This window comes from Symphalangus syndactylus, chromosome 14, assembly GCF_028878055.3.
Source record: "Symphalangus syndactylus isolate Jambi chromosome 14, NHGRI_mSymSyn1-v2.1_pri, whole genome shotgun sequence".
Classification (NCBI taxonomy): domain Eukaryota; kingdom Metazoa; phylum Chordata; class Mammalia; order Primates; family Hylobatidae; genus Symphalangus; species Symphalangus syndactylus.
Window position 1 is genome coordinate 20,921,744 of NC_072436.2, and position 72,089 is coordinate 20,993,832.

At 36.9% G+C, this 72,089-nt stretch overlaps 1 protein-coding gene and 1 long non-coding RNA gene across 4 annotated transcripts; one reads left to right on the plus strand and one right to left on the minus strand.

Annotated features, from left to right (window-relative positions):
- Positions 1–26,992: 26,992 nt before the first annotated feature.
- LOC129463140 (uncharacterized) lies at positions 26,993–48,776 on the minus strand. 3 transcript variants are annotated; one of them, XR_008651023.1, is made up of 5 exons: positions 48,648–48,776; positions 45,917–46,087; positions 29,158–29,287; positions 28,069–28,202; positions 26,993–27,152 (listed from the first exon to the last, which is right to left on the minus strand). XR_008651023.1 is itself a non-coding variant. In XM_055243686.1 (5 exons), the coding sequence occupies exons 1-4, from the start codon at positions 48,728–48,730 to the stop codon at positions 28,083–28,085; spliced, it is 477 nt and encodes a 158-aa protein (XP_055099661.1). In that variant the 5' UTR covers positions 48,731–48,776; the 3' UTR covers positions 26,993–27,152; positions 28,069–28,082. The 3 variants fall into 3 exon arrangements, 1 of the variants encoding a protein (XP_055099661.1); XM_055243686.1 differs by having other exon boundaries at positions 29,158–29,260; XR_010115584.1 differs by lacking the exons at positions 26,993–27,152; positions 28,069–28,202; positions 45,917–46,087; positions 48,648–48,776 and adding an exon at positions 28,297–28,333 and having other exon boundaries at positions 29,158–29,281.
- Positions 33,956–35,553, plus strand: LOC129463141 (uncharacterized). Its single transcript, XR_008651024.2, has 3 exons — positions 33,956–34,009; positions 35,353–35,426; positions 35,507–35,553. It is a non-coding gene; the product is annotated as an uncharacterized lncRNA (long non-coding RNA).
- Positions 48,777–72,089: the final 23,313 nt, after the last annotated feature.

Consider the following 72,089-nt stretch of genomic DNA (forward strand, 5'->3'; position numbering starts at 1 on the left):
AGAACCTTTATCTGCTCAGCTTCTGGTGAAACCTCAGTAAGCTTTTACTTATGGTGGAAGGCAAAGTGGGGAGCAGGCATCTCACATGATGAGAGAGGGAGCAAGAGATAGGAGAGCTCCTAGACTATTTTTAACAACCAGATCTCATGTGAACTCATTACCATGGGGAAGGCACCGAGCCATTCGTGAGGGATCTGGCCCCATAATTCAAAGACATCCCACCAGGGCCCACATCCAACATTAGAGATCACATTTCAACATGAGATTTGGAGGGGACACACATCCAAACCACATCACCAAAATAAACTATATACTGGATCACATGAACCAAACACCATATGCAGGATAATAAAACAAGTCTTAATAACTTTCAAAGGTTTGAAATCATACATTGCATGGTTTTTATCTTTTCTTTTCTTTTCTTTTTTTTTTTTTTTTGGTGGAGTCTCCCTCTGTTGCCCAGGCTGGAGTACAGTGGCACGATCTCTGCTTACTGCAACCTCCACCTCCCAGGTTCAAGTGATTCTCCTGCCTCAGCCTCCTGAGTAGCTGGGATTATAGGTGCCTGCCACCATGCCCAGCTAATTTTTTGTATTTTTAGCAGAGACAGGGTTGGTCTCAAACTCCTGACCTCAAGTGATCTGCTCGCCTCGGCCTCCCAAAGTGCTTTGTATTGCAGATGTGAGCCACTGCGCCCGACCAATACATTGCATGTTCTGTGACAACAATGAAATTAAATTGAAAAGCAATAGTTATAATAACAAAATATCTAGGTATCTAGAAAAATCAAAATATTTGATAATTAATTAATACCCTTCTAAATAACCCCATGGATCAAATAAAAAATAGCAAAATTAATTAGAAAATATCTTGAAATAAAAGTAAAGAAGACATAATATATCAAAAATTGAGAGATGCAGATAAAGCAGATCTTAGGGGAAAATGCATGTTCTTAAATGCTTAATACCGACATTTAAGCATTTAATACTTAAAATCAATGTCTAAGAATTTAAAATGATTAAAATCAATAATCTAACTTCCAGCTTAAGAAGCTAGAAAAGCAAGAGCCAGTACAATACAAGGTAAATAGAAAAAAGAAAATGATAAACATAAGAATGGAATTCAATGAAATAGAAAACAAAAAGGGGAAAAAATAGACAAAGCCAGAAGTTGGCTCTTTGAAAACTAATAAAATTAATAAACCTCTAGCTAACCATTTATCTATTTAAACAAAATGAATTTCTAACTAAACATATTCCCATAAAGAAATTTCCTGGCTCAGGTGGCTTTACTTAGCAATTTTGAATAAAGATTTTTTATGTTCATTGCATAAGAAGTTTCAATATTGAAACAGAAATGTTCTACCCAGTTGATTCATAGATTTCAATGCTAGCCCAGCCTACATCCCAACAAATTTTTCGAAGAAGTTGATACACTGATTCTAAAATTTATATGGCCATCAAAAGAACCTGGAGGAGCAAATATATATATATATTTAAAAAGTTCAAAGACTTAAGTCATCAGATTTTAACTTGTAATATAAAGCTATAATAACTCAGATAACATAGTATTAGTATAAAGATAGATACAGATATCAACAAAACAGAACAGAAAGTACAAAAAATGGATTCATATATGTAGTCAACTGATTTTCTACAAAGGTGTCACAAATTGTGCTGAAACAACTATCTATTTAAAAATTTAAAAAGAAACTCAAGTCTTATCACACATCATATACGAAAACAACTCAAAATAGATAATAGGCCAAAATGTTAAGAACCAAAACTGTAAAATTTCTAGAACAGTTGTTAAATCTCAGTTGTAAGTGCAGAGGTGTCTAATACAAATTTCTATACTATTCTATAATATTCTGAATATTGAAGCATTCCATTGCATAATTTAACTTCAAAACATTTCTTGTTATCTTCCTTAATTTCTGAGCCAATTTTGGATATGCCTAGCTTATTTCTTTCTTAAATAATGTATTCTGCAGGATTCAGCTTTTCTGTCTTACTCTAAAAGTGCTTTTCTTGGAAGATCACAGTTCTTCTCTGGTCTCTCTCTCTCCCCATTTGGTCAAAGGCCCTCATACAACTCAGGAATTATTAGCCCTGAACCTCAGATTCATTTTACCTACTTTCAATTGAATATCTTCACCTCAATGACACATGGACAAATAGAATTCATTATAACCTAGTTAATCTAAAAAACATCTTCCTTCATGTCTCCATCTTTTCTCTTTTGCTTAATGGCTTTATATGGCTTGGCTTGTCTAGAAACCCAAGAGGTATCCAGACTTACTTTTCCCTTTTATCACAACATTCAAAGAGTCATCAAATAATGTTGATTTCATCTCCAAGGTTTTACTGAATATTTTCACCTTTCCCATTTCTGCTGAAATATTAGTTTTCTACCATACCCTGAATATATACCCTATATGGTCTATTGGGGTCATGTTGCCCCATATATATGAACTGATAATATATTCTCTGTGCTGCCACTAGATCTATCTTCTGTCACAATCTGATGGTAACCTACTGGTTAGCCATATCTCAGAACACTTCCATACCTAATACTCCAGCCTTGCAAAACTACACCCTTATCCACTAAATATGCATTTCATGCTCCAACATGGTGTTCCCTCTATTTTTTAAAAAAGTTTTCTTCCCTTCACTACCTACCAAATACCAATTCACCCTTTTAGCTCTCTGTTCAATTTCTCCTTCATAAAATCTTCCTTGCTTCCTTAGACAGACTGAGCTACTTTCTTTTCTATTCCCACAGTATGTTTTTGTGAATATTTCCAACAATAGTACTTGTCACACTATATCTTCATTACTGCTTGTCTACCTCTCTTTTTGATGGAATTTGAGCTTATCACAGGCAAAACCTAAGTTTTACTTTAAATGATAATTTCTAGCACAGTGCTTGCAGTATAATCAGTACTTAAAATATGTTGAATAAATTTATATAAATGGATGAATTAAGAAACAGAAGAAGTTTTTTTATTGTCCTTCTAAAGTCACCTCTACCTCCAAGTCAAAAATATTGCTTTCCATTAACTTTGAAGATCATACTCATTGGGATATTTTCATGGTTGAAGGTCTTTAAAACTTCAGTTATCATGGAAAAGAGAAGATCATTAACATTTATTTTACCTTCTGTAGACATTCCAGTAAGATAGATGGTTTACCTACATGATCTCATTTAGTCCTCACAGCAGACTTTTAAGATGTTGTTAGTTTTCAGAGTAGCTAACTGAATTAGTTAAATCCGGTTTGGATATGAGTAATAGAAAATATAACAGTGACTTAAACAATCATCATGGACTTAAGGTCCTTCAATCTTGCTACACTACCATTCTCCACACCTTGGTCCAAACTGATTGTTGCAGCTCCTGAAGGTAGGAGAAAAGAAAGGGAAAAGAACATGTCTCTTCCTTTCAGGAAGTTACACCATTGCTTTCATTTATATATCACTGGCCAAACTTTGTTACTGGTGCACACTAACTGCAAAGGAATCTTGAAAGAATTGTCTTATTTAAGATATTTATGATCCTAGCTAAAACTCTGGGGACTTATTTCTAAAGAACAAGGGCAAAAGCTCAGATTTTTCATGGTTACATTTTAACATCTACCTTGATAATCTGAATCATCCGACTGACTTCAGAACAAATTCCTGAAAGCTGGTGGTCCTTGGTCCTGACCAGTCTTATCTATTTAGAGGCATCACGTTTTGCTAAGCCCTTTCCTTTTTTGTTCAATAGTGAACATTTATTTTAATCTATATGTTTTTGATGCTTGTGCACTTAGCACATGAAAATATTTATGGGGTCAGAAATAAAGAAAATCAAAACTCTTTGATGTCTGAAAAACCTTGAGTTAATTTCACAACCATTTTTCATTGTCTTTTAAAGCATGAAATCACTCTTCGCTAAGTTTTTTTTTTCATTTTTTTAAGTCAGAAAATCAAAAAACTCCAATACAGTTTGAAGGCTCCCAAGTGAACTCCCTTAGGATGAGAAAAATTGGTAAATGGCTAAGAAAGCAAAGTTAAACTTAAATAATTTGTGTTTTATTAAGAAATATTCATTCTTTTTGAATTCCTCACAACAAAGTAAAATAGTGAAATACTCATGGTTCTCATTTGTGTTGTTTTAAATCGCTATTTTGAAAAATGAAGATCAAAAAGCTAAATCTGGTTAAAATTTCCTCAAACCAGGAAATCCCATCAGGTATCAAACACAGAAGCCTTACAAAAACCATGTTTCATCTCAAGGAAGAGCCTTATGCAATTCTTCCAAGAAGGATGTAAGAAAGACCACTCTATTAGTGTTGAAACAAAGAAATTAGAATGTGGTCCTAATTGTGAACAGACTCCTTAACATGCTATCAATTAAGGACAAAATGGAACTGGAGGTCAATGATCTTGTTTTGGTGGTGAATGAGCTGCCTGGGAAGGGTTAGAGAATAGATGACTAACTTTAGGTTGTTTGTATTCTGTCGTCCATTGACTTGCTTACTTTTTTAAAGGGTGACCTACATGGGAAGTGTCTCAATCCTTTAGGTTGAGAGTACTATAACTGATACTCTTTACCCTTTGTCATAGCCTTGAAGTCAATTCACTGTTTGCAAATACCCTTCTTAAATAACATCCAGACGTTATTTTCAACTTTTTCTTGAATTAGGATTAAGACATCAACCAATGTTACACATTATCACAGAGAGTGACAATTCTTAATGAATTGGAGGCAGAATAACATATTCCCAATTGGCCAGGTGCAGTGGCTCACGCCTGTAATCCTAGCACTTTGGGAGGCCGAGGCGGGTGGATCACCTGAGGTCAGGAGTTCAAGACCACCCTGACCAATATGGTGAAACCCCGTCTCTACTAAAAGTATGAAAAATTAGCCAGGCATGGTGGCGGGCACCTGTAATCCCAGCTAGTCGGGAGGCTGAGTCAGGAGAATTGCTTGAACCTGGAAGGTGGAGGTTGCAGTGAGCCAAGATCATGCCATTGCACTCCAGCCTGTGCAACAAAAGCTAAACTCTGTCTCAAATACATACACACACACACACACACGTATATGTATATGTATATATATGTATGTATATATGTACATATATGTATATCTGTATACATATATATTCCCAATAATGTCCATGTCCTAATCTCCAGAATTGGGGAATATGTTACATTACATGACAAAGGGAAATTAAGGTAGCAGACGGAATCAAACTGGTTGATCAGCTGATTATCCTGGACTATCCAGGTGTGTTCACCATATCACAGTGTTCTTAAATATGGACAAGAAAGGCAGAGGAGTCAACATCAGCATGCTGTAATGTGAGAAAGACGACTGGCTGGTCATTGCTGACTTTGAATACGGAAGAGGGTCATAAGCCAAGGAATGCAGAAGGTTGCTAGCAACTGAAAGGCAAGAAGACAGATTAACTCCCACAGCCTCCAGAAAAGAATGCAGCGCCGCCAACGCCTTGGTTTTAGCTCAGTGAAGCCCACTTCAGACTTCTGACCTACAAAAATATAAGTTAATAGGTTTAGGTTTTTCTAATCCATTAAGTTTGTAGTAATTTGTTACTGCAGCAATAGGAACTTAATATGTCCTTAATATACCCCCTTAGTGTTTTTTTTTAAATTAATTCCTTCACAGACTCTCATCTAGGATGGAAAAATTGATTCTTGTCATTCTAAGTCCTTTCTCAAAGGTGTAGAGAACTCCTAACTCCAGTGCACTCAGAATAGTTTTGCCTGGCTAAATAATTGTTAACATATCTGTTACATATTAATAGTTTGTTCCTAAAAGACAGAATGTTCTTACCTAGTAGTCCCCCCAGGATCTCACAAGCAGCACTTCTCATTTCTATATATTATCTTCAAATAAACAAATTAATGCTTGTTACCCAAAATTTTATAGCTAACTGAAATTGTCAAACAGTTCCCAGAATTTCAACTTATGGAGTACCAAGTGCTTTTGAGTCACAAACTTGAGCAACAACACTGAGAATGACTGAGGCCACCCAGTTGATACTGGGATTTTTTAACACTGCCTTTTTATGCTTTCAAAATAAACTTTAATTACCAGTTGAAATTCAGCCCAATTTGAAAGTGTGCAGTAATTGGTACGTAAACAAGTCCAAGGTGAAGCTTTTTAACTATTGAATGCTATAAATACCAAATTAAAGCTGCTGGGGAGATGGTGAATTCTATGCATTTAAGCTGATGAATCTCCACTGCCTAGAAAAGTGTTAGGAATCTGACAAACGCTAAATATGTGTTTGTTGACTTAACAAGTGGTCTAACCCTTTTCTCCTGAGACTTGGTGATCTGCTGATCATTATTAAGTTGAAGTGTGAAGCAACTAGAGGTACTTAGTGGATGTGCAGCAGAAAGTAGGTACATGGCCCAGAGACCAGTGGAAGTACACAGAAAAATACCCACCAAAAGCACTCTATGTGAGGCAGCTATATTTAATGAAGAATCAAGGCCAGAAGAGGTGGCTCACGCCTGTAATCCCAGCACTTTGGGAGGCTGAGAGGCAGGAGGATCACCTAAGCCCGGGAGTTTGAGGCTGCAGTGAGTTGTGATTGTGCTACTGCACTCAGCCTGGGTGACAGAGTGAGACATTGTCTCAAAAAAGAGAAAGACAGAAAGACAGAAAGAAAGGAAGGAAGGAAGGAAGGAAGGAAGGAAGGAAGGAAGGAAGGAAGGAAAGAAGGAAGGAAGGAAGGAAGGAGAGAAGGAAAAAAGGAAGGAAGGAAGGAAAGAAAGAAAGAGAAAGAAAAAGAAAGAAAATAAATGAAGCCTAGCATTCCTCTGCTCTTCCTAGCCTCAACTCCTCCTCAATTTTCTTAGAAATGATTGTACACATTAGTTTTAGCTATTTTACTGGATTTCAATTCCAGTTACAAAATGAAATATTGTGGATGAAATCTTTGGTATTTCTATTTATACATCTTTCTTTATTTTAAAATTTACATATAGTAAAATTTACTCTTTGTGGTGTACAGATCCACGGGATTTGATTCACAATGGTTTCAGCACTCCCAAAAATCCCACACATTCTCCTTTTTCAGTCAACTCGTCCTCCATTCCCAACCCCAGGCAATCATTGATCTCTTCTCTTTCCTCATCATTTTTTTGCCATTTCCAGAATGTCATATAATTTGAATCATTCAGTATACGTGTAGCCTCTTGGGTCTATTTTGTTTCACTTAGAAGAAAGCTTTTGAGGTTCACCCCTGTTGCTTAGTCAATTAATTTAATGCATGGATATCCCATGGTTTGTTTATCCATTCAACAATTGAAAAACATTTGGATTGTTTCCAGGTTTTAGCAATAATGAATATAGTTGCTACAACCATTCGTGTACCGATTTTTTACAAATTTTCTTTTTTTCTTGGGTAAATACCAAAGACTAAAATTGCTGGGTCATAGGTAAATGTATGTTTGACTCTATAAGAAACTGCCAACCCATTTTCGAAAGTGACTGTACCATTTTGCATTCCCATGAGCAACATACGAGAGTTCCTATTGCTTCATGACCTCACTATTCATTGGTACTATCTTTGTTTTAACCATTATAATAGATGGATAGTGGTTAGGGCATTCATTTAGAATATTCCAAAGAAAAATTATTTAGCTGATTCTCGGACATCTTGCAAGATCACCCAGGCTTGGATTCTGAGAGAAATCATATCTTGAAGGCGCATCACAAGTGACTACTTATTGCTCCATACTAATGGCTGTAGCTTTACTCTAAACTCTTTTCCAGTATACAGGCCTTTAGAAGTACTTCCTTACTTTAGTAACAAGTTCAATAAGCACTTCAATGATGATTAAGGTCAAAGATTTGATTCTTTAATAGACAAATAACAATCTCTTTACCCTTTGTCATAGCCTTGAAGTCAATTCACTGTTTGCAAATGCATCCTTTCTGGTATCAAGTCTGCAAATAGTTCATTTAAAAGTCAGGCCATTATTTGGAACAATAAACTCAAAGTTACCACTCTGCTCATAGCAGCATTTTCTTAATACGTGAAGAGCAGCAACAATCAAAATGAGAATGATGAAGACTTTAAGAAAATGGAATACTTTTCAAGTGCCAAATACTATCACAGGACATTTAGGGTATTTAAATTTCCATCCAACACAGTTCATTTAATACTATCCAGTCGGTGCCACATGAATTACCCTTCTGTTCTTTTTCTTATTAAAGTTATCTCAATTAAGTCGTTTTCTCCAAACTTTGAACTTTTAAGGCAAAAGAGAAAGATAAAATCTGTGGGTTACTTTTGTAACAAGTTATGTTCTTTCCCAGTGGATTTTCCATGACATTTGTTTAGGAAAATCTCAGAAGATACCAAAATGAGATAATGATGGGGTTTTATATTTATCAAAGGCAGCCTTACCCCCATGCACAAATACACTAACTCCCCATTGCATGGCAGGACGCTTTTGTGTGCCCAGAGGCACAGTCAGTGAAAGGAAACTGGTTCTAATGAAAAAGATCTTGCTAAATCCTCCTTGATAAAAGCTGGAGCCATCTGAGCTTGACCTTTCTGATACTTGTATCAATTTGGCCTCCCTTTTGCTTTTGATATACATACATATCAACATATATACACACACACACACATATACACATACATGTGTATGTATGTATATATGTGTATGCATATATAAATACATATTTTATACACACACACACATACACACACAAACACTTTTGCTTTGTTGTGCTTTCAGGTTGAACTTGAGAACACATTTAAGGAAGTTCTCAGCAATAAGATATTTTCAGAGAAGGACTCTTCATGATGCAGGAAAACGAGACTTTATTTTTGATTTTTTTTTTTTTTTGAGACGGAGTCTCGCTCTTGTTGCTCAGGCTGGAGTGCAGTGGCATGATATTGGCTCACCGCAACCTCCGCCTCCAGTGTTCAAGCAATTCTTCTGCCTCAGCCTCCTGAGTAGCTGGGATTACAGGCATGTGCCACCACGCCCTGCTAATTTTGGTACTTTAATAGTAGAGATGGGGTTTTGTCATGTTGGCCAGGCTGGTCTTGAACTCCTGACAGGTGATCCACCCGCCTCAGCCTCCCAAAGTGCTGGGATTGCAGGCATGAGCCACTGCGCCTGGCTGAGACTTTATTTTTGAATATTTTATGGTTGTTCTCAAGTAGTGCCTGACTCAGGCAGAGGTTTTTGTCACCAGTTATAAAGTGCTGAGAATCCTTTAGGTTGAGAGTACTATAACTGGTACTCTGGGAATCGAATAATTTTAGTGATATATGTGCTTTGCTTGCTAGGTTTGTTCAAACGCTACTTAATTTATTATTCAGTAGAGAATCTAAAGATCTATAGATCTGTAATCTAAAGAGGGATTATTAAGACACGTAATGTCCATTTCTTTCTTTATAACCACCATAGTAGGAAATTCTTTGATCCTAATTTTAACCATAAATTCTCTGGAAATACAAATAATGCTGGTCACTAGTAATATTTTAAGATGTTTATGTATGTATTTCCCTATTTAAGATGAGAATATACCAGAGTCACTTCAGGCTATAAGTTCATTTTTTTCCTCAATCTCTTCTCCACAATATCAGTTCCCCAGGTGCTGCCCTGTTATTTGTTTCTCTCATCCTCCAAGTGTTTTATTTGCTCCTTGACCTTCAATGTTCTCCTTCCATTAGTAACACCAGCACATCCAAACCTATGCCTCAGGCTGTGACATTTTACCTTCAATTCAGTCTTGAATTCCCAATTGCCTAAAGACTTGAAGATCCGAGTGTTTTGCTGGTACCACAAACACTTGGAAAAATGAATTCTCCACCACCTGGAATTAAACCAGCGTCTCCTTCAGATTCATTTCTTCCTGCTAAATGATGCTCCATTGGTCCAGACACTCAGATATCCAAGTTCTTGTCTTTTGGACTTCTCTCTCAGCATCTATACTCAGGAAATGTCTATACACAATTTTGTTGTATTTTGTTTTCCCACAATGTATTTTACTTTAATCTTTTCATAGCTAGGTACTCAACATCATCAAGTGATATACACTAATTAATCCAGGCATTAAGTAAGAGGCTTAATTATGTCAGCACTTGGCAATCCATCCACATCCCAACCAACTTAATGGCTACAAGTTTGCCAAAATTCTACTTTAATAGGCTATTTTCCTGCCCCCAAACACCAAATAGTTCAATTCAAATAAAGCCTAGAAAGTTCAAAGTCCTAACAACTTTACTCAAGGCTCAGTGAAGATTGACCTGTACTTTTTCAAGGCTTGTATCTTGCTACTTCCTTATATGCACCCCACACCCCAGCAAAACTTTTGCTTTCAAATCCCCAGCATGCCATATTTTCAGCTGCCATGCCTTTGTCTATATTCTGTCCATCTACAATTGTTGTCCAACTTAGTCATCTAATGAAATCTAATCTTTCCCTTTAGAATTTATGCTCCACTTTGATGTACATTGGAATAAACCGAAACAATTGTTAAAAATTCAGATTTCCTTACCCAATCTCAGATTTTTGATTTAATAAGTTAGGGGAAGGACCCAATAATCTATATTTTTAACAAATCCACTTGAGTGATTCTCATACAGATGGTCATGGGACCAAAAACATTTGAAAAACATTGTAAAGACCAAAAATATAGACTGTTTAAAGTTTTCTTAGATGTTACTTGTTAAAAACTATTTCGTTTTTTTTAGGAATACATCAAGCATCTTTATTAAATCTAAAAAGAAGTGAATTCACTATCAGACAGCAGCCTGAATTAGCATATTGATTCCATCCCGAATGAATTAACTAATGTCTGTGACACTCTTTTGTAGTCTATAGAATGGAGTAAATAATAGTACCCACTTAATAACATTGTTTTAAGCTAGGAGAAGCACTTGGCCTGGGTCTGGCACAGAGAAAAAATTACATATTAGCTATTATTGCATTTCTTAGCATAGGTTCCTAGACACAAAAATATTTTTATGGCTTTGGATAATAATCCTGGCCTCCCTTTTCAGTCTCTGTCAAGCATGAGGTTTATTTTTGAACATGCCCTTTCTCCTTAACCAATCATAAAAGTTCCTAAAAAGTGGTTATTATGTTTATAGAGTGTGCATTAAAAAAAAAAAAAAAAAAAAAAAACTCGGGCCAGGTGCAGTGGCTCACGCCTCTAATCCCAGCACTTTGGGAGGTCGAGGTGGGCAGATCACAAGGTCAGGAATTCGAGACCAGCCTGGCCAACATAGTGAAACCCTGTCTCAACTAAAAATACAAAAATTAGCTGGGTGTGGTGGCGGGCACCTGTAGTCCAAACTACCAGGGAGGTTGAGGCAGGAGAATCGCTTGAACCCAGGAGGCACAGGTTGCAATGAGTCACGACTGTGCCATTGCATGCCAGCCTGGGTGACAGAGTGAGACTCCACCTCAAAACCAAAACAAAACAACACAACACAAAACAAAACAAAAAAAGCTCAAAAACTATGTTATTTTATTCTATGTGTATTACCCACACCTATCTCTGAATAAAGTAAATGTTCAATAAATATTTCAAATTAGGTTAAATCAGAAGTTTTATATGTATTTTGAGCAAGTGAAAATTAGGGTATGCATTAGAGAATCTTAAAACTTTATGGATCACAGTGATTATGCATGCAAATTTTTTACTTTTGTAGGTTACTTTTCAGAAGAAGAGAATGAAGCCCACAGAGGTAATGTGATCAATGGTCTGCAGTCAGTTGGTGGCAGAGCTAGGTCTGGAACACAAGTCTCTAGCCCATGGGTCCAACACTGTATCTCTTGTATCTCTGCTGCAACTACTACTAGAGCTTGTGATTTCCACCAAGATTTCAAAAATAGGAATAAAAAATTAGTAAAGTTCTCTGAAGATGTTCATAAACCGAACATTCTGTGCACGTGTAATGTCATAAGTAACTAATTGAGTCCTGGTAGCGGTAAGTAGGCAAATGCATTTTCTCCTTTGAAAATTACCTAAAACCAAGTGTACAAAGTACAGCTTAAAACTAAGGATCCCTATGAATAGTATCTGAGTTGGGTTCTTACCCTTTTAAAACTCAGAGGAGTAGATTTTCAGGCATGACATCCTGCGTCCTACTTTTACAGTAGAACAAGAAGTAGACTAACAGAGAGGAACTCTATGGGGCCAATGAGCTGGCAAATAAACAAACAAAATGACTCTATGTCTAGGAATGGTATTCATACTCCAAAGTCCTTGGTCCATCCAGGATATCTTGTGTCTGTAATGTCAAAACTAATAAGAGAAAGGAATGAAGACAAAGTCCAGAAGTCTGACAGCTGCTTATTTCCTATTGGAAGCCATGATAACTCATGCCTGTGTGATTAAAACAAATGGTTGAGACATCTCAATGATACCTTATTGATGAGACAGCAGTGACCAAATATTGATACCAGAACACAATGAAATAGTCCTATAAACCAGCCATACCAAGATTTCAAAATTATTGATTTAATCCCATATATTTTCCCATTTGTCAACACTCAATATTGGATACCCAGCCAAATGTCTTTTTGGTTATCTTAGTGTTTGTTCCATAATCTCACATGTTTTTACTTAGATTTTCCTGATAGAGTGCCTATTTTTTAAAATTTTAGCTTTATCCAATATTCATACTTATCTTTTTCCATCACATTGCAGTAACTCTCCATTAGTGTTGTAATCTTTGCTTCTGCATTGTTGCTTTTCCTACCACAGATGTATATTAAGACATTACTAAATTCAGAAATTAACTCTGAGATCCTGTTGTAAATGTACCCATCTTGCTGCTTTTGACCCCATGCATATCTTTTGGCTAAGAGTAAGAGAGAAAGAAGAAAACCAATGCTCTTATTCATTCCAGAATAAACAATATTTATAATCCCAGACCTGTGGGAAGCATTTCCAGGAAATATGGATCATCACATTGGTTCTCGTTACCAGAACTGTACAAGGTAAAAGAAGCCCCTCAAAACACATTGAATTATCAAATGGGAAAAAGGTCACATTTACTGGCAAAGAGTCATTCTTTTCCTCATTCACTCAACAACCACGTTTTGATTATTCCTTATGAACAAACTGCTGTGCTCATAGGACATTAACTCTTTGGGTGGCATATCTGTCAGTGTCCCAGCAAGGAAAAAACAAGACCATATTCAATGGACTTGAGGAAGATTTAATAATGGCAACAAAAGCCAAAATGACAAATGGGATCTAATTAAACTAAAGAGCTTCTGCACAGCAAAAGAAACTACCATCAGAGTGAACAGGCAACCTACACAATGGGAGAAAATTTTTGCAACCTACTCATCTGACAAAGGGCTAATATCCAGAATCTACAATGAACTCAAACAAATTTACAAGAAAAAAACAAACAACCCCATCAAAAAGTGGGCAAAGGACATGAACAGACACTTCTCAAAAGAAGACATTTATGCAGCCAAAAAACACATGAAGAAATGCTCATCATCACTGGCCATCAGAGAAATGCAAATCAAAACCACAGTGAGATACCATCTCACACCAGTTAGAATGGCCATCATTAAAAAAGCAGGAAACAACAGGTGCTGGAGAGGATGTGGAGAAATAGGAACACTTTGACACTGTTGGTGGGACTGTAAACTAGTTCAACCATTGTGGAAGTCAGTGTGGCGATTCCTCAGGGATCTAGAACTAGAAATACCATTTGACCCAGCCATCCCATTACTGGGTATATACCCAAAGGACTATAAATCATGCTGCTATAAAGACACATGCACACGTATGTTTATTGCGGCACTGTTCACAATAGCAAAGAGTTGGAACCAACCCAAATGTCCAACAACGATAGACTGGATTAAGAAAATGTGGCACATATACACCATGGAATACTATGCAGCCATAAAAAATAATGAGTTCGTGTCCTTTGTAGGGACATGGATGAAACTGGAAACCATCATTCTCAGTAAACTATCGCAAGGACAAAAAACCAAACACCGCATGTTCTCACTCATAGGTGGGAATTGAACAATGAGAACTCATGGACACAGGAAGGGGAACATCACACTCTGGGGACTGTTATGGGGTGGGGGGAGGGAGGAGGGACAGCATTAGGAGATATACCTAATGCTAAATGACAAGTTAATGGGTACAGGAAATCAACATGGCACATGGATACATATGTAACAAACCTGCACATTGTGCACATGTACCCTAAAACCTAAATTATAATAAAAAAAAATAAATAAAAAAAAAATTAAAAAAATTAATAAAGAAACTATTAGCAAAATTATGGGAAGACTTCAGAGAAATCAAAAAACAGAGGCAAAAACTAAAACACAGTGGTAGCCTAGGGCTAGTAATGCCCAAATTGTTGTTATCCCTAGGCCTAAATGACAAAGGAAGAGAGGTGTTACTGGATCCTGGCAGGAGAGACTCCTGTAGAGGAACTGCCATAAAAGGAAGATAATGCTCAGGAGAGGGACACAGGCAGCCTCAGTTGACCCCACAGAGAGGGGCTTAGGGGTTAGACAAAGTGACCTTACTCTTCTCTCTTCAATTGTAGGCTCCCATTGGCTGAACACAACTGGATTTCAGAAGACTTAATGGAGCCTGTATAGGTCAGCCTTCCAGGGTACAGAGCAAGATGGAGAGTGATAGACGAGATACAGAAGAGCAATCCCAAGATGGCTCACCCAGAGGACAACACTCACTCTGACTACCCAACTTCATTGAAACTAAAAGAAACTTCATCTTGCTTTAGAGGAAAATAATCTGAGCCAGATACCCAGTTTGGGCTGATAAATATACTGCTGTGTATACTTTACACTTTGCAGAGATGCGGCAGATACCTAAAATCTGTGTTTAGTGAACTGAATAAAAAAATACTCTGATGTATATATATAAATTTCAGAGGCCTAATAATGAATCGCGTGGTGCACAGACTCTAAGGAAGCCCCCATGATCCCTGCCTCCAGGTGTCCATGCCTTTGTGAAATCTGCCCCCATTGAGTGTAGGCAGGATCTGAGACTAGCCTCTAACCAATAAAATTGCAAAGGTAATAGGCTGTCACTACCGTGATTATGTCATTCATATGATAAAGGTGCTGATGTCACTCCTGCGATTATATTGCATTACATAAAGCTGCCCTGCTAGCAGGCTCATGCTGGAGACTTTCTCTCTTGCTTGCTTTGAAGGAATGACCTGCCTTGTTGTGAGAGGTTTGAGGAGAGAGTCACGTGGCAAGCAACTGAAGGCAGCCTCTTGGAACTCCTGGCTAACAGTCAGCAAAAAGCCAGAAACCTCAGTTTACAACCACAAAATGATGAATCCTGCCAACAACCTGAGTGGGTCTTGCAGTGGATTCATCCCCAGTCAAGCTTTCAGATGAGAATCCAGCTCCACCCAAGAGCTTTTGCTGTTGTTCTTGTAATTCATTGTGAGTTTTTTTTCAGTTTTATGGAGACATAGTTGACAAATTAAATCGTAAAAATTTAAAATACATAATGTGATGATCAGATATATAGAGATACTGTGACATGATTACTACAATTAAGTTAATTAACTGTGTTACATTATTCTTGCATTGTTGTAAAGAAATAGCTGAAGGCTGGGCATAGTGGCACATGCCTGTAACCCCAACACTTTTGGGAGGCCAAGGTGAGCACATCACTTGAAGTCAGGAGTTCGAGACTAGCCTGGCCAATGTGGTGAAACCCCATCTCTACTAAAAATACAAAAAAAATAGCCAGGCATGTGTAATCCCAGCTACTCAGGAGGGTGAGGCAGGTTTCACTTGAACCTGGGAGGTGGAGGTTGCAGTGAGCCGAGATTGTGTCACGCACTCCAGATCAGAGACAGAGTGAGACTCTGTCTCAAAAAAAAAAAGAAAAAGAAAATAAATAGCTGAGACTTCGTAATTTATAAAGAAAAGAGGTTTAATTTGCTCACAGTTCTGCAGGCTGTACAAGCATGGCATTGGCATCTTCTCAGCTTCTGGTGAGGCCTCTGGGAGCTTTTACTCAAGGCTGAAGGCAAAGTTGAAACAGGCACATCTCATGGCTAGAGCAGGAGCAAGAGAGACAGTGTGTGGGGGAAGATGCCACACACTTTCAAACAGCCAGATCTTACAGGAAATGAGAACTCACTCATCATCATAAGGACAGTACCAAACACCTCTAGCATTGAGGATCACAATTCAACATGAGATTTGGTGGGAACATATATTCAAAATAACACATCCATCACCTCACATAGTTACTGTGAGTTACCGTGTGTACGTGTGTGTGTGTGGCGAGAACATTTAAGATCTACACTTTTAGCAAATTTCAAGTATAGGATACAGTATTCACTATAATTACTATGCTATACATTAGGCCTGTAGAACCTAATTATCTCATATCTGAAAGTTTGTACCCTGTGACCAACATCTCCTCATTTCCCCACCCCCAACCCCTGGCAACCACCATTCTACTTTTTTTTCTTTGAGTTTGATTTTTTAGATTTCACATATAAATGAGATCATACAGTATTTTTCTTCATCTGCTTGACTTAGTTCACTAATCATAATGCCCTCAAGTTTCATGCATGTTATTGCAAATGGCAGAATTTCCTTTTTTTTTTCAAACTATTTTCATAAGTAGTAAATCAACTGTTCATTGAGATAAGCCCATGTTATTAGTCTCAGATAAAGGATAAAGAAACAGGCTGTGAAGTTTGAATTGACATACCCAAGGTTAACACTAAATGGCAAATTCTGGCTTTTGTCCTTTGACCTCTGACTACAATTCCTAGTTTATTCCACTCTGCTGCACTGCCTTTTTAAATTTAGTTCCAGTGCTAACAAGCCATACTTTCAGTCCTTAGAAGGACCAGCTACATTCATTCTGCTCCTCATAATGGCAAAATGCCTTCTCTTTCTCTCGAAAATAGGTATGTTGCTGGCTACAAGATGAAAATTATCTGCCAGTAGGAAAATTCCCATGGAAAATTCAAAGTCTCCTTTGGTTAATCATGGCTCAGCAGCGCATCCTTATCTAAAAATCAAGGTTTGAATTGCAGTTAGGAGTGTTACTAGCAGCAGCAGCAAAGACATAAGCTGACATTCAGAAACATTTACTGCATAGTCTACCCAAGCTTAATTGTTTATTCCTTAAAATAGCCGAAAATAAAAGGACTTTGGCAAAATCCCTTATGATAAAAGCCCAGACTCAAAACCTTATTAGAGATCAGAGCAGATGGCAATATTAGTTAACAGATTTTTTTGTTGTTGTAAACTGCTGTCTGCTTAAAAAAATATTTAAAAGTGATGCAAAAGACCTACAATTTACCTCTTTGTGAATGGCCATCGGTGGAATTCTATCTGTGAGGTCTGTTGTTGGTTTGATCCAAAGGCCAGTGAATGGCAAATGGCATATATGACAATCTCTTTTGCAATGGAGCAGAGCATTTTCTGTGATGGAGATCAAAGGCGCTAGTACAAGTCATCAAAGTGGGCACCTGTAATAATACAAAAAAGAGTGATTGAAGTTTTCCCGCCCTTGTGTTTCACCTTAGTCCATTTGAATAGTCATCATTAACATTTCTCCCCATATTTGTCTCTTTACTTAGACCTATTAGTATCATTGAAGCTATGAGAGCTTAAGAATAATTTTATAACAAATAAGAGATTGTTTAATGTTGCCAAACATTTAATAAGCTTCTAGAAAATATTCTGTTTTAGTTTGGCTCAAAATTTGGCCCAAGATGAGAGAATTTGTGTGATTGTTGGTTGCTTGTTTTTCTGAACCTACATTTTAAAAGACAGCAGCTTTGGAAATAAAGTTTGATCCTATGATTCAACCTTGGAATGCTCTTGCTGTGTGTCTGTGTGTCTTTTATCAGGGCCCTTGATTAGAAAGAGAAGAGAATGGAGCCCTTTTTGTTCCATCTCTCCCTGTTATTATATTCATTATGAATCTTTCCCTTCCTTTCTGCCAATTAGGACCGGTCCCAATATGGTGGGACCTCCACAGTACTACCGCTGTGTCTCATGCATGACTCTTCCCAGAAATCCCTTGGCTTGAAATTCAATCCTTTTTTTAATGAGAAAACACAGTACCACTGAATCCCAAAGCATTTATATTTAAATCTTCCATGACCTAAAGACTTATCAAGAGAAAATGAGAATGATGCTATTTTTACCCTTACCTAAACACACAGGCTCACGCGTGCCAAAATATTTTAAATACTTAGCCCTTGTTTCTTGACCTTGTGCAGAGAAGCTTCTTATCATAGTGTCACTTCAGGAGAATCAGGCAGAGGGACTTGGGTTCTAGTCCTGACTTCACCATTTACAAACTCCGAAAAAATTCAATATATTATGTAACCTCTTTTAAGGCTGTTTTCTAATCTATAAAATAGCAATAATAATCATGGCTTCTTGAGGCTGCTGTAAGGGTTGAATGAATAGTATACAAGGCCTTAACCCATCATCTGAGACATGGGGAGTCATTGAAAGGTGTTATTATTTCATGACTGAAAATAGCATATTTTTCTCCAATTGCCTTTTTCAAGTATTCCATCAGTTCCCTTTGGTTTTCTCTCATTCTTATTTGATTAACTTTGCCATAAACATCTGGACACTCTATCTAAATTGTACAAAGGAAAGGTAAAGAACTGAAAAAGGACCAGTTTATTCTAATCATAAATCTACTTTGGAAATTAGGTTTATCTTTATTGATTAATGATGGGGGTTCAGGACACACTACTCCAAAATACATCACCTTGACACTTGAGAAGACTGCAGAAGTAAGATCTCTCCGACCTTCTCCCAGATCTTCCCCTTTGCAGGAGGTCACAAAAACTAGGAAAGAGTCTGTTAGAGCTCAGAAACCAATATCCCCAAAATATGCCATTTTTACGTTTATAGAACACCCTTGACATAACTAACTCCATTTTATATTTCATAGGACACTTTGCCCTCAAGGGTAAGATGTTTTGCTTAATAAACAAAAAAATAAAGACTGCATCTAACCAGATAAGGACACAAACAAGTACACTCTTCCATGATCAGTTCTCACCGGAGGACTCTTTAACCATAAAGGAGGAGGCCTTCAGCAGCTCAAATCGGCCATCTTAACTGACACCACCTTCCAGTCACTTGTGCTAAGAACTCAGCATCTGCCACCAAGGCTCTGCCATATCAAAGATTCTTCCTTGCAATATCCAGGGACTTCCAGGCCCAAACCAGGACTCCTTTTACTTCTTCCCTCCCCCTAGATTGGTTCATTAATGCTTTCTCCTCTTTTTCCTTTTGATGCTAAATATTACTTTGTTTGTTGTGGAATGTTTAATCTATAACATTTACACATTGATTAAGTATACTATTATGTATGGTTTGCAACATTGACAGACTTGTGGAGTGGCCTGAGCCTGTGTGTCTGCAGCTCTGACTACCAAGTGAACTGGAAGTACTAAGGAGAGTTACCTCCTCGGGAACTCATTGTAATGCATGACTTTTGTGATTGAAACAGTATTAATAAAAGCCTGACATTGTCAAAAGACATAAAAATGTGTAGAACTGGTTATCGCTAACCTTTCACTGCTCATACAGACATGCTGAAAAGAAGAAGCTTGAAGGTCTCTCTGACGACCTTCCCTCCATACCATCCCTCTCATAGAAGATGAAGGTTCCTTTATCTGCCCAAGATCCAGACCCACCAAGCAGAGAAATTGTTTTTTTCCTCTCCCTGTTATCTCATTACCTATTGCAGAAAAGAAGAATCTTGAAGGTCTCTCTGACGACCTTCCCTCCATACCATCCCTCTCATAGAAGATGAAGGTTCCTTTATCTGCCCAAGATCCAGACCCACCAAGCAGAGAAATTGTTTTTTTCCTCTCCCTGTTATCTCATTACCTATTGCAGAAAAGACCAAGAATGTAACTGTACCTGAGCAGATCCTTTTACAACTATAATGACGGTCTCCAAGAATTATTAAAATTCTAAAGAGAACTACTACTTATAAGTTAATATCTTATCCTGGATCCATTCATTCTCCCTTGTAATTCTCTCAACAGAATTCTTCTTCTCTCCCCTCCCATAATCTGTTTTATTAGGATCCAAGCCCCCATTCTTTCTGTAGCCTCAAGACGGTATATACGATTTTACATTTCATTGGGAGGTAAGATCTTTATTCTGAAGGCTCTCATGGGCACACATTAAATAAATTTGTATGCATTTTCTCCTATTACTCCATCTACCTTATGTCAGTGATTTTTCAACAAACATTTTGGGGACCAAGGGCTTGGCTTCCATAGTTATGGTGCCTTGGGCAAAATCACCAAAGCCTCCCTGTTCTTCTGGAAGCCTCAATAAAGAGACCTGGGAACTTGAGAAGCCAGCAAAAGGGGTAAGAATTTCATACCAGCTATGGTCCTGCTCTCTCTTTCGGTCAGTTCAGTAGAGGAGATGGTAAAAATTACTGTTTCTCCCCTCTGCAAGGTTTTTATTAATGGGAAAAAGGGGCCTGTGTGACTAGTCTTGGGGTATAGCAACTCTAGTGTACTTTTTGGCATTTTGTGATATGAATATTTATATTGTTTGATCTCTTTCTTCCCAGAAATCTTTTTGTTTGTCTTTGTATTTATGTGTTCTGTCATAAAGAGGGGTACTGGTTGAGGTTCTGTCTCCTCTTGTTTATGTCCTTGAGAACTCGACCTGTGATCAAGTGAGCGCTTTCTCTCTTGGTTCCCACTATCCATGGGGCATGATTTCTGGGTCAGGTCAGGTGGCCAGTCTGAAAATGGCCGGGAATCCGAGACTTTTTCTGTTTCAAGTGTGTCAAGCTCTTGGGAGTTTGTCATAAGAAGCGCCATTCATAAGGGGCTTTTGTCATCTTGACCTATGCTGCCTGGTTAGTGCTGAGCAAGTCTAGTCACAGGAGGGCCTACCCAATGTGACGGATTAACTGGTCTGCGACTCACAGCCCCCAACAAATTTTGGGGTACAGGAGGAAAACACCATTTTTAACTGTCTATAGCAAAAAGAATGTTTCGCTCTCTCAGCCTATTTCTGGGAAAATGGGGGAATCTTTGATCTTTGGAATCACTTCTTCTCTGAGAAAGGGTATTGGATTGAGTTGCTACTGGAATTAAGTAGACCACTGAAAATGACCAAAAGATCCATTCCTTAAATTAGACTACAAAAAAAGAGAAATAAAATAAAATAAAATTTTAGAGATCCCTTATTCCAAACAATAAGAAGATGGTATTAAAAGAATCATATTAGTTGTGTCATGGCAAACCTTAAAAATTCTTTCAACTAAAGAACAAAATCTGAGGTGAGACCCCTTATTCCAAACAATAAGAAGATGGTATTAAAAGAATCATATTAGTTGTGTCATGGCAAACCTTAAAAATTCTTTCAACTAAAGAGCAAAATCTGAGGTAAAACAAAGTTACACTCACACAGGCCACTTTGGATTCCATGCAACATTCACAGTGGACACTGCTCAGTTTTGTAGTCTGCTGGTTACAATTCCCATTGTGGCTTGGGTTAGCTTCCTGCTCAGGGAATTAGTCCCTCTTGGTTTGATATTTGTGTGACTCTTGGGATACCAATCCATTATTAATCTTTTTTCCTTCCTTGGGCAGTATTTGATTTCCCATCTTCTTCCATCTGTGGGATGCATACGATGTTTTGGGGCCTTTGTGTGTAGATGAACAGCCGAGAAGCTGAGACCCATAGAAAAGATGGCTGGAGAGACATATGAGTTGTAATCCATTTGTATCTGGTGAAACTTTCCTTTCTTTAAGTTGTCTTTAGAATGTTCTGGATTTTGTGCAAAGGCCAGAAATATCAGCTGTTTATCTTGGCTAAAATCTGGTAATAAGATACTTGAAAAGATGTTTTAAAGAATTTTAAGGTTAAAACTCAACTTAATTAAAAGCTAATATCCACGCTATATAATCCACTATATATAGTGTATATATAATACACTATATATATAAAATACACTATATATAGTGTATTACATAGCATGGATATTAGCGTGGATATATATACATATATATAATTAAAAGCTGATATTCAAGCTAAGTCACATATGTATATGTGTATATGTATATTTTACACACACACATACACACACCCACGCACATGTATACATAAATGCACAAATATTTTTAAGGTCTTTCTGCTTTTCTCTTTAAATTCTGTTTCTGGGATTTTTTGTGTGTGTGTGAACTAAAACTCTCCCTCCACAAAAAAACAAAAATAAAAACATGTGCTTTTATGTTTGTGTGTTCAAACACTGCTAATAAAGACATACCCAAGACTGGGTAATTTATTAAGGAAAGAGGTTTAATGGACTAACAGGTCCACATGGCTAGGCAGGCCTCATAATCATAGCAGAAGGCAAATGAGGAGTAAAGTCACATCTTCCATGGTGGCAGGCAAGAGAGAGATTGTATGGGGAAGTCTCATTTATAAAACCATCAGACTCGTAAGACTTATTCACTACCATGAGAACAGTATGGGGAAAACTGCCCCCATGATCCAGTTATCTCCACCTGGCCCCATCCTTGATACATGGGGATTATTACAATTTAAGGTGAGATTTGGGTAGAGACACAACCAAACCATATCATTCAGCCCCTGGCCCCTCCCAAATCTCATGTTCTCACACTTTGAAACCAATCATGCCTTCCCAACAATCCCCCAAAGTCTTAACTCATTTCAGTATTAACTCAAAAGTTCACAGTCCAAAGTATCATCAGAGACAAGGCAAGTCCCTTCCACTTATGAGTCTGTAAAATCAAAAGCAAGTAAGTTACTTCCTAGATATAATGGGGGTACAGGCAGTGGGTAAATATACCTGTTCCAAATGGGAGAAATTGGCCAAAACAAAAGGGCTAAGACTCCATGCAAGTCTGAAATCCCAAGGGCCAATCATTAAACCTTAAAGCTCCAAAATGATCTCCTTTGACTTAATGTCTCATATCCAGGTCATGCTGATACAAGAGGTGGGCTCCCACAGCCTTGGGCAGCTCCTCCCCTGTGGCTTTGCAGGGTACATCCCCTATCCTGGCTGCTTTCAGGGGCTAGTGTTGAATGTCTGCAGCTTTCCCAGGCACATAGTGCAAGCTTTTGGTGGATCTATCATTCTGGAGTATGGAGGATGGTGGCCCTCTTCTCACAGCTCTATTAGGCAGTACCCTAGTGGGGACTCTGTTCTCTTCCACACTGCCCTAGCAGAGATTCTTCATGAGGCCCCACCTCTGCAGCAAACTTCTGCTTGGACATCCAGATGACAGGTATGCAATGCATATAATAATCACATCAGGGTAAATGGGGTATTCATCTCCTTAAGCATTTGTCCTTTGTGTTACAAACAATTCAATTCTTTTAGTTATTTGAAAATGTACAATTAAATTATTTTGACTATAGTAACCCTGTTTTGCTATCAAATACCAGGTATTATTCATTCATTTTTTTTTTTTAACCCATTAGCTATTTTCATCTTCCCTACCACCCCAACTACCCTTCCCAGCCTCTGGTAACCATCCTCTACACTCTATGTATACAAGTTCAATCATTTTAAATTTTAGCTCCCACAAATAAGTGAGAACATGTCTTTCTGTGCCTGGCTTATTTCACTTAAGATAGTGATCTCTGGTTCCATCCATGTTGTTGCAAATGACAGGATCTCACGCTTTCCCATGGCTAAATAATACTCCATTGTGTATAAGTACCACACTTTCTTTATCCATTCGTCTATTGATGGACACTTAGATTGCTTCCAAATCTTGGCTATTATGAACGGTGTTTCAGCTAACATGGGAGTGCAGGCATCTCTTCAATATATTGATTTCTCTTCTATTGGTCATATACCTAGGAATGGTATTGCTGGATCTTATGGTAGCTCTATTTTTAGTTTTTTGAGGAACCTCCAAACTATTCTTCAGAGTGGTTATACTAATTTATATTCCCACAAACAGTGTACAAGGTTCACTTTTCTCCATATCCTCACTAGCATTTGTTATTGCCTGTCTTTTGGATATGGACAAATGGGGTCAAATCAAGTTTAAAAGCTTCTGCAGAATGAAGGGAACAATAAACAAAGTGAAGAGACAATGTGCAGAGTGGGAGAAATTATTTGCAAACTACCCATCTGATGAGGGATTAATAATTAGAATATATAAGAAGCTCAAACAATTTTATAGGTAAAGATCTAATAATCTGATTTAAAAAATGGGCAAAAGATTTGAATAGACATTGCCCAGAAGAAGACATACAAATGTCAAACAGGCATATGAAAACGCATTCAACATCATTGATTATCACAGAAAAGCAAATCAAAACTAAAATGAGATATCATCTCTCCCAGTTAAAAATCTTTTGTTAATTTTGTTTATAAATTTTCTAATTTAATTGCTTTTTTTATTAGTCAAGTGCAGTAGTGAGAAGAGGAGAAGAGTAGAACAAAGAGTAAGATCTGTAACGAACTGTGAACAATCAATTGAGATACTTCGCTATCTTCAGACCAGCCTGCTTATTTTTCTTTTAATGTTCAGTTTGAGAGTTCTTTATATATTCTAAGTAGAAGCCCTATGTAGAATCTTGTGATTTCCAAATATTTTCCTCTAGTCTGTAGATTAACTTTAGATTAACTTTTCATTCTCTAAATGTAGTCTTTCACAGAGCAAAAGTTTTTAATTTTTTTGAGGTCCAAAAGAGTAATTATATTCTCTTATGAGTTGTGCTTTTGGTGTCATATCTAAGAACTTCTCATCTAGTCCTACTTCCTAAAATTTTTCTTTGTCTTATGCTAAAGTTTTTTAGTTTTACATTTTATATTTAAATCTATAATACACTTTGAATTAATTTTTAAATTAAGTATTAGGTTTAGGTTGAGACTCAATTATTTGCCCTTGGACATCTAATTGCTTTAACATCATCTGTTGAAAGAACTGTTCTTCCACTGAACCACTTTTATAACCTTTGCAAAAATCAGCTGGGCATATTTGTGTTGTTTAGTTTTGGGTTATCTCTTCTGTTCCATTGATCTATGAGTCTATCCCCCAACCAATATCACACTCTCTTGATTATTGTAGCCATATATTAAGTCTTAACATTGGATATAATAATCCACCCTACTTCATTCACTTTCAAAATTATTTTACTTAGTCCATGGTCTGTGCCTTGAGATATAAATTTTAAAATAAATTTTACTATATCTGCAAAAAATGTTTTTTGGAATTTTGATATGAATTGAATTGCACCTGTTGATGAAGTTGGAGAGAATTGACATCTTTATTGTGTTAAATCTTTCTATCCATTACAAAGTCATCTCTCCATTTATTTAAAGGTCCTTTGCATTTGTTCCTTTGGGTTCTGCCATTTTTGGCATAGAGGACCTATGTGTACATTGTTAGATTTGTACCTAATTATTTCTCTCTTTTCTGAAATAATTGTAAATAGTCTTGTATTCTTAATTGTGTTTTCCACATATTCATTGCTAGCATATAAAAATATGATTGATTTTTGTGTGTTGGTCTCGTATCCTATGATCTTGCTAAACTTATACATTAGTTCTGGGAGTTTTTAAGAGATTGCCTGGAATCTTCTATGTATACAATTATGTCATTTGAAATAGAAACAGTTAAATTTTTTTCCATTCAAACTGGCTATAGTTTGAATGCATCCCCCAAAGTTTTTGTATTGGAAACTTAATCCCCAATGCAACAGTGTTAAGAAGTGGAACTTTTAAAAGGTGATTAGGTCATGAGGGCTCTGAATGGATTAATGATGTATTGCGGAAGTGACTTAATTATCTCAGGAGTGGGCTCTGGATAAAAAGGATGAGTTTGGCTCCCTCATATCATCCTTCCCCCATCCCTCTCTCTCTTTCTATCTTGTACCCTTACGCTTTTGCCTTCTGCCATGGGATGATGCAGCAAGAAGGCCCTCACCAGATGTGGGCCCCTACACCTTGAACTTCTGAGCCTACAAAACTGTAAGAAATAAACAATTTTCTTAATAAATTATCCAGTCTGTGGCATTCTGTTATAGCAACACAAAATTAACTAACACAAATTTCAGTGTCTTTATTTCCACTGTGTGCCTTATTGCACCAGTGAGAACTTCCAGACTACATGGAATGAGAGTGATGATAGCAAACATCTTTGCCTGATCCTGATCTTAGGGGGAACTAATTCAGATTCTCACCATTAAGTATAATGCTAGCTTTTGTGTTTTTTGTACATGATCTTTATCAATTTGAGGATATTTCCCTCTATTTTTTATTTTTAGAGAGGCTCTTTAGAATTATAAACAGATGCTGAATTTTGTCATAGATTTGATCTTCGTCAACTGATATGATCATGTGATTAGCCTGTTAATATGGTAGATTATATTGACTTATTTTCAAATATTTAAAAGCATTGCATACCTGGAATAAATCCCACTTGGCTATGGAGCATAATTCTTTTTTACATATTGCTGGATTCAAGTTGCTGATATTTTGTTTAGAAACGTTATGTCTAAGTTCATGTGAGATATTGATCTATAGCTTTTTCTCTTGTACTGTCTTTGGTTATAATATAAAGGTAATTTTGGCCTCATGTAATGACTTGGAAAGATGCTGTAAAGAATTTCTATTTTTTGGAAGATGCTACATAGAATCAGTGTAAGCCTTCTTTAGATGTTTGGGAGAACTCTAAATATTGGAGTGACTTGGATCTTGGTCATAAAACCTTGATTCTTTTCTGTCTACATTCTGTCCTTAGGAAATTTAATTTTAGTCTATTTTAAAATATGCTTCACCTGCCAATAAATCCAAAATTTATATCCCCAGCTCCATTCCATTGCACTTAGAATACATCAAACTTTCCCAACCATAGAGTATCAAATTCCTCACTGGCCTCATTTTTAACCAGTTCTTAAGCTAGGTCCCTGTTTGTCTGTAGGGTTGCATAACGAATGACCACAGGCTGAGTGGCTGAAACACCAGAAATTTATTTTCTCACAGTTCTGAGAAAGGCTAGAAGTCCAAGATCAGGATGCCAGCAGGGCTGGTTTTTGGTTCCAGTGAGATCTTCCTTCCTGCTTTACATATGGCCTCCTTCTCACTGTGTCCTCACATGGTCTTTTCTCTGTGCATGGAGAGAGACAGAGAGAGAGAGAGATCTGGTGTGTCTTCTTATAAGAACACCCATTATATCAGATTAGTGCCCTGCTCTTAGTCTTCATTTAATCTTAATTACTTCCTTAAAGGCCATATCTCTAATGCAGTAACAGTGGGGATGAGGGCTTCAACATATACATTTTTAAGAAACACAGTTCAGTCTCTAGCAGGACCTAATCTTACTTCCTAGAGTCTACACACTTTGATTTTCTTCTCTAAATCAAGGACACCCAGCTCATTCTTATCTTAGGAATAGGATTTTGTGATTACAATTCCTGAAGTAGTCTTTCCCTGAATCAACATGTTTGGATCATTTTTATTTATTATATCTCAGCTCAAACGCAATCTCTGTAGTGAGTGTCGTGCTCTGACAGCCCAAGCCAAAGTTTTCTCTACATCTTGGTCATTGTTTTCTATCCCATTGCCTTGTTTAATTTTCCTTATATAACTTACTGCTATCTAAATTATCTTTTTCTCTTTATTGGTTTACATTCTTTGTGCCTCTGTCTCCTACACTAAAATATAAGCTTCATGAGGACAAGAACTGTTTCTTTGGTTCACCTCTACATCCTGCGTCCCTTGTCCTGTTTCTGGTACATGGTAAAGGATAAAAAATATTTGATAAAGTTTGAATGAGTGGGTTTGGTTTACTCAATGCAGGCAGATTGCATGAGACCTATTCAATATATGGGTTTCACTGTGCTTCATGGTCTTATGAAGTCCTGAGAAATGAGCCATGCATAAGAACCTCTGGCTTGTATTTGTATTTTCAAAAAGATTAGTGAAAATAACTTTATAATTTGTTGATTATAGAAAATGCATTTAAAGACTTTAATTTCCTATTTCCTCGGGTTCAGGGGGGAAAAAATCATAGCAATACTAACCATCTTAATTTCCTCTAGTTTCCCAAATCAGAAATGAGGACAAATAGCACAACTTCATTCTTTGGATTCTTCCTTTCTAATTTATCATCCAGAAAGTGCAAAGGACAATGGGTATTCATCTCCATGTATATAATCTAAACAGTGCATGTGAAAGGAGAAGAGAAGAAAAATATATACATATACCACATTATTTGCAAAAAGGAATCGTATTCCTTACCCACAGAGTGTCCTCCGTTGTGAATTTTATGATTAATCATCCATGCACCTGAAAGTAATTGGCCTTGTTAGTACTTTACTTATATTTGGCTTCCCTTTACCTGCAAGATAGTTGGTAATAGATGAAATTTGTTCTAAGTGAGGTGATACGGCTTCAATCTTCGAATAAAATCGGGATTCATAGGAAATTTACATTTGCATCTTTCAGAGTTATGAAATATTCAGGGGCTTGTAAAGAGTACAGAATTCCATTTAGATTGAAGTCAAAACATAGTTTATTTTTCTTATGCTCCATAAGAGATTTAAACCTCTAAGAGATTATCTACGTGAGAAGCTTTGCTAAAAAATTCAATGCTTTCTTGAAAATACATGATCAGAAATGCTGAGGAAAGATACAAAAACTTTGCTGGGTGGTCATTTTCAGGTTATTAAACTCTTAAATCATGTATTTTTAAATGATTTATATTTGTGGAAATTTCAGTAATAAAATAAAATTCAGAAACATCTGCTTCAACAAGCACATTCTCCGGAATTCAGAAAGCTGAAATAATTTGTGAGCCAAAGTCTATGTTCACATATTTTCTATTTCAAATGTAAATTAAATATAACACTTGGGAGATTATGAAGAATGTTATTTGGCCCAGAGAAAGTGGCTGCCTCAATTGAACATTCTTTCTTAGACTGAAGCTGCGTCCACGTTCCTCGGTAGGCACCAGGAACAACATAGGTCACTGTGTGATTTCCCCAAACCAGGAGATCTTTTGCACGGCATGCTCCCCCAAAGTGAATAATGTCTGGCTTCCAGAGCTAGATTTTTTGAGGACAATTTTTTTGTAACACATCATAAAAATGCAACCCCATCTTATTACTTACCTTAAGTACATTTCTTGTCAGATTCATGGCTTTGTTTCCGCATGTTGCTTTCCTAACTACTTCTCTGGGTGAGGGGTGAGCCCTCTCCTCATGATCAATATATCTATATCATGGAAGGAAGAAAAAGGTGCTGGAAGAAGAAGATGGAAAACCCAACCTGATGAGACAGTTGTTGGCTAGCTCTTGAAGACAGCTGTACATAAGACTGTATTACCAGCAAATATATTTTAAAATAGTGACATGATGACACACGAAGCTGGCCCAGCAAAATACTGTTCCTGAACTAAGATCCGAGATTCCGTGAGTGATGCAGTAAAGGCAAGAAATCGTTTCTATCAATAATGAACAGACAGTCAACACATTAAAACAGGTTTTCAAAATATAACAGACATACAGGGTATGTTGTAATAGTTATAAAATAGAAAAAAAAATTACGTTTAAGCCAATCTTCAGTTTCTTTTAGTAGACTAATTAAAGAGCTTAGAGAATTGCATATGAATGACAAAAACTATCTATAAGAGAATATAAATATATATATCCATATATCCTAGATAACTAACATATTAAGCCTTAGAAGTAGTAAAGTATTATTATTTTGAAAGATTTACAGTAATGGTTCTGATCCGAGGGCTATATCCCCCCCAAGGGCCATTTGACAATGTCTGGAGACATTTTTGGTTGTCACGATTGAGGTGGGGCTTGGAGAAGCTACTGGCATCCAGTCAATAGAGGCCAAAGATGCCACTAAACATTCTGCAGTGCACAGAACACTCCCTCACCCACATAAAGAATATTCTGGCTCAGAATGGCAATAAAGTTAAGACTGAAAAAATCTGATGTAGATGTATCACTTGGGCAGACATACAAATGAACTTTTAAGAAGTCTTAAGTCTATGGCTGAGTTTATTTAGGGAGAAATATCAGATACCTGCAGCTAAATAAAGAACACTCTTTCCACCTCAGTTCTCCAAAAAATCAGTCAATACATTCATGTTCCCACTGCCACATCATAAAAGATATATTTGTTTATTGAATTTCCTAGATGAGGGAGAATAAGAAAATTTTAAGTTATCTCAATAATTTCCAGAGGACCTCAGCAACTAGGACATTATACCTCTCATCTGAGGAAGAAAAATGGCAAACATTTCAGGATTTTTCATTTTTTTTTTTCTTTTTGGCAAAAACGGAAAGGCTACAAATGCATTCACTTTCGAACTGAGATGTAAGGGCATTTTATGAGTCTTTTGAATGCCTCTCCAAGTTTTTCAGGAGTTGCTACATTGAAAGGCTATAAACTTAGTTGGAATAAAATAGACATTATTTTTAATTGTTTCTTCTCAGCCTTATCACATATATGTACAAAAAAAAAGCGTGGCATGGAAAATCATTATTTACAGTTCTGAACAGCTTTCATACTGTCATCATTCTATAATGTAAGGTGTTTCTGCATTAAAAGAAAATATACCGGGGCAGCAGTGTGAGGGAAGAAAAGCTAAAAACTACCAGGTGTTCTTTCAACCTTGTACAGATACTTAAACAAATAATGTATCTCTTTTGTAACTTCCCTGATTCCAGGTATCATTACCCATGTGCAAGACTAGGCCAGAAAAACTTGTCTCCAAGTTTGAAGGTCAGTGTTAACCTGACTACATCCAGGCTCTCTGAACATTGAGGCTGCCTAAAGAATAGTTCCAGGAACCAATCTGATTTGCTTCTCCAATATTAAAATTTGGATTTTTTTAACTGAACATGCCAATTCCTTAAAAAAATAGCATAAAAAAGAAAACCAGGGCTTCTTGAACTAAATATCTGGAGATGCTGAACATGCCCATCAATGAGTTGGGCCAAATACCTCTGAGCTTGAAGCTTTGTAAATAGATAATTATTTTAGCTGGGGCTGATTCTTTTTGTCTATCTGTTCCCCTTGTTCCATCTAAACTTTCGGCAATCTAAACGTGTATTTTGCAGGTTAGTTCACTTGATAATAATGATTGCACTATACTTCTTATTTGATTGATTGGCTCAGGACTTGAAGAAACTATGAATATTCCATTTTCAGTCACTATAGTCACAGTATATATTATCAGGGTAAAATTCAACTGTAAATACAATCTTAGAAGTTTTACTGTTGTAAAAGATTGGGAATTTAAGGAATGCATGATCTGAAACTATGAGCCGTGGTATTATGTCTTGTTTTCATATACAAATTAAAACAAAGCAAACCAAAAACTGCAAGAAGAAAATAATATGATATAAATAAATTTAGTAAACCAAGTAAACAAGTAATTTTCTAATTTCTGGCATTGTCACTTCTCTCTTTACCTTGTTTATTACTAAAAATGATACTGTGTTCCCAAAGAATTTCAGAATAAAGAACAAGGTGAGTGACTTAAAGTACAGATAATACTGTATCTTAGAATATGTGAAAATTGTTTTATAATGATTGGTTTCTTTTCATTCAGACTTCAGACCAGGGCACCAAACAAGACCTTCAAGGTTCAGAACAAAGTCAGTGTTGACTGACTTTGAAAGACATATAAAATTTGAAGGACAATAAAATTGAAAGACAATAACATTTTTTCATTACTGAAATACGAAGAAATATAAAACTGAACATTCATGTTAGAAATGTTTAACCACAAAAAGATAATATTCACAGTTATTTCCATTAATTTATTTCTATGGAATCTTTGCTGTATAATTTGTATCTTGGTTACTGATTTTCACTTGACTGAAAAATAATTAGAATACATTTTTAAAACCACCCATTGAGGATCTTTCACGAGAGGCAAATAATTTAATAATGACTTTCTAGTATAAGCTGCATGCCAAGATGTTTACTTGACCTGTTACCCCACATGGGACCTGTATAATCTCCCTCAAAAGTATGTCTTTGGTCTCAAGACACAGTCACAGGAGCACCAGGAGAATGTGTGGGAATGGTTCATGCTAACACACTTTCAGTCCTGGGACTGTGATCAAAATCACACACCATTAGCTGCTTGGGAGTCGCTGTCATCTGTCTGTAAGCATAACAGCAGATTCAATCTGATATTGAAACTCATGAGGCTGATAAAGCCCTTTTCTGCAGCAACGTGCTAACTAGAAGAAAACAGATCAGGACTTGCGTGTAGCAACTTGAAAAGAGAAATAAAACATGTTGGGACACACTTGATTGTTTCAAAGGCTTTGAACAGAAGAATTCACCGACATATTGGGTTGTAGCAGGATTAATTGGTAAAGCTGCTGTAACAAAGCATACTCAGAAAAAAATGATGTGTGACAATCATCTCCCTCTCATTTTCCTGTTACATATTCATAAAAACAGAGGAAAGAGCGCAGGTGCCTCACGGTTCTAAGTGTCTTTGTTCACTTTGTGCTAAAAATGTATCAGGAGGGAAGGCATCCTTCATTTTCAGTTAGTTATAGTTCATTTTTATTTTTATTTTTCATAATGGACTTTTATTAATCATCTGCTATATTTTGAATAATTTATCTCACTAAATTCATCACATAAAGGAGGAAGCCACGGATCTGACAGCTTAGGGTGACAGGCTAAGCCTTGGGTTAGAATTGCATATGAGTATTTCTCTTTCCACTATTCCACAGCTACTTTCAAACAGGTTAAAATTTACCTTTCTAAGACCTTTGTCTTCTTCACAAAGGATAAAATTTTTCTGTATCATTGTGGAGCTTGTTTGTGCATGGAGAAAACTGTAACCTTCTGGTGAATTACATTAAGAAATTAAATATAAACCTAACTCATACAAACACCAACAGCAAGTGGAAGGCAACTAACCTTGGTGAGAGCCATGCTAGATATTTTACTTCCCAACATCCCTTTAATTTCTGTCCTTGTTTCAGAAGTGAAAAAACCAGATGTTTGGGGCAATTCAGAAGTCTGTGGAAGTTGAAGGTGTTAATCAATGGTACTCGGGTCTGCTTTATTCCAAAGTCTCTTCTTTCCTTTCTACACCACAAATTCTCCTTTGTAAAACTAAAAGAGGGAAACACTAATTCCTGGATGCCTTGTTCTGGCAGAGGCACTAAATCACATGATAGAGCATCCAATTCCTTGGCAATCTCCTTGGACTTTAGAAGCCTGCTCTCCCTTTGTCCAATCCACAGCACTGTCCACACCATTGAAATCTTACAAATGTTTTTCCATTGATGGATTTTGAGAATTTCAACATCTAAATTTTATCTAATTGTTGATAGGACTATAGTATGTGTTTACAAAAAAAAATTTATTTAAAAAAATTGAATTCCTTTGGGTTTATTCATTATATTCCTATAGATTTTTTTTTCTTCCTACCGAAACCCAGTAATAGAACCTAGTCTTTCTCTGGGAAGTCCCTATCATACATCTGGTACTTGTTCTTTAAAAAGGAACAACCATTAAGGGTAATAAGAATGGGACTAACTGTCCTCTATGAAAAGATTCTGGAGACAGTGTCATTGCTTTCTTAAAATATTCTCTTAACATTCCTTAGAAAATAATATTTTTTAAGGCAATAACACGCCATTTGAAGCAAAACTGTAGTAAAAAGCTTTTATTTTGTTATCTTCTTAAAGTGCAAGAAAGGTAAAGACAATTGTTAAAAACAGAGTCAAGCCTACCAATGCATAAAGCTATGGTTTGAAATTCTGATAAAAACAATTTTTGTCATGCTGGATCAGCAAACTTTAATCTCATAAGTGTTCTTGATCTAAGTCTAAATAAAAATAAAATGCTTCAGAAAAAGAAAACACCCAGCATTAATAGTTCTTCGGAAACATTTTTAATTTTTTCCATCAGGTTACTTCCAAGAAAAACTATTCAGGATTTCCAAGTAATGAAGAATCAAGCTAGGTAAGTCCTGCTCACAGAATTTCAGGAAAACTACCAGAGGGAATAAAAAGTGCTCTTAAATTTCAAAGGCACAAGTTTTTCCCCACCAACTCTAGCACATTTCATGACCTTATAACCAAGGTCATGCAAATAGATGGTCCACCAGAACAGATTATCACAATGGCTTTGCAATGTTTCTAGCTTTTTATGGCAATCTTGGCCAAAGCAGGCTAGATGGCAATAAGAAAGACTAGAATTTTTGTATGGCTAATTTTCAATCATATCCCAACTCTGTTACCTTAACAAGCACAAATATCCACACAGTAAATTATCCATTTCACATTTATATTCTTCAGATAATTAAAGGCATGATTTTTACAAAGAGAAAAAAAGTTCCCCTTTGATTCTCTATTATAAGCTCAAATGTTGGGAATAAGCAAGAAGTTGGAAATGCCTATTCCAATAAGTGATGAAATTCTTTATCTAAAACTGCCTTTGTATCCTCTTCCACCCATGCATGCAATTGACGTCATCATTGTCACAACTTAGCTGGATTATCCAATTCATTGCACATATATTCTACTTTATATGTAACTGCAAATGACAATGTTTCTAAATTTGCTATCACTGCATGACAAGAACACCACTTCTTTCAAATTGAAATAACTTTTGACTCACATACCTGCAAGCATATCTGTCTATCTATCTGTCATCTATCTACCTACCTCCGTATATATCTATCTGTGTAGAAGTCATTTAAAATTTGTATAAACCCTATGGGAAAACACTATTATTTTCTGTATTAGTGAATGAAAAAATTGAGTCACAAAAGGTAAAGTAATTTGCTAAAGGTACTACAACTAATAAATGGTGAAGCTTGGAATCAAAATTCTGTGATCTGACCACAAAAGTCAAAGTCTTTAACCACTTGTAATTTTGACTCTCTTTATGATATGTAGGTACTCTATTACAGCAATTAATGTATAAAGTAATTTTTAACTTCTGCACAGTGGTGCATCCCTTTATGACGAGGATACATTCTGAGAAATGTATCATTAGGCGATGATGTTATCTAAACATCATAGTGTGTACTCACAAAAAACCCAGATTGCATAGCCTACCACACCCCTAGACTATATGGTTTAGCCTATTGCTTCTAGGCTATAAACCTGTATAGCATGTTACTGTTCTTAAAACTGTAGGCAATTGTAACACTGTGGTAAGTATTCGTGTATCTAAACATAGAAAAAGTACAGTAAAAATGCACTATTGTAATCTTACAGGGTCACTGTTGTATATGCAGTTTATTGTTGATGAAACAAAATTGTGTGATACATAACTGTGTATGTTTATTTCCCTAATAGTTTGTAATCTCCTCAAAGAAAGAAACATTTTCATTTCTACATGACCAGCAGCTATCACAGGGGCTAGCACACAGGTAAAAGAGATTTTTTTAAATAACTATATAAATAGTCAACTAAACTAGTCACATTGAAGTCATTTTTGCTTCTCTGACAGCTCTGGATTTTCAAGATTGAAAAAAATACTATTTGTCAAAGCCAGCCTACCAAATCATTCTCCCAATGATCCTTATCTCCTAATATTGTATAGTCCTTCCACATACTGTATCACAGTTTGTGTGACCAACAGAATATGGCAGAATTGATGCCTGGTACTTCTGACATTAAGTTAGAAAAGGCTGAAGCTTCCCTCTTGGACCTCTCTCTCAGATTTCTCATCCTGGGAGAAACCAGCTGCCAGGTCTTGAGGAACACTCAAGCAGCACTGTGGGGAGACCCATGTGGTGAGGAACTGGAGCCTCTGGATAACACTCAGCAGAAACTGAGGCCTTCCAACAACCCCATGAGTGATACTGAAAGCTGATCTCCCAGCCCCAGTCAAGCCTTCGGATGACCGCAGCCCGGTAACAACTTGAATGCAACCTCACAAGAGATGTTGAGCTAGAAGCAGCCAGCTAATCCACTCTTGGATTCCTGACCCTCAGAAACTGATAATAATAAATGTTTGTTGTTTTAAGCTGCTAAGTTTTGTAGTAATTTGTTACAGAGCAATATGTATCTATCATATGTTAATATTAACAGTGAGATGGTGGCAAAATACCAACCCACAATGTGGAAGTGGCTTTAGAACTGAGCAATGGGCTTTGAGGAAAGTGTTAGTGACAGTCTGTAGTGCCTTGAACACATCGTCAATAGAAGCCTTGTGGTTTTTCCTAAAGCTACAGGTGAGGGCTCACAGGTAAAGGAAGTAAATGTTGGAAACTAGAGAAAGAGGGAATTCATTATGTTGTAGTAAAAATATTAGTAATTCTTTTGCCTGAAGTTATGTGGGAAGTAGAAAAAGTACTCAATGAACTGAGTGATCAATAAAGATATACAGATATCAATAAAAATAGATAGATATCATTTCAGCAAGTGATAGTTATATTAATTATTGTTGCAACATAGTAAAAGAAATCTTTAACAGGAAGACAAAAGGGCCACTTCTGTGGTAGATTTTGATACTCTTCAAAATATTTACTGCCTCACATTGAGATGTCCTTCTCTCTTGAGGAAGAGTTTTACACCTTCATCCTGTTGAACTCTGACATGTATATGTGACTTGCCTTAGCCAATGAAATATGAGCGTGGTAGTGGCAAACACAAGTTTTAAGAGCTAAAACATGCTTCACTATGTTTATTTTCCCTATGGTGAAATAAACAGATAAGATTTACTCCATTAGTCTGGGTCCTGAAATGAAGAGTTCTAAAACCAGTCAGCAATGGGGATGTAGGGTAAGCAAGAAATACATGTTTGTGGTTATAAGCCACTGTCATTTGCTTCCTAACCTAGTGTCTCCTGACTGGTTCAATTTCAGACAAGAGGTAGAATTGAGGATCAGGAGTACTTTGACTCATGGACCATTGGAAGAAGACACTACAGATAGATAACATTGCAGAGACAGGGGCATCAAGGTGTATGAAATCATGAGAGGATTCTGGATGCCTAAAATGTAATGCAGAAATTAGAGCAGAAGCTCTAACCCAGCTGCCATAAATTAGAAATCAACGCTTATAGTTGTATGATATGATACTCAGATCTTACTGTTTTCTGGCAAAACTTCATTGATACACCACTTGATACGGTTTGGCTGTGTCTGCACCCAAAATCTCATCTTGAATTGTAATCCCCATAATCCCCACGTATCAAGGGAAAGACCAGGTGGAGATAATTGAATCATGGGGTTAGCTTCCCCCATGTTGTTCTCATGATGGTGAGTTCTCACATGATCTGATGGTTTTATAAGGGGCTCTTCCACCTTTGCTCAGCACTTCTCCTTCCTTCCGCTTTGTAAAGAAGGTGCTTTGCTTCCTCTTCACCTTCCGCCATGATTGTAAGTTTTCTGAGGCCTTCCAGCCATGCTATGAGTCAATTAAACCTCTCTTCCTATGTAAATTACCCAGTCTTAGGCAGTTTTTTATAGCAGTATGAAAACAAACTAATACACCACTGAACTCTAATTCCTAAAAATCTGAAATGTCAATAACCTAATACCCCCAACTCTATGTTCATTTTAAAATAGTTGACCACAAGGTTCCAGACAAAATTCACAGCCTTTTAAGTAATAAAGAATTAACAGAAGAAAATTCTCAAATATTATATTTAATAAGTTTTTATTTGGGGGGTTACTTTTTAGTCATTTTTCCAGGTGTAAGTTAGTTTGACCAGGTCACCTATTCCACCTCAAGAAAATTTGCCCACCTATTATGATAAGGAGTCACTGAATTATGAGGAATAGAATAATATGCCCCAATTTTACATTACAGAGTTAACAATGACAGTATTTTAGAAGATGAAGGTTAAGTCCATGAAAGCACAGAGAAGGAGATCATTAGAATAGTTTAAGGGAGATATGTGGCATTCATAACCCAAGAAACTAGAGAAGTAGGAAGAGACATTAAAGAGAAAAGAAGGGGGAGAATTTAGTCATTGGATGGAAGCATTTATGACAACATTGTAGGAACATGAAGTACAATATGTATCACTTGTGTGAGATTAAATTGTTATTCAGGAATGGTCACTCCATTCTTTCTCATCTCTCAGAGAGGAATAGGCATTAACAACACTTGGGCATGTAACTTACAATAATGGGGTGGGAATGGCCTACATTCCAGGCCTAGGCCTTAAGTAGTATACTTTTTTTTTCTCTCATCGTATTTGGGACCTTTCATCCCACATCATGAGAACATTGCCCATCCAGTCTACTAGTCTCAAAAGCTGAGAACACTTGGAGCAAAACCGATCTGAATACGTGGCTAGAACCGAAGACCAGCTGATCTCAGCCAAGATGTACCCTTCCCACCCAGCTGCCATAACTCAGAAATCAATGCTTATAGTTGTATGACACTCACATCTTAATGTTTTCTAGCAACAATTTGATTGATACACTACTGAACTCAAATTTTTAAAAATCAGAAATATCAACGACCTACTACCCCCAAGTCTATGTTCATTTTAAAATAGTTGACCACAAAGTTCCAGACAAAATTCACCATCTTTTAAGTAATAAAGAGTTAACGGAAGAAAATCCTCCAATATTGTGTTTAAAATGTTTTTATTTTGGGGTTTATTTTTAGTTGTTTATCCACGTGTAACTATAAAGAAAGACATGTAGTTGCACCTGTTCAGATTTCACCTCAAATCTCAGAATATGGATTTTAAAAATTAAGTTATCATGAGAAGCAACAGCATAAAGCCGTATGAGAAATACATATGTAAATGATAGTTTTACTTAGTCTTTAAGAAACAAACTTAGGTGAATCAATTATATATTTCTTGGATATGGTCAAGGTTCTTGTCCAAAACCAACTAAAGGAAGCACTTTTAAATTTTCAACCTCTACATCATTTTTTAAAGTTCTATTTGGCTCCCTTATTGGTTTGAAATCAGATACATAATGTTTTCATCTTTATTAGTCCAAATAAGAGCAAATAAAAGAGTGATAATATATAGGGAGAGAGTTTATTTGCAAACTTTCAACAGTCATTTACTTTAATACCCAATTCATTTGCAGATTATAGTCTAGATAATAAGAGCACATCAAAAACTGTAATAAAAATTATTGAACGGTTTGCAAGATATATTCTCTTGTTTGAATTAAGCCTACTGCAGGGGGTTGTGATTTTTCCCTTTTTATCTAAATGCTCATAAACTGGATAATAGCCCTGGTTTGTTTCTGAAATATTTTATTTGGGATTTGTACCTTGACAGAAATGGACTACAAAGAAAGCAAAGTGAACTGCTGTAATATATGTCTAAAATCTATTCCAATGATACCCAGATGATGCAAAGGTTACTAGAACATGCCAATTGATTGGAATGAGCATTGAATTGATTGGTTAACACAATATCTTGGGAAAACAACTTTGTCTGTGATATATGAGGAAGCCTCAATTTGGTGCAACCTCCTGTTTAGATGTCCTACATGTTTGTGGGTTGGTGTCACCAATATATTGTCCCCCTACTGTTCAGCTTTTTTAGTTTGCTTTTAATTATGGAGGTAATATAACAGCATTATTGGAAGATTACAAATAATGTAAAAGAGATTTTAAATCATTTTAACATCACTTCTATTTTCATTTTTGTGTGTCCTTTTCAGTCTTTTAGTAGAGCTTTTTAATTAATTACTAAGTGCCAGGCAATGCTTTAGCACATGTAAGTCTCATGAAAACAGCAGAAAGTATTATCTTCTTTTTAGAGAGATAAGTTAGAGACTTTAAATAATGTCCTTAAGGTTACCGAGCTACCAAGTTCCAGGGCTGTGACAGACAACTAGTTGTTTGATTTCCTGACCCAAATCTCTTAAATATGTACCTTACGTAGTTATAAACATAGTGTAAATACAATTTTATGTCCTATTTTTCCAACTCAATGTTATATTTTCCTGCACAAGAACATAGCTTGTTATTTTAGCAGGTTGGTTTTCTTTAATTTAGATATGTCCTTTCTTAACTATTCTCCTATTATGAGATATTGGATTACTTTCAAATTCCCATTTTCAAATTTTATAGTTTTCAAATTAACACTGTAATTACTGTCTTAATGCACCGAGCTTTTACATAATCTAGTTGTTTGTGTTTTCTTCCCCTAGAGGCTAAAAGGTTTGGAAATTCTGAAGATTTTTTAAAATGTGTACCATCTAAATGGGACTTTTCCATTGTCTCAGTTTGGGCTAGGATTTCAAAGCTCAAAAGTGTATGTGACAATTACTGTACCTTCTGAAGAGAGATGCCTGATCTTTTAAATGTGAGCTGCAAAAGGGCTTTCCCAAAACAGATTCAGCTGCTCTTAGTCCATCACCTTCCTTCCCTTATACAACAAAAGGTAAGCATTCATTAGCAGAATTGATCAATTCGTTATTGGAACAATTGTCAGCATTATTCAGCATTTCTCTTTCCTTCCTTCATACTTTCTTAACTAACCTCAGGCCAAGTGAGGGAATTTAGATGTTGATATGTGAGGGATTTGGAAAACAAAGAGGCCAGCTCTTGCCTGCAAAATTTAAAGACAGGAGATTGGCTGGAAATAGTCCTGATGGCTGAACACGGAGAAAAAGTGGAGGCAGTGTGGACCCTACAGAGGGTAGCGAGGCGTGAATTACCTGGAAAGGATCCCAACATGTGGCTTACCTGCAAGGGCTAACAGACAACAGCACTAAGAGGCTATAGGAAGATTACCCAAGAAGCAGGGGTTCAGGTAGATGTCATTCATAGCCAGCTAGTTGGGGCACTGCCAGAGACAGTGAATAATATAGTAGATTGTTTTCACTGGCTTTTTCGAAGAACCTACAAAATATCCTCAGTAGGAAGACAGCATTTAGGTATCTGTCTGGTTCCAGATTACAACTGTGTTGATTGACAAATAACTTTTCAACCCTGGTTTCTCTTATCTACCCAACATCACCAAGACGGGGTCAAGAAATAACATCTTGAGTAAGGGAAGATGAAAGAATAAAGTGTAAAAATAATGAAGTATCTACTTTCCTTACTGTAATTTTCCAAGTCCCACATCAGGGGTCCAGGGGAGAAGCTTAAAAGAGGATGAGACAATAAAAGATTTTGTGGTTTTGTTTTGTTTCTTAAGTTTGACTAGGCTTTTGTACATCAGCTGCACTGGTAACCTAACGATTAATTTATCAGAAGTTTTTGTCCAGGGGCAAGGATGGAAAATTCAACACGAAATTTAACAGGCTGTTGCAGAAGAAAAATACAATCATTTCACAATTTCACCCACTAAATTCAGCTTATTCAATCAACAAATACACACATTTTCAAGTTGCATCCTAAAATAGTTTTACCAATGTATAATATCATTATCAATGAAGGATAATCAGTCCGATGATACTCTTGCTAGCTTTAAACATTCTCTTTCTGTGTTTACCATAATTTAACATGTGAAATAGGATCTTAATTTATGATACTTTCTTATTATTAGCATAATTAAACAGTTTCCATTAGCATATCTGCTATCTTTATTTGCTCATTTATACATTTACTATAACAGCGACCAATAAATTATTGTTAATTATGCTAATTATTTTCTTATAAATTTGCATGAGACATTAAGAGATGAACTCAATCCCCTATTTAATGTAACTATCAGTGTAATATGTGGTTTGCCTTTCAACAGAAAATAATGTTTTTACATTAGAAATTTTTTAATGTATTGAAATTTCAACTGTCAATTTTTTCTTTAATTTCAACTCTTAGGAAAGAAATGTCTATTTGTTTATCTATTCTTTTGTCATGAGATTTCTAATGTTTAAATGTTTTATTTCTTTTCCATCTAAAATTTATTTGTATAAAGCTCAGAATCCGATCAGCATGAGTTGAGTATAACAAATTGGCTGGAAAAAGCCTGTTGTTTGTAGGATATTTCACTTTTCATCAATATTCATATTCTATTAATATTTTAAAGCCCAATTATTCTCACTCTCTAGCAAAGGCTGAAGTGACTTTTAACAATAGATTTTCTTTCCAAAAAAGAAAAAAAAATCCAAACAATTTCTCCCTTTATAAGTATAGAACTGCCTAAACTCAGTCTCTCTTTTTCTGCCACATCCACCCTCTTCCTCCCACCTCCACCACCATTAGATTTTACAAACCATCCATTGTCAGGGACGCAAACCCCTCTACCGTTTGTTAATGTCCAAGAAAGGCCATCACCTCTGAATCATTTTTTCCCCACACATAAATCCTTGGGCCAACAAAGAAAAGTGGTATTTTTCCATTTCCATAATTCCTGTTATTTTAAGTCTATCCCTTAACCAAAGTGGCTTTTTGTTTTTTTTTCCTTGATAACTCACAGGTTCAAATGTAAAAATTTATTATTACAAGGAACAATTATGAGGTTCAAAGCATACTGTGTGCATTCCATGCTCCTAGCTTCTGGTACTGATATACGGAATAAAATATTTGTGGTTGTCTACTTGCATGAAGTGGATGGGATCCAACCGCTGGTGGTGAGAGGCTTAATGAATGTCTGCCTTCGTCAGACCCAACACAGATCTAGCATCATGGGAGGTTGCCCAAGTGCCATACTGCAGGCATCTCAAAAACAAACTTTTGACCATTTAACTTATTCTTTCCAGTTACTCTTCAACGTCAACAATAACAACCACCAAAGAGGAAAAAATGGCTTTGCTTCTTTTCTTACTTTAAATATTGTTCTGGATTTTAAGATTTCAAGATCTCTTCCCCAAAACATTGAATTAGACAAACCACTGACCTTTTTGAACACCTTTGGGTTTTGCTTCTTCAGGGCAGCATATTCAGCACTTTTTTTTTTTTTTTTTTTTGAGAGGAAGTCTCACTCTTGTTTCCCAGGCTGGAGCACAATGGTGCGATCTCGGCTCACTGCAACCTCCACCTCCCAGGTTCAAGCGATTCTCCTGCCTCAGCCTCCCGAGTAGCTGGGATTACAGGCGCCTGCCATCATGCCTGTCTAAATTTTGTATTTTTTAGTAGAGACAGGGTTTCACCATGTTGGCCAGGCTGGTCTCGAACTCCTGACCTCAGGTCACCGCCCGCCTCGGCCTCCCAAAGTGCTGAGATTACAGACGTGAGCCACTGCACCCAGCCATGTTCAGCATTTTGATAACTCCCTGCTCATAAAGTATTCCTTATTTGATGAGATACTTCATTTACATAGTAAAACCAAACAAAAACAAAAACAAACCACAGCATTCTTAATAGTTGCTATTTTCTTGCTGTCTCTGTTTTCTTTTTTTTAAAAATAAGACTAGGACATAGTAGTTCCCTCTTCTGTGCTCCTATATAATGTTTATAACTGCAAAAAAAAAAGTGTTTTAGTTACTTGTGTGTATGTTTGCCTCTTCTGGAATACTGAGAGCTTTTTGAGGTTACAGATATATCCTGTGCTTTTTATTTGCATAGTACATAACGTAAAGTCCAATACGTAATAGGTAGCCAATAATGAGCTTAAGTAAATGAATTGCCTCTGATTAGTGTATGATAGTTGGAATGCCTCAAGATTTTTATATCGTCTGCACATTGATATCATACAGATCTCTTGCTGTTAAATGTCCAATAACTATCAATAACAGTTCATAATGCTCTAAGCAATACTGTCTAAGCATACCCATATACTTAGTGTTGTGCTTTTTGGTGTGACAGAGACTGCACATATGCCCTAAAATCCATTGCCATTTCCCACCGGGCACACACTCACACACACACACACACACACACAAATACATTTTCTATCACACTTTGCAATTAAATATGGCCATATGACTTAATTGTGACCAACAGAATGTGGGCAGAAAAGATGTTAATCAATTTCAGGCCCATTTTATCACAATATCCCACAAGTGATCCTTGTTGTTTTTTTCCTTTTGTCCCTGAAAAGGGAAAGATCTGAGAATCTATAATGCAGCCTTAGGATAAAGATCAGATTAAGGAAATAAGTATTCACAAATATTATTTCAGATAGCCTCATGGAGGCTGATAGATGAGGCTGGAACAATGAAGGTCCAGGTCATGTTGTTTCATGGCAAAACATATGGTAAAACCACTTCATACATTAAATAGAAAGACACAACACACCTCATAAGCCTGTAAGCTTGTAGTTTTTGGATGTGAGGACAAGAGATTGATATGAGAGTAACAGTGCCTATTTGCTACTATTGGCTTTTCTTAGCAATATATTACAAGAAAGAGATGAGTACAGACAAAAATAGACTTATTTTGAAGCAGAAATTGAAGTGGATATGTATCCAGAGATCAATAACTTTTAGAGTTAATAAACCTGAGTGCTTCTGCAATCTAATTAAGATAAATTGAAAAAGGCTCTGAATGACAACAATCAAATAAAATTATTGGTAAAAAACAGACAATTTAATATAAAGATTCGACTAAGGAAACAGTATTCAAAAATATTATTTCAGATAGCTTCAGGGAGGTTGGGAGTGGCTTAGAAGGGTGTAGGTGAGGAAGCAAAAAATAAATCAGTCATGAGAATTATCACAAGGAGAAAACTTCACATGTAGTTATTGGCACATGGAATTGACTAGAAACAAGACAATTTAAATGTCTGTTAGTTTGGGGAAAATTGTTTCCCTAAGGATTCTATGAGCATGGACTAAAAGTATTGACTTCTTAAGCTTTAAGATTAGTGCTGGGTTCCCCAACTTTTATCAGCACCAAACAATCTCCAACTCCCACTTCCTGAAGGTCATGGGAAAGATAGATAAAGAAGAGTCTCTCAGAGGCTGGAATCAGTAACCATGGAGAACAGTGAAGAAAGGAGATTCTAGGGAGCATAATTTAGGAATAATGAAAGATTTTTTCCCAGCCAAATAATAGGACCCTTAATATGTGCCTAGCATGATTTCAAAATTGCTATGGTTCAACAACAGCTGCATGCCTCTCATTTTTTCCTTTACCAAACAGATATCTAAAATGTTTTCCTGTATCTATGTATTGTCCCTGCATGGTATCATGGTATATGTATGCATGTGTGTTTGTGTGTGTGTGTGTGTGTGTGTGTGTGTGTGTGTGTGTAAATATATATCATTTGTAGGTTCAAAGAAGCCACTTCAATTCTGGTCTAGAGAGATGAGCATCACTCAAGGATGCTGGACTTAAAGTTTTGTGCAATGACTTGTTGGGGCCTTTAGTTTTCCACCTTCAGAAAGGACACTTGTGTTCCATGTGTGGCAGGAAAAAATGGAATAGATGTTTGGTGAACAAATGGACAGAATTGGCACAGACTGACTGGCTCTTCATCAAATGTATTTTCTTCATGTCCCAAGCACATAGATAGACTATATTTCCTAACTTCCACTGTACTTAGGTATAGCCACATAACTGAGTATTGTCAATGAAAATAAAGGTAGAAATAATTTTCACTGCCTCCAAGCCTGGTGCATAAAACCACACACACAAAAGCCTCTCTCTATTTCTTCATGTATTAACCGAACAGGGAAGGCTTTCAAGCTCAGTAGGAAGGCAGATGCAGAAGATGAAAGGAGCCTGAGTCCCTGAATAGTCACTTAGAGGATTGCTCTACCAGAAACTCCCAATGTGAATAAGAGATAAACTTATTATTTAGTTAAGCCATTGATATTTGTAGCTTTTGTCTTACACTCTGTGTTAAGCAGAATGATGACACACCCTCAAAGATGTCCATTTCCTCATCTTTGGAACTTGTAAATATATTAAGTTATATGGCTGAATGGGGGAAATTAAGGTTGTAATGGAATTTAGGTTGCTTGACAGCTGATCTTAGAAGAGAGGGGTTATCCTGGGTTATCCACATAGGCTCAATATAATTACACGGTCCTTAAAAGTGGAAGAAGGAGCAGTAGAAGAGATCACAGTGATGCCATATCAGGACTCAACTCACTGTTGCTGGCTCCAAAGATGGAAGATGGGGGATAAAAGCCAAGGAATGCAGGTAGCCTCTAGGATCTGGAAAAGACAAGGAAATAGATTCTCCCTTAGAGTCTCCAGAAGGGAAGGTAGCCCAGCCAACACCTTGATTTTGGTCCAATGAAAAACACTCCAGACATCTAACCTAAGAGCAAGAAGATAATAAATTTGTATTATTTAAGCCTCTAAGTTTGTGGTAATTTGCTACGGCAGCAATAGAAAACTAATACACAGCCATTAACATTATATTTATAAGTTTAAATTAAATGGCATTGTATAAATCCCTCATGGATCTCCTCCTTTCAGCCTATCAAAACATACTCTCAGATTGTTAGTTCATACTCTGTATAAATGCCTAAATAAGATAAAATTAATACCTCCCAAAGAGATTTGAACTTCAGGGGGAAATCAAGTATTATAGTTAATGCATAAATCTCTACCAGATGGAAATGCAGTCTGGCCTAGAGACTAGGAGAATTATTATTACAGCTGAATGGCAACATATAGTTCTCTTAGTTTACCTTCCAATGTTTCAGAACCATGCTATCTCTGATTTTAGATTACCATTTGTTAAAGAGTAAGGAAGATGGCTGGGCGCAGTGGCTCACGCTTGTAATCCCAGCACTTCGGGAGGCCGAGGCATGTGGATCACCTGAGGTTGGGAGTTTGAGACAAGCCTGACCAACATGGAGAAACCCCCGTCTCTACTTAAAAAAAAAAAAAAAAAAAAAATTAGCCAGGAGTGGTGGCACTTGCCTGTAATCCCGGCTACTCGGGAGGGTGAGGCAGGAGAATCACTTGAACCCAGGAGGCAGAGGTTGCAGTGAGCTGAGATGAGCCATTGCACTCCAGCCTCAGCCTGGGCAACAAGAGCGAGACTCCATCAAACAAACAAACAAACAAACAAACAAAAAACCACCAAAAAACAGAATAAGGAAGCTACTAAAACTGGGGAATTGAGCTCTAGGATATCTAAGCTACAACAGAGATGAGTTATCTGAAAACAGAAAAAACACTTAACCACTCTAGCTTGTTTTCCTTTCTCCAAGATCAAAGGCATTAGAGTTATACTAACTGGCCTGGTAGGTCTCTCTCTGTTCTAAGCTGCTGTAAAGCAGATGAGTCTATATTTCTCTAATGGCTCCCATGCAAATTAGTTTATTAGCAAATATAAATTTTTACATGTTTGACTTTTTCCCACTCTAATTGTTCTTATGACTGATATCCAACTAAGAAGAAATGTGACAATAGTGGGTAGTGACAGAATGACCATTTAGGTATTAAAATTCTTTCTTCACTTAATTGTCACCTGGTTAGGAGAAGTGGGATAACTTTCTCTTCTGATGGAGGGAAAAATTGACCAAGGTATTGTAAAGAAAGTTTAATCAGCAGACACCAGACTTGGTTGGAATCATACACATGGTAGTAACAATCAAGCAAAGATGGAAGAGATAATAGACAGCATCCGGGAGATGGTACTGAAAAAGAAGTGGGACACAAAATCTCCATTAGCAGAGAGACAACAGTAGTCTTTTTGTGTGGTTTACTGTTATAAAATTCTGAATAGGAATTCTGTTTCACAGCTGTTAAAAGAGAATTGAAATACAACTGTGTCCAATAATTGAAAAGCAGCTGTTCATTCGCCATGTCTAAAAACAATTGTATAGGAGAAGTAGGCTTGGCAATATAGCAAAAAAAAAAAAAGTGTAATTATTTTTAATTGCCAAAGTGGGGAAGCAATCCAACAGTGGAATAGGACATTGTATGACATCATGAAATCTACTTTTCTGAGAGCTGAAAAATGGTTAACATTTTCTCTGCCTGATGTGCTATCCAGAGGCAGGAAGGAGTCCTGGTTCATCCCTTATAGGCCCTTAGAGAGAGAATTGTGATGCCGGATTCATTTTTTTGACTATTTTTCCTCCATATATGTACACATATTGTGCACATAACTGATATGTTTTCTTAAGACTTCCCTTTACAGTAAGTATTTCCCACTCTGCTGCAGACTAACAAAAACAGAAAACTAAAGGGAAATCAGTGTCAGTCCTGAATGTTGTGCCCTGCAGTAGGGATTCTGCATAAAACACAAAGAGAGGACACAAAATATGCCACTTTTCAAGTCACATTTACAAAAGGCTTCTCTTTTATCATAATTCACTTGCCAAAAATATAATTGGACAGTCCTTTAGCATTCTGCAGTATTTCTCAGCACCAGCAAAGAGACAGTAAGGAATTTTTCACCAAGAGCCATTAGTAAAGAGAGCTTGTAGCCTTCTATGAGGATCTGGTCACTCTGAATGGTCAAGTAATCGTGGGAAGTTTATTATCAATGCTCGGATAGCAACTCTTTCAACTATGTGATGACCTGCTTTTTTGCTTGCTTTCTATTAAAAAACAGTATTTGATTCTGTGCAAATTCATAAGCCAAACACAAAATTCAGGGGTTAAAGAAAACAGTTCTGTAAACAGATGAGACAGACATGCTAATACATTGGAAACATGCTATTTAAATTCAGACTAGTTAAACAGGATGCCCTTTTGTCACTGACCAAATTGTTAAATTGGTGCCTTGGCAAGAGCCTTTTGTACTCGCCTGAAGATTCCCGGGATCCAAACCTCTGTGGTATTAAAACAAACAGAGTAAATATTTTCCTTGAAGTTTACATCCAAGATCTAAATATTTCCAAGCATGTCAAATTCACTTTTCTCCACTGCTCCCTGCAGGGTCCGTGTAGACTTCGGCTGCCAAAGAACCCAGTTGAACTTGCCTTGGGAGGGGCTCCATCCCTGAAGACAGGCAAAGCTCAGAGCCAGAAGCAGTGTTTTGCAGCTGTGCTGCTCTGCTTGGCAGAAGGAACTCACGCAGCAGCAGGTGTGCTATCTGCTGACTTCAACACACAGAGCGGGGGAAGGCTCTGTCCTTGCTGCTTGCTCCCTAAGCTTGAATATCTGCCATTCCCTTTTACCTATTTGCAGAGAAGTGCCAAGAACCTACCCTGGAAAACCTGCATTTCTCTTCATTAGCTTTAAGTGTGCAAGTCAGCTTTCTAGATACATGACTTCTAGCTACATAACTTAAGCTAGTTGCATCTGCAAAATAAACTGATTCCTCTGCAGAATCTAGCAGAGAATATTAACAAACTGTGTTTCTCCTCTCTCTCCTTTGTTTCATATTGTTTTCCATCCAACATGCAGCTGAAGTTCTCTTAGAAAGAGACTACAAAGAATTACAATTGAGTACCACATCAATATTTTTTTTGGACCCTGTATCTTGGGAACTTACTCTGAAAGTGTCCCAGCATAATAGCAAAGACAATGCTCTGCTCTTTCTTTTTCTTTTTTTTTTTTTGGTAGTTACTGACAGTAAATTTTCAAACTGCCTTCTCAAATTCAGTGTAATTGAACTCAACCAGAAATAATGAATATAACTGTGGGTATCAATACCTTCGCCATTAAACTCAGTGAGGTACTTCAAAGTACCTCATCCCACCTCTAAGAAATGCACTTACATTTATCTGGAGTTACCTAATATAAATGAGCCCGGTGCTGCACTGGCCAGGCCTTCCTTCACTGAAGAACTTGTTGCTCTTCAGCTGTTGGCAGATGCCCATAAGCTGGCTGCCCTTCCAAGGATTGCCTGTTACAGAGAGCCGCCTTGTCCAAGGACACACCCCTTTACAGGCAGCCCACATCCAAAAACTGATCAAGGAGGAAGTGTAAGGGCCTGTTTATTGCAAATCAACTTGAGAAAATGCTGAAGGGTCATTCTAGCTCTTGAAATCTCTATGAGAGTCACTGAAGCTGTGATGGGTCTCCGTGGAAGCTCAACTTCTTTCTCTGCCCTGTCTGCTTCTTTTCCCTATCTCGAGAGGCGTTGATTCCAAGGATGCACCTTAATTAACATAATGAGCTCTTAATTTCATCTCAGAATTGGCTTCCCAGGAACCCTAATCTTTGCCGCATAGGCCCCTACAAAGCCCATTTTGGCGGGAGTTATGTCTGCATTTGATGCAGGCATCCAATCAGTCAAGTATTTGATTAAATGGGTACAATGTATAAATTTACATCCACAGGAAAATAAGAAAGTAATATTTACTTCTATCTTGGTAGAATATATAGTCAAGTTAGAGAGATAGCATAAATATATGAAAAGGTAACTCATTATATAATAAATGATAAGTATCCAATGGTTACATGGCATTGGGACTTATCAGAAGGGAAGATTGCTTTTAGGACAAACTAGTTGCTGGTTCTTTGAGGAGCAGTAAGTTTATTGTAACCCATTATTATCTGCAGGCTGTTCTTCTATGAAAGTCAACTCATCAGGACATACAAGAGTCTTCAAACTAGAAGTGAGATTGATTCTGAGTAGCCTTCCTGCTGCTCTGTACCTCATGATGAAACTGCCAGACGATTCACAATGGCAGTAGGTAAAAAACATACTTCCATAAATACTTTTTCCATGAGATCTGCTATAGTTGGCCCTCTTCTTCCTGGGTTGCTTAGGTTCCCAGGGACTCTCCAATTTCCCCATTCAAACTCCAAAACATTGACACATAATGAAGGTGCCTTGCCCTTCTTTTGGCTGAGCTGGTTTGCAGGATTGGCCCTGCCAATCCAAATCCCCAAAGCTAGATCTTGCTCTCACCTGTCTTGACTTTGCCTTTCTTGGCATCTTCATTGTTTCCATTTCTACTCCTAAGTTCTCATCTCCATTTTGCCCCCTCTAGATTCTATCAACCCCCTGTGATCTCCCGTCTCCTATGTAGAACTAAGAGAATTTGCTCTGCATTTTTACAAAATCACAGTCCAACATGGAGGCCTTGGGCAAATCATTTAATCTCATTCATCTTCAGTAGTCTCATTTACAAAATGAGGATACTAATTCCTACCTCCTGTAGATGAGAATGATAATGATTAATGAACTGACTTGAAAGAAGGAGTCTCCTGGGAAGAAGTAAAAACAAAACATAAACATAAAATCCTTGCCAAAACCATTACCTAGATTTACTGCATACCAAGCACTGTGTGAAGTGTTATATCATAATATATAACCCTCCCGTAGAAATTCCAAGGAACTGTGACAAAAAGTTGTGTCACTTGGGAATTAAAATGTGATTTATCTTTGGTTACTCTGACTCTATTCCAGATGTAATCTGAAACAACCCCCTGCCCATTCTTGCACAAGATCTCTTTCCTTTCTTTTTCATTCTCAATCCTACCCCATCCTAAGTTAAGCCTTAGCAATTTATAACTCATCTAAAATGCTGCCTAATTGATTTTTCATGACTCTGATTGATTGAATGTATCTGCATAATTCCCCTGCCCCCTCAGGCTTGGAGCCAGGTGGAGAATAGCTTCAGGAGGGCAGTGTCCTATCTGCTAGGATGGGGCTCTTGTTATCCATAGTAGAAATAACAGCAACAAGGCCTGAAGTAGTATCCTGGAGCAAGGCCACCATCAAAACCGTGATACAAAACAAGATTGCTAATCTGAGGAGGACATAAAGCATAAAACATGGGCCAATACTAAATCAAAACAGAGCATAAATAAGGACAACCAATGAACAAGCTGTATCTAAACACATATGAAAAGGTTAAGTGGGAACTGTTTTTAAAGTGGAGAATATATGACTTCTTAAACACTTGCAAAAGCCATGCAACCATCATTACAACCTAATTTCAGAACATTTTTTATCACCTCAAAAAAAAAAAACCATATCCATCAGCAGTCACTCCCTATTTCCCCCTCGCCCCAGTTTCTGGCTACCCGTACTCTACTTTCTGTCTCTATACATTTGCCTATTCTGGACAATGTGCTTCGACTTCTAGTTGTCATTTTTCTGCTGGATGTATTGAAAGAAATTGAAATGCAGTGCATTCGTTCCTGTACACCTCCATCGATAATTCGCATCATGTGTTACTCCAGTTTTGCTATCCCTTTCATCAGGATTTTAACACTCTCTTCTCTTCCCTTCCCCTCCCCTTACACAACTGTTTCCATTGCTCTTTGGTTTGAGGTTAAGATGCTTCATCCTAAATTCCATCCAACAATTTTGCACCCCCCTACTTCCACATGTGCCCTTTAATAGGAATCCCAAGTTTACATATTATTTAAGACTAGATCTAATGCCACCTCCTCCACCATGTTTACCTAGATCAATCCGAGAAGTTAGCTCTTTTTCTTTTATGATCTCCATCTCCTGGAGGACTCTGCACCATTCCTTGGAGGGTACAAATATGCACTCCTCTGCTGTAGTTATTTCTCCCCCTCGACTGTAAGTTCCTTGATTAATGGTACCATATTTCTTTCTCACCCACAGTGCTGACACATTGTGAGCAATAGTAAGTGCTTGCTGAATAAATATACAAATAAAAAGGAAATTGCATGAAATACCCAATGTAACCCCCACTTAGATAACTGTTACATAGAATTCTGGAATTAAAGACCAAAATAATACTGATTACCACATAACAAATACAGTGATTTGACTAGATATTTCTAAACTTTGGATACAATAAAATGTGTTAGCGAGCATTATAAATTGTTGGAATACACTTAAAGGCACCTAAATTAATGGGAAACTTGTAACTTAAAAATAATATAATCATTAATTTTAAAGTGAATGAAGACCATTTGCCCAGTGACTTCAAATTGTTGTTCTACTGAGATTTAGACGTTGATAAAAATTTGTAATGAAGAATCTGTATTGAATAGTTTCTCCCTTCTTTTCAAGCTATCTTCTTCAACCCCTCCATTCTATTTCCCTTATGTGAAAATGATAATAAATTGCCATAATAATTATTCCTATATACACACAGATCCACTTATAACCTTCATTTTTCTCAACACAATTTGTCAGCCTGTCTTCCCAGCCAGTGTGCTTTGAAAGTGTGAAGTTCACTCAGACAGGTTTCTTTCTTTTGACACACATCTTAAAATGTCATTAATTAATTTATTGTGCAAACATTTAATGGAAATCCTGTCTTGTGTGAAGCACAGTGTTATAAAAAATTAATATGCTAAGGCCTCTGTCTTTATGGTTCACATGGTTTTTTAGTGGATCAAGATGTCTAAACATAAGTTAAAGAGAGATGCATGCAGAAAAGAGGTTTAGGTAAAGTGTCTGTGAGTTCAGAAAGTGGATGGTTAAAAGTTTGAGCTGTAATAAAACTATCTTTTGACATGCTTGCTTTTATCTGATGGACTTTATGAATCTGATCACTTTTCCTTTTTGGTCTGCCTGCTAGGAATCTCAGGACCATTTTTTGTGGTCCACCTTTATCTATAGTATAATTTGACCTACAGTATAAATTTCATGCATCGATGGAACCCCTTACTTTTTCTTATTTTGCCACTTTAATTTTTCTTTGTCTACTTTTTGGTTTTTATTTTATTTTTACTTTTATGTATCCCTTCAAGCTACGTAAAATACATGTGTGTGTATGTACAATGTATATATAGATATATATATATTTTTTTTTTTTTGAGACGGAGTCTTGCTCTGTCGCCCAGGCTGGAGTGTAGTGGCATGATCTCGGCTCACTGCAGCCTCCGCCTCCTGGGTTCAAACAATTCTCCTGCCTCAGCCTCCCAAGTAGCTGGGACTACAGGCATGCACTGCCGCACCTGGCTAATAAATACATGTATGCATATTTTTAATGATGTGAGACATGAGTACTGACTAAAAATAATTCTGAAAAAGGCATACTAAAGAGAGCTATAGAATTGCTTGATTGCTTGACCCTCTTCACTCTGAGTGTGTGTGTGTATATGTATTTGCACCTGAGACTGGGCAATTTACAAAAGAAAGTGTACAAAAGAGAGTTTAATGGACTCACAGTTCCACATGGCTGGGGAGGCCTCACAATCACAGTGGAAAGTGAAAGGCATGTCTCACATGGTGGCAGACAAGAGAAGAGAAGTTGTGCAGGGAAACTCCCCTTTATAAAAGCATCAGATCTCGTGAGACTTATTTGCTATCACAAGACTAGCAAGGGAAAGACCTACCTCTGTGATTCAATTACCTCCCACCGGGTGCCTCCCACAACACATGGGAATTGTGGGAGCTACAATTCAAGATGAGATTTGGGTGGGGACACAGCCAAACCATATCATTAATTTTGTATAAATTTAAGGGGTATAAGAGCAGTTTTGTTGCATGTATAGATTCCACAGTGGTGAAGACTGGGCTTTTAGTGTAACCACCACCTGAATAATATACATTGTATACATTAAGTAATTCCTCATTCATCACCCCCCTCCCATGCTCCCACCCTTCCAAGTCTCCAATGTCTATTATTCCACACTCCATGTACAAGTGTACCCATTATTTAGACCCCACTTACAAGAGAGAACATGCACCTCCATATATGGCTATTTTTTTTTTTTTTTTTTTTTTTTTTTTTTTGGTGAGATTACATCTCACTATGTTGCCTAGTTTGGTCTTGAACTTGTGAGCTCAATTGATCCTCCAGCCTCGGCCTCCCAAACTGCTAGGATTACAGGCATGAGCCCTCATGCCCAGCCCCACATTTTCTTTATCTTCAGTTTTATTCTATTGTGATGGTTAATATTGAGTGTCAACTTGATTAGATTGAAGGATGCAAATTATTGTTACTGAGTGTGTCTGTGAGGGTGTTGCCAAAGGAGATTAACATTTGAGTCAGTGGAACGGGAGAGGCAGACCCATCCTCAATCTGGGTGGGCACCATCTAATCAGCTGCCAGCATGGCTAGGATACAAGCAGGCAGAGGAACCTGAAAGGGCTGAGTCTACTGGCCTCCATCTTCCTCCCATGCTAGATGCTTTCTGCCCTTAAATGTCAGACTCCAAGTTCTTCAGCATTTGGACTCTCGGACTTATACCAGTGATCTGTCAGGGGCTCTCAGGTCTTCAGCCACAGACTGAAGTCTGCACTATTGGCTTTCCTACTGATGAAGTTTTGGGACTTGCACTGGCTTCCTGGCTCCTCAGCTTGCAGACGGCCTATTGTGAGACTTCACCTTGTGATCGTGTGAGTCAATTCTCCTAATAAACTCCCTTTCATATATTCATCTATCCTATTAGTTCTGCCCCTTTAGAGAATCCTGACTAATACAGCTATTTGTCATCTGTTGACGGAAACTTAGGCTGATTCCATATCTTTGCTATTGTGAATAGTGCTTTGATAAACATACAAGTGCAGGTATCTTTTTGATATAATGATGTCTTTTCCTTTGGGTAGATACTCAGTAGTGGGATTGCTGGATCTAATGGTAGTTATATTTTTAGTTCTTGGAGAAATCTCCACACTGTTTTCCATAGAAGCTGTACTAACTTACACTCATTAAAATGATCATACTGCCCAAAGTAATCCACAGATTCAATGCAATTTCTATAGAAATACCAACATCATTTTTTTACAGAATTAGAAAAAATCCCAAAATTGATATAAAAACATAAAAGAGCCTGAATGAACAATTATATTTTTCTGTCATCATATCTTTCAGCTGAAAACTGCAAAGGTTATTAATTAGACAGGAAATACTTTTATATACTTATTCATGGTGTACTGATTCAGATAGCCTAATTTGAAATGTTTGGTGTAATCATAAAGACATATTTGAATGAAAAGCAAAATAACCAATTCTAGGACATGAAAACACTAAATATGCTATCTATGCTCACTTTTTCTAGCACTCAAATACTAATCTGTATAAAGTTAATTAATCAACAAAAGGTAACCTATGTAAAAGGAAAAGGTAATCTATATAGATGTAACTTACATTAATGCCTCTTGAGTGAATCATTGAATAAACAACGTTTTCTGAGTCCACATTACTATTTAGGGTACACTGGCTAGACATTTTGCATACATTATTCAATATGATGCTCAGATCAGTCTTAAAGGCATATATTATTATTCTCATCTTAGAGAGAATAAACTGGGTTATAGTGAAATTTATAATAGTAATAGAAGCCCTGTTCTCAATGTTTTGCAAGAGTTAATTATTTAATCCTCTCACAAAACCAATGTGGTCAGATCTATTTATTTTTATTCTCATTTTATAAATGAAGAAATAAGGAACAGGGATGTGACATAAATCACCCCAGGCTATACAGTTAGTCATGAAGCTGGGTTCAAACCCCAGCAGTCTGACTCCAGAGTGTTTACCCTGAACTAAGTAATTTCCCCAACCTGATTTTACTAAACAAATGGTAGACATTCATGTTTTACACTAAAATTTATACCATGCTGCCTTAGGATTCAGTTCAAACCACACACCTACTGTCTACATCTTTTCTGTTGGTTTCAGACAGAATTCGTTACTTCTTTCCCTGGGTTTCTCTAGAGGTAGATAGATAGAAAATAGATAAGAGATAGACAGATAGGTATTAAAAAATAGAACAAATACAAGTATACATGAACAGCACTTTCTATATTTTCTTTTAATATGTATACGTACTTTTTAAAAATAAGATTTCCTTAAATGTAGGGATTACTTAATAATGAAATCTCTCTTTTAAAATTAAATATATTTAAAAAATATAAATAAGTCAATGAGTGAATAAAATAAAAACTTCACAACATATGCATTTGGTGCATTAAAATTTCATCAGTACCTGAAATTCTGCAATGAAAGATTTATTATTTTGACTTAAATCCTTTATCGCTTGGAAAGAAAAGATTCTGACAAGAATTGCTATGTCAATTCATATCTGTCTTTAATGTTTTATTATAAACACATTTACTAGACCTTTTCCTAAGAATAATCTTGATGACGCTGAATATAGACAGAACAAGAACACACTACATCTTTCATAAGGTCACCAGAGAGAACCACGGAAGGAAGTTAGGGACAATTGAGGTGGATACCAGAAAATTGATTTTGAAAACTAGAACTTTTGGGAGGAAATCTTGACTTATTAACATTCTCAAATCTTATCCAAAGAAATATTATCTACAAATAAAATCCTTCTCTGAGTAAGGAAAGTAAGGAATGACAAACTGGGGGGTGTTAGGTAGGTTAAAGTCAACAGACTTATAAGATTTCAAGTTGTTATAACCTTTACTGCCCAAACCTGGCCTGGGCAACAGAATCAGCTGCAGGCACTTGAAAAGAATATCTTACCTGTGTCCCAACAAATTTCATTTGAATCTCTATATGTTAAAAAATAAAAATATGGCTGGGTACTGTGGCTCACGCCTGTAATCTCAGCACTTTGGGAGGCTGAGGTGGGTGGATCACGAGGTCAAGAGATTGAGACCATCCTGGCCAACATGGTGAAACCCCGTCTCTACTAAAAATACAAAAATTAGCTGAGCATGGTGGTGTGTGCCTGTAGTCTCAGCTACTTGGGAGGCTGAGGCAGGAGAATCGCTTGCACCAGGGAGGTGGAGGTTGTAGTGAGCCGAGATGGCGCCACTGCACTCCAGCCTGGCAGCAAAGCAAGATTCTGTCTCAAAAAACAAAAACAAAAAGAAAAAAACACAAAAAACCCCAAAAAACTCCTCCATGTGATTCTAACATAAGAAGTTTGGTGACAGAAAGCAGATCTATGTTTACACACCAATGTTTTAGACTGAGCTTCACCAACCTCTTATTGATAGTCTACCCACCATGGACTGGGGGTGGACTAGCTCTTCAAATATCTCTTCAACCTTCTAATGTCAATTTCAAGCCATCAAGATCCATGGTAGTGGTAGTGTTGGTGGTAAATGTGGCACCAGGGCCAGCCTCATGGGCATGCAACCTGTGCAGTCACACAGAGCTCTATAGTTAGAAAGGTCCTGTTCATGGTCTAATGACCTACTGTCACTTTTTTTGGAATTCTTAATAATTTTAACAAAGGCCTTCTCTCTCTCTCTCTCTCTCTCTCTCTATATATATATATATATATATATGTATATTTTGCAAATATATACATATATATATTTTGCATTGGGCCTCACAATTACATAGCCAATCTAGGTGACTCTCATTAAAGGGTAGGGGGATAGGTGGAACATTGACAGACAATAATCATTAGCAAATTTTTGATCCCATTAATTAGATAAATAATGCCGTCATGAGTTAGGTGTTACTACTTATCCAGGGGATTCTTGAACGAGTCAATTCATTTAGTGGACTTTATCTTGATCTTTAGAAAGGAAAGAGAATATTGGAGTAGATGACCCCTAATACCCTACCCAGTTCTAGCACTATGGCAGAAATTGCCGAATGTTCAGCAAAACCTGTTTCTTTTTATTCCTTGACACACAGCAAGACTACATGTCCCAGCTTCCCTTGCAGATAAATGTTGCCATGTGTATTAATTCATTGGGGCTGCTATAACAAAGTATCACAGACTGATACTGTGTTAAGAAGAGAAATTATTTTCTCACAATTTTGGAGGCTAGAATTCTCAGATCAAGGTAGTGGAAGGGTTGGTGGGTTTCTTAAGGTCTCTCTCCTTGGCTTGTATATGGCTGACTTCTACCTATGTCTTCACATGGTCTTTCCTCTGTACCCATCTGTGTCCAAATTTCTTCTTCTCAGGAGGCGAGTTATATTGAATTAGGTTCCACCTAATAACTTCCATTTTAATTTAAGTACCTCTTTAAAGGCCCTATCTCCAAGTACTGTATAGTCATGTTTTGAAGTACTGGGAGTTAGGACTTCAACGTATGACCCTGGGGGAATAAAAGTCAACCCAATACATCATACGATGGAGTTTTGACCAATAAAACATGAGCAGGAGTCACAAATACTACTTTCAGTTCAATTCTACATACATATTATACATACAGCCCTTTAGTCTCTTTTTCCCTTTCCAGATGACCAGGATAGAGACCACCCTCTGGGCAATCTTGGAAGCCATGTGGTAAAGCCACACAATGGAAGGATCCTGGATCCCTGAGTCACTGCTTGGAGAAGAGCCACTCCACCAGAAATGCCCACACAGAAATGTGATATGAATGAGAAATAAGTGATTATTGTTTTAGGCTCTGCAATTTGGGGGATTTCGTGTTATAACAGCTATACTATTATAGCTAAAATAATCAATCAATGAGGTTTCAGAGAAATCAAGGTATCATATTTGCTTTACCTCAGGTAAACAATTACTAGTTAATAAGCATCTACTCAGTGTTCAGATCTGTCCTCAGTGCTGTAAATTACAAAGAAATAAAAAGCACAGTGTCTGATTTCAATATTGTTTGGAAGGCACAGACCATAAAGACACCATTAAATGCTGAAGTGTGGAGAAGTACCTCTATTTGACAGTTTTTTAAAGTCGTTGATCTATGAAGGCTGAGGGATGAACCATGAAAGGCTTCATTAGATGAGTTGAACTTTGACCTTCAAGGCAGCCTGGGAGGGATTTAGATAAGTGATGGGTATCCCAGCAGGGAGGATGATCATGAGCACAGTCAATGTAAAAAAAAAAAAAAAAAAAAAAGCCAGGCATCAGTGGGAAATTGTGAAAATTCTGCCCAACAGAAGCAGAGAATCCTGCTGAGCAGTGCTGGGTAATAAAGAAAAGCACCAAGTCCCAGCCAGACTCAGGACAGACTAGAGAGCTAGGTAATTATTTTAAGCTGGTTTACTTCAGTACAATCCAGCCTCCAACTTGATCGGGAAAATCCTTCAGAAAATTATCATGTCTTTTTCTTTCGAGCTTTTACTTAGTGTCTTTTTTCCTTGAGCACTTTCTAGATCCTATGAACAGACACTAGGAGAGAGTTATAATGCACCCTCCCTTTTCCCCCTCCCAAAATGGCTTATGACCTCACTTGTCTTTTGTTTTTATTATTTTTATTCTACTATCAGTCTAGTTTCTCACTCACATTTTAATCTTAGGGGTTTTACAAAACTTTTCCTTATTAGAAATGAATTCCTCCCTTTCCTCATAGATAATGTAACTGGGGTTAATTTGGAATTCTCAAATAAAATATTATCATCATCATCATCACTCCTGGCTTCCATTGGTGGCTACTTTAACTGTCTTGCTTCCCTCTTCTGTGGGCCATTTGTTAGAAGACTCCAGCCAGCATTTCCTGCAGCACTCAGTAATGCCACAGTAATAGTTTTTCCATTGAAAAATACCACCAAGTACAATATTTCCAATGGAAATACCACAAGAACAGTGTTTCCACTGAGCATACCGCAAGTAGAGTGCTTTTGTGGTATCTAAATTTTGAGATGAACTCGTAATGCTCATCTTGGATTCATTATAACTACAGCCCCTACTCTCTGGAAAGCACTGAAATGGGGATGGAATTTTTATTTGTAGTTAAAAAAATTCAATAAAAATAAAAGTTAGACGATGCCAAGACAATTTTGCACTTGCTTATGTGAGTAAAATATAAATAGATTTAGCAAGTAAAAGAAGGGGGAAAAACTTTATAAAAATGTGCAGAGAGGATTAACAGCTGGCAAAGCAAGGATATGTGTATATGTGTGTGCGTGTGAGAGATAACATTTAAAACAGCTCAGCAGCTGGGAAAGCAACAACCTGTAAAAACACTTAACATTTACAGCCACTCAGTGGCTGGAAAACCAACTTCTCATAAAATCGATTTAACATTTTTGTCGCTGGTGAAGACATTTAATGCATGCATGTTTATATATCTGTGTTTATACTGCAGCCCCATGGACTTCAGTGGGTTTTATCATAAACTGGAACAGAACATTTGAAACTATGGAGGGCAAATAATATTTTTGCACCATTGGTCAGAACAATGACTATCAACACATATAGAGCTCTGTTAGATATGTTGGTTGGTAAGTGTGCCTAGAGTCCAATCAATGATAGTCTCTTTATTAACTTTTGTATTTGTACCATCTCACTGATCTGTAGTGCCCTACTTTAAAAAGTCATTTAAAAAAAAATTCCAGTTGGAAGCATTCTCTTATTTTCCAGGAGTTTAAGAGTAAGCCTCTTAGATCCTGATCTGCCTGCAGTTTGGCAAACAAAGTTATCTGTCGGGATAGTCTAATTTTTTCATTTCCCTTGTTATGTCTTAAATGAATTCAGTTAAAGAGGGTTACAATTTTCTATTTTTTTTTCTTTCAGCTGGTTTGGTTTGGTTTGGTTTAGTTTTGTTTTTTCTCTGGTTAGTTCCAGGTAATGAATTCAATTACCAACTGGTCAAAGAGAATTTCTTTTTTTGGTGGGGGTTGGGGTGGATAATTTTAAAAAGTAAATGGAATTTTTAAAAATATTCTTAAAACTTCTAAAGTTAATAATTCTGGAGCAAGTAATACTGAAAAGATGCTAAAATGCTAACACATAGGCCACTATTTTATAGATATGTGACCTTGGAGATGGAAAAGTCACAACACCATGAACCTCAACTTTCTATTTTTAGAATATAAATCATCATACCTGCTTTTTATGCACCTCTCTAGATCGTTTTGAGGCTCAAATGATATAACATGTAGAAATATGTTAAGTTGATGGCAAAGTACTAGCCATAAAATATTATTGTAAAAATTAATAATAAAACTATAACTCTCAAGCTTCACACATTGAAAACTTAAGCACATTTTAGGTAAAGCTTAATCAAAATTATAATGATGTATATGGTTCTAGACTCCCATTAAGTGACCATTTATTTATCCCTCTGGAGGATGAAAGTTAGAGAAACTGGAAAATTAAGAGATAGGTAATATATTAGGTTTATGCAAACATAATTACAGGTTTTGTCATATTAAAAGTAATGGCAAAACTCGCAATTACATTTGTACCAACCTAATAGATGAGCATAAAATGATTCACTCTGAATCCAGCATTTTCATCTGCTTTCTTCTCTAACCAGAGCCCACCCCTGAACAGATGCATTCATGTGGACAATTGCTCATTCACCTATTTCACACCCATTTCATTTTACTTAAGGTTTAAATACTTTTTGTTTGTTTGGAGAAAGAATTTGCGTTTATTTCGTTTATTTACAACAGTGTTTTCTAAAAGCAACACTGAGAGGAATACGATGGTAGACTATTGTAACATTTCACTATGTTGGAGCAAGTATGATGGAGCTGCTGCTCTTGTCCTCCTCCTCCTCCTCCTCCTCCTCCTCTTCTTCTTCCTCCTCCTCCTCTTCCTCCTCCCCCCCTCCTCCTCCTCCTCCTGTTCTTCTTCTTCTTCTTCTTCTTCTTCTTCTTCTTCTTCTTCTTCTTCTTCTTCTTCTTCCTCCTCCTCCTCCTCCTCCTCCTCCTCCTCCTTCTCCTTCTCCTCCTCCTCCTCCTCCTCCTCCTCCTCCTCCTCCTCCTCCTTCTCCTCCTCCTCCTCCTCCTTCTCCTTCTCCTCCTCCTCCTCCTCCTTCTCCTTCTCCTCCTCCTCTTTCTCCTTCTTCCAAGGATAGAACTAGACCAAAAGAAAAAAAAAAAGTACTGCAAACTCCTTTCTCCTACAACTCATGGAATGGAACCCAAATGACATTGTTACATTTAGTGTTATGATCTTAACTAAGGTTTTTCCCCTTGAAAATCAATAGAAACCCCTTAACAGATAAACAGAGAACTGAAATTTCAATTCCAACAATTCCCTGAATTTCTAGGCCACTGACTTGTCCAGATTAAAAAAATATAACTCATTAATGTTTAAAATATAATAGACATTAAGACTAGAACCTCTAATTCTAGCCAAGTATGCCCAGATCCAAATCCATCCCCCTTTTATTGGCTTTATAACTGAATTAGGTTCAAGTGGCACTACAAATAAAATATGTAAAGGAAAATAAAAGTTATAAAATGTTAGTCATTTGGGAGATCTCCATAGAAGCCTTAATCGCTTCTAACAGGGTGGAAATAAAACCAAGATTTGGAGAGGGCTGTTATTGAACTTGCCCATAACTTCATAAAGATACATATTGTGTGTTCAAGAATAGGAATGCATTTAAACTTCATATCAAGAAAAGAGCAAACATTAATGCCTTAGTGGTGAAGTCTGGATATTTTAACCTCATAGAAAACAACAACAAAAAGAAGAATGTTTTAAAAAGCTTAAACTAGAAGGGTGTGAGCTAATGCCACAAAAAGTCTTAATGAATGCCTGGGTTCTAGGTCCTTAGGCAGAGTTTCCAGAGGACTCCAAACTGCTATTCTTTCTTCCCTCCCTGGTGATATCCAAATAGCGCAGGTTAACCACAGACCCCAGCACTGCACAGTCATCCTTCCTGTGCGTAAGTGGCAAGGCCTTTGATAATAAAGAGATGTCCAGTTCGGAGTGGTGGCTCACGCCTGTAATCCTAGCACTTTGGGAGGCCAAGGTGGGCAGATCACTTGAGGTCAGGAGTTTGAGACTAGCCTGGCCAACATGGGGAAATCCAGTCTCCATTGAAAAAAATAAAAAATGAGCCAGAAATTGGTTGAACCTGGGAGGCAGAGGTTGTAGTAAGCTGAGATCGTGCCACTGCACTCCAGCCTGGGCAACAGAGTGAGACTCCCTCTCAAAAGAAGAAGAAGAAGAGGAGGAGGAGGAGGAAGAGGAGGAGGAGGAGGAGGAAGAGGAAGAGAAAGAGGAAGAGGAAGAAGAGATGTCCAAAGCTCAAAAATTGTAAACAAGAAAAATCAAGATCTACTATGGCAGAATCAGAAGGAAATGAGAATGGAGAGTCAGTAGTGCACCTGGCCCCAGCTTCTTCCCATTCCACTGCTGCTAAAGCCAAAGAGAGCTTCCTTTAGATACATGAATGCATTAGGTAACGGGTAAATTATACTTAGGCTTTCTAGATAGATGTTATAAAACAGTATATTCTTGGAGAAGCTAAATTTTAAAGGTAGAGGAATATGGAAGATGGTTTTATCCTCTTATTGATACTTCTACGAGTTAAGGGAAAATAAAGTTGTCATTATAGACAGGATATAAGTAATCAATATTTGCTAATGATTTGTGATTAGTTTAATATCCCACATCTCAAACTTAAAGCATTCAAAAAAATCTAAATGGTGGCCAGACACGGTGGCTCATTCCTGTAATCCCAGCACTTTGGTAGGCCGAAGCAGGTGGATCACTTGAGGTCAGGAGTTTGAGACCAGCCTGACAAACCTGGTAAAACTCCGTCTCTAATAAAAATATATATATAAAAAAATGTGCATGGCGTGTTGGTGGGTACCTGTAATCCCAGCTACTCAGGAGGCTGAGGCAGGAGAATTGCTTGAACCCAGGAGGTGGAGGTTGGAGTGAGCCAAGATCGCACCATTGCACTCCAGCTTGGGTGACAGAATGAGACTCTGTCTCAAAAATTAAAAAAAAAAATCTAAATGGTAAATAAAATGTTATTGAACAAAACAGGCAATTTATCCACTTGATGGGTTGTTCTTAATTTATATGTTATTACTACTGGCCAAAAAATTCAAAATAAGCGAAGTACAGAGAGGAAAGCAATTGGCAGTATAAAAATAGGAGGATAAGAAACAGCAAGAGGCTGTAGTAAAGATACAGTTGAATCTGGGGGAGAAAAAAGGAGCTTAAAAAAAAAGAAGAAGCAAAGGGCAGGGGAGAGCAGAGGAGAAACTTCTGGAAAAAGATACTCTCTTGGCAAGATGAATGGAAAATAAAACTGCAGAATGAAAGACTGCTTAAAGAGCAGTCCCTAATCTTCTGCCAACACAGGCTAATTTGTATTTCTGGAACTAGCAGAAAGGATGTCAGCTGAAGCTCATGTTAGAGTCACCTTGCAGCAAATGTTCCACTGCACATGTGCATTCAAGAGGGAGTGGGACGAATTTAGGTTTCACAGAGTGAAGAATGACTTTAGGAACTCCAAACATCCCATTCCTGAGCGTCGACTTCAGAACATATGCTCTCTCTTTCTAATTGCACATAGGAAATAGAGAGAACGGGGTCTGGGCTGTCAATTAAAATCTAAATTTGGCTCCATGTGAAGAGAAACAGCAACCATCCAGCTGTAAATTCTTCTTTAATGAGGTATGAAGAACTAAGCTTGTCACCAAGAAAAAATTTCCAGTGGAGAATTCTAAGAATTGAAAGAGGTGAACAAGCTACGCACACTCCAGATTACCATTCTCATTCTTCAATTTGTTTTGGTTACTGTGAAAAGGAATCAGTTTAGGTTCTTCTTTTTCCACATTGTTTTCCATGTCATGATGGTGACTATTAGATTGTAGATCCCTAGAAAGTAACTCTTCCTTTAGTCTTTCTTTCCTCCTTTCTGCCTTTCCCTATAGGCTTCTTCTTCTTTCTCCTGCTCTTCTTTACAGTTTTCTTGTAAACTCCATTGGAAGTGTAGAAAAAACAGTTTGCTGAATTTTCACAAAATAAGCCTGTAAGTATAATCAGCACTCAGATCACAAAATAGGAAATTTCTAACATTGCAGAAGTTCTGGATGTCCCCTTCCAGTTACTACCAAAGGTCAACATTGTTCTGAGTTGTGACAACATAGATGAAATTTGCCTACATTTGAACTTTATAGAATGAGAAACATCTAGTCTATTTTCTTTTGGGTTTGGCTTCGTTTTGTCTGGCATTATGTTTGTAGGCATAATCCATGTTGCTGCCTGTCACAATAATTTGTTCATGCTGATTCATTCTCTATTATATGGATATACAGCAACTTTATTTATAGACTCTTCTATTAATAAAAATTATCATATACATTTTTTGGTGAACACATGTATGTACATCTTTTGGGTATATACTTAGAGAAATATAATTGCTGAATTATAAAATATAATTTTCTCAGCTTTAATAATCATTTGAATACCCTCTTTGTCAAGTTCTTATTCAAACCTTACTCTCACTTTTCTATTGTATTTTTGCTCTTTTCCTCTCTTAATGGTTTATTTTGAATGAACAGAGTTATAATTTAATGTAGGTTGATTTACCCACCTTTTCCCCATGTTATGGTTAAGGAGCTTTTTGGGCCTGATTTTAAAAAGCTTTGCCAACTTGAAGATCACAAAAATACCTTCTCATTTCTTCTTCTAGAAGCTTTATTTAGTTTTAGATTTAGATCTACGTTTCATCTAGAGTTGACTTTTGTGTACAGTGACTTTTGTGAGGTAGAGGATGGAGCAGAGACAACTGCATTCAGTTGGACAGAGAACTGAGGGCACCTGTGACGTGATGTAACTATTTGCTCCAGGGAATTCTTGCAAACCAATTTCTCCCTGAAAAATACTTTCTTGATGTATGAGAGAACCTCTTCTGTCAGGATAATTGATTTCTCAACAGGGCAAGCAGCTCATGTATCAAAAATCAGTTTCCTTATCTAGACTTATTTCAAGCCTGTCTTTGTGTTGACCAATCCTAAACTCCTATGAATCTGAATTTTCCTAATCTCAGTCAGTTCCTAGTCTTGAAACATCTTGCTTTAACCACTTAGACCCAAACCCAAAGTCCCACATACTTCGCTCCAACTTTTGTCAAACAGAATCTAATAAACTTTGCTTAATCAATGAGTTTTTTGGTGGTTTTTTTAGGAGTTGACAACAGACAGAGAAGAAAGATGTTTATCTACTTAGAAAACCAAATTGACTTAGGCCCAATAACTGAAAAGGCTACTCTTTCTAAACTCTACTGCAGTCTCACCTTTGTAAGAAATCAAGTAACTGTAAACGTGTGTTCTTTTTATAGGCTTCTCATTTTGTTCTATTTGTCTACCTTACACCAAGTACCACACTTTCAAAACCATTGCAGCATTATTACTCTTAATATCTAAAACTATGCATCCCCAACTTGGTTGTTGTTCTTTCAGATTTTGTTGGTTATTTTTGGCCCTTTGCATTTCCAAATAAATTTTGGAATCAGCTTGCCAGTTTTCAGAAAGCACCTCCAGTGATTGCATCCCACCTATTGATCTGTTTAGGATGAATTGTAATCTGTAAACTATTGACTCTTCCAAATATGTATGTGTTGATTTAGGTCTTCTTTATTTCTCTCGCTAATGTTTTACAGTTTTCCATATAGACATTTTGTACATTATTCCTAAATATTTTGTTTTGGTTCAATTATAAATGGAATCTTTTTTATTCTATTTACTTCTTGTATCCAGAGACCTTGAAAAAATAGCTTCTTAATGTAAATTCTTTATCTGTAGATTTTTATGTACTGTCTACTTACACAGTCATGCCTTTGTGAATAAAAACAATTTTCTGTTTCTCCAGTCTCCCTGTGTGTATGTGTAAAAACTTTTTGTTGGCAAAGTGGCATTTTTTCTTATTGCAGTAGGTTTGATCAATGTGTTTTGGCTAATCTTTTGTGGAATTTACAGTTGACAAAGGCAAGGTTTATCTAGTTCCTTTGAATTTCCATTTATAAACCCTGGGATTAGAAACAGAAGACCTTAGTTCAAGTGTGTTATAAGATAATTTTCAGAAGGATAAAATTATGACCTTCGTAAAAATATACAATAAACGTGTGTCAATTTTTTTTTTTTTTTTTTTTTTTCTTTTCTTTTAAAATAAATATATATTTATTTTTCTTTCAGAAAATAGCTCTGTTACCCAGGCTGCAGTGTAATGGCATGATCATGGCTCACCATAGCCTCTAACTCCTGGGATAATGGGTTCCTCTCGCCTCAGCCTCCTGAGTAGCTAGGACGACAGGCATGTACCACCATGCCTAACTAATTTATTTTTTATTAAATTAGTTAACTATTCAACTTTTTGTTTTCTAGAGACAAGGTCTCACTATATTGCCCAGGCTGGTCTCAAACTCCTGGGCTCAAGCCATCCTCCCACCTCAGCCTCTCAAAATGCTGGGATTATGATTAATTATTTTAGACATGAAGTCTCACTGCGTGGCCCAGGCTGATCTTGAACCCCTGGGCTCAAACAATCCTCCCACTTCAGCCTCCTGAGTAACTGAGATTACAGGCACAAGCCATTGTGCCCAGCTCTTTTCATCTTTTTAATAGGATCTTTCACAGAGCAAAAGTTTTACACTTTGATTAGGTTCAATTTATCAGTTCTTTTTCTATTGTGGATCATGCCTTTTTGTATGAAGTCTGAGAACTCTTTGCCAAGCCCTTAGTTCCAACAATTTTCTCTAACATTTTGTTTTAAAAATTTTATAGTTTTACATTTAAATCTACAATGCATTTTGAGTTGTTTTTGTATAAGGTGTGAGATTTTGGTCAACTTTTTAAAAGGCAAAGGAGTAAAAAATGCCGATGAAAGAAATCAAAGAAGGCCTACATAAGTGTAGAGACAGAGACACATTGTGTCCATGGATTAGAAGACTCAACATAACAATGATGTCAGTTCTCCCCGTATCAGTCTACAGATTTAATACTTTTATTATCAAGATGCCATTACATATTTTTGTAGAAATGGATAAGCTTATTCTAAAATTTATGTGGAAATGAAAAAGAACTAAAATAGCTAAAACAATTTTGAAAATAAAGAATTAAGGGAGAGGAATCACTCTACTTGATTTTTAAGACCTACTCTATTGCTGCATGAACCAAGACCATGTGTGTTATTGGTAGAAAAAGACACAAAGATCAATGGGATAGGATAAAGAACCCAGAAATAGGTCCATACAAAGATGCCCCAATTATTATTTTTGCAAAGGTGCAAAAATAATTAAATGGAAAAAGGACAGTCTTTCAACAAATGACATCCATAAGGAAAAAAATGAAACGTGTGTCAATTTTTTTAACTCATTAACTAATGAGGAAACTCATAAGATGTTAAAGTCAGTCCAAAAGAAAATCTAAACACAGATGCAAATACAGGTAATCACAAGTTCTGAAATAATGTTGCTAACAGATGCAAAATGGATCACTATCTACCAGTAAAAACAGATATTTGAATTATCTATTCTACAGAGTAGAAGTCAATTATAAACCTGCCAGACAAAATTCATTTGCATGTAAACACACAAGAATCATTTGTGTTCTTTTCAGTTTTCCATAATTTACAGAGTTGTAAAGTGGCTGAGTCGATAAAAGACTCAGACTCCTTTATAAAAAACACTCAACATTTCATTGAAAGACACCCACAGATCACATGCCCACTTTCAAATCATTTATGGTTGTTCCTGACAAATATAAAGAATATATGATTTGCAATGTAAATTAACACCTTTGAACCTCAAATTTTCCATCTGTAAAATGAGAATCATAATTTTATCTCACAGCGTACTGTGAAGATTCAGTGAGATGATGATCATGAATATAATTAAAACATACAAAGATATATAAACACAAACCTGTTATTTAAATCTACGATAATACTTATCCTTACCATGACATATTTACTGTAAGTAGTACAAATTCAAACTTATTTCAGTTCTCCATTAGGCTGCCACATATTCCTCATTACAGCTTTCTCAAGTCCATAAAAATTCTCCCTTACTGTTTGCAATTCTTATTCTATTTGTCCATATAGAAATACCTTTGAGTAATAAACTAAGGATAGTTCCTGTGGAGTAAGGCATGATTAATGAAATTAATGTGTATTCAGAATGATTATGACCCAACCATTGTGTTAGGGTTCCTACACATGCTATTTAATTTAATTTAATTTAATTCTTACAACAATCCTGTAAGATATTTTTCTTCATTGTAAAGAAGGAGAAACTAAAGATCGGCAAGTTTGATTATGAAATAATAAGTAGAAGAGTTGTTTTCTAAATTAAGGCTATACAATGTCAAAGTCCATTTCATTTCCCTGTGCTTTGCACAGGGAGACTAAAAGAAGGTGAATTCGTAAACATTGAATGTCCTTATGCCCTTTCATCTAAAGCAAATTAAACCAATCTAAGTACCTTCTAATTTCCTTCTCCTTGAAAAAAAGACATATACTTTTTGAAATTCCAAGTCACTAAGGGTAGAGAATGACCTTAAATTGCCAAAAGGAGATCTAGTAGAGCCAAATTCTGCAGAATCTTTCTTTGCCTTCTCATTACCAGGAACGCAGCTGATTCTCAATAAGTGTATTTCTGATGTAGTTGTTAAGTTCAAAAAATATGTCTCCAGTTATCATTTGCTTATATATTGATTCCCAACTTATTCTGTTGGTTTAAATAGGACTTATTTCTTAATATATACTAGCTAGAGAAATCTGCATAGAATTATGAAAGGACTATACTAGTAAAACATTGATCAGAGTTCAAATATTATAGTTGTTTATTTTAATATTTCTGCCACTTTTGCTTATAAACGTCTACAGTGGCACTGTAATGAATTCTAGAAGATGGTTTTATAGATAGAGTCCTAGAAATATAGATGTATACATAGACAGTCCTGTATATTGACATATACACATACATACATACATATAAGATTACAGGTTATCTTAAAATTACAGAATGCCTTCAGCTCCTTCAGTCAGTACCAGTCATTTTTATGAGGATTCTAGAAGTCAAGTTAAAAGTTCTACTTTTATTTTTACTTCCATGAAGAAGAATAAAGTAAATGTAAATGTCTTTTCCAATTGACTAACTAAATTCCTGTCCAAATGAGAAATAAAAGGCAGCTGGTTGATGGGCATTGTCCCCATTATTTAATGGTGCGGGAGCTTTATAAGAACAATAATAGGGTCATGGACTATGACGCTAAAAGACACCATAAATATCACACAAATTCCTTTATACTGTATATTCTTTCTGATCATAGGAGCAGTTTGTGGCCTGGCACAGTGGCTCATGCCTGTAGTCCCAGTACTTTGGGAGGCTGAGGCAGGTGGATCACCTGAGGTCAGGAGTTCAAGACCAGCCTGGCCAACATGGCGAAACCCCATCTCTACTAAAAAATACAAAAAAAAAAAAAAAATATATATATATATATATATAGCTGGGCATGGTGGCAGGTGCCTGTAATCCCAGCTACTCAGGAGACTGAGGCAGAAGAATCGCTTGAATCCAGGAGGTGGAGATTGCAGTGAGCTGAGATTGCACCACTGCACTCCAGCCTGGGCAAAAGAGTGAGACTCTATCTCAAAGAAAAAAAAAAAAAAAAGAGCAGCTTGCACCCCCTGAAGCAGCAACACAGGCTGTACCTGGGCCCCTGTGAACCATGGCTGGAGCTGGAGTGGCTGGGATGCAAGAAGCAGTGTCCTGAGGCTGCTCAGGGAAGCAGGGCCCAGGCCTGGCCAAAGAAACTATTCTTCCCTCCTAGGCTTCTGGGCCTGTGATGGGAGAGGCTGCTGCAAAGGTCTCCGAAATGCCTTTGGTGCTTTCTGCCCATTGACTTGGCTATCAGCATTTGTCTTCATTTCAGCTATAAAAATCTTTGTAGCCAGCTGGAATCTCCTACCCTGAAAGTTGGGTATTCTTTTCTACCACATAGCCAGGGTGCAAATTTTCCAAACCTTTATGCTGTGCTTCCCTTTTAAATATAAGTTCCAGTTTGGGGTCATTTTTTTTGCTCGTGCATATGAGAATAGGTTGTTAGAAGTGGCCAGGTCACATCTTGCACGCTTTGCTGCTTAGAAATTTCTTCTTGCCAGATATGCTAAATCATCACTCTCAAGTTCAAAGTTACACAGATCCCTAGAGCAGGGGCACAATGCAGCCAACCTCTTTGCTAAAAGTGATCTTTGGTCCAGTACCCAATAAGTTTCTCATCTCCATCTCAGACCTCTTCAGCTTGAACTTAATTGTCCATATTACTATCAGCATTTTGGTCACAACGATTTAACAAGTCTCTAGGAAGTTCCAAATTTTTCCTCATCTTTCTGTCTCTGCTCATTACCCAGTTCCAAAGCCACTTCCACATTTTGAGGTATCATTATAGCAGTGCCCCACTCTTTGATACCAGTTCTCTATATTAGTCCATTCTCATCTTGCTATAAAGAAATACCTGAGGCCAGGTAATTTATAAAGAAAAGAGATTTAATTGACCCATGGTTCTGCAGACTGTACAGGAAGCACAATACTGGCATCTACTCAGCTTCTGGGGGCAGGAGGCTCAGGAAACTCACAATCATGGCAGAAGGCAAAGGGGAGGCCAGTAATTCACATGGTCAGAGCAGGAGAAAACGAGAGGGGAGAGGTGACACACACCTTTAAACAACCAGATCTCATGAGAACTCTATCAAAACAACACCACAAAAGGGATGGTTCTAAATCATTCAGGAGCACTCCATCCCCATGATCCAGTCATCTCCCACCAGGCCCCTCCACCAACACTGTACTCTCTCCAGCTTATATTATACCTAGCCACCCCTAATGCATGAACAATTCTAGCTGACTTCTTAGCTGTTTC

Bases quoted from the DNA above. Each gene is read 5' to 3' on its own strand.
- LOC129463140 (XM_055243686.1), bottom strand. From the start codon at position 48,730: ATGGAGCCCCTCCCAAGGCAAGTTCAACTGGGTTCTTTGGCAGCCGAA. The intron at 46,088-48,647 runs GTGAATTTGACA...TCTTGCTCTTAG, and splicing joins GCAGGGAGCAGTGGAGAAAA to GTTAGATGTCTGGAGTGTTT. The intron at 28,203-29,157 runs GTAAGTAATAAG...TGCACTGTTTAG, and splicing joins TGACAAGAAATGTACTTAAG to ATTATATACATGGAGATGAA.